This window comes from Syzygium oleosum, unplaced genomic scaffold (assembly GCF_021117445.2).
Source record: "Syzygium oleosum isolate NSW1041296 unplaced genomic scaffold, Sole_v2.1 Sole_v2.31, whole genome shotgun sequence".
NCBI lineage: Eukaryota > Viridiplantae > Streptophyta > Magnoliopsida > Myrtales > Myrtaceae > Syzygium > Syzygium oleosum.
In genome coordinates, this window is record NW_026607515.1 from 2,333,475 (window position 1) to 2,405,563 (window position 72,089).

Here is a 72,089-nt window from a genome sequence, read left to right on the forward strand (position 1 = left end):
CGATAATAATCGGGGTAATCGGGAGAATGCACAAATTCATTTCTCATTCAAACTTATATAATATCCACAATTTACAAAACCACATATATACAAGCACACCACATCGCCACACTACATGCCATCGATATAAAAAGGATCGATAACCTGGTACCCTATCACAAAAAATAGTACGCTTCAAAAGCCTATTCCACAACCCCTACACTTGCCCCTACGCCTCTACTTGGCGTCCACTCCGAGTCGATTCTTCGTTCTCCGAATTTGAATCCTCCCGAGTCTCTTGCTCATCGGCCGGGTACTCGACCACGTTAATGTCGGTGTGCAACGGTATTGCAAAACGCTGCGGCGGCGGCGGAAGGTTCATTGATCAGACCGGTTCTGAAATATTTGGTTGAAATAACCATGAGATTACATCTCAATAAGTACACCCCTAAACCCCACCTAGGCTATCACGTACCTCTAGACCACACATACCTGACACAAACAACCAATCATATTAACACTCACACGTGAACCTACCTGGGATTCTTCATACACCTCCCTGCACGCCAAATAATAATACAGCCAACATGCCACAATGATGCCTCATTCATGTCGCAAAACCAAAGCATGTAATATGAATTCACATGCATCAATGCATCACAATCGCGCGTGCCTCAATTATAAGGCAAAACCCACTTGGGCACGTCCCATACCATGCCTAGCGTTTTACCCCATAATCGAGCACTACATCACACGATACAACCACACTCGCACACTAACTCACGCCATGCGTCAACTTTCGCAATCCTCACACGTCGCCAAGTCCAGTTCATTCCCAACTTTTCCCACCACTACCGCGCCGCGTAAAATGCATCAGGCCAACGGTCTTGACCTCGTCGGGCATCGTCACCGTCGGGCCGGGCAGCATCGTCACCTCGTCGGGACGGCATTGTCCCGCGTAAACGAATACGCCTCGGGACGGAATCTTTCCAACCAATCCTACATTCCTGTACCTTCATTCCACTCATACCACACATACCACACGGCCACATATACACACGGCCACACACAATCGCACACTTCACATACACTTCACAAATACACATTCTCGCCACATGAACACCACACGATCACCCATGCTTGGCACGCGAACTCAATGCGCAATCACACCATCACGCCTCATGGCCACACACTCTCGGCACACAATCACGCCACATTTAGCCCAAGACACAATCCAGAATCAACCAACAATCACAAACCATACAATCGCATATACAAACTCCAAAAATTCTAAATTTTGGATATATCATAAAAAACATCTTGATAAACATTTCTTATGAAGAACACGAAATCCGGTTCAATCTGCATCCATGCCTTTTGTCTCTCAAAATCAGACCAAAATCAGTTCGCTCTAACAGATTACTTTGTCCTCAAAATACATTTCTTTCAACACCCAAATCACCTTGGAAAGCTTTGAAATTTTTATATGCCATAGAAAAGAAAGTCTCCAACAACTTTTGTGAAGGAAGTTCATTGAAAATAGATCCGGAAAATTTTATAAAATTTCGGCAAGACAAGAAGGTCGGGATGAACAGTGTTCCGGGCAGTTTAATACGGTCTGTAAATGGGCTTTCGTGCGACCCAAATAGCCTCCAAAAATTCCAAATTTAAAATATGTTATACTTCAAGATGTTGGGAGCAACTTTCATGAAGGAAACTTCCTCAAATTCGGCCCACAAAATTCTCCACAAAAATAGCAAACCGGACAGGTACAGTAGTCACGAATCCGAGAATCACACCAAACCGCACGGATTCAAATCCTAGTTGATTTCTACCGAATTTCAACTGCCAAAACTCATTCCACCATGTCCAAACTATCATCCACCAGCCACATGAACATCCATAAACACAACAAGGGATCAAGCTCTCCTCTAATCCATTTACAATAACTTCCATCAACCCCTAAACTACCCTAAACCGCGCCTAAACGAGTCCGTTAATACCCGATATCCTAAATAGAGTTTAGGGCGTGATTTACCCGAACTCTAGGCTAACTCGGCTAGAGTGGAAAGGGGGATCGGCTGATCGCAGCCACGGCGGTACACGGCGGCGACGATCGGCGAAACGGCGACGGCGGCGGTGGCTTGAACCGGCTTGGCTTGTCCACGGCCAAGAGAGAGAGAGGAGAGAGTTCTCGGTTGGGGGGGCTGCCGTGAGAAGAGAGAAAGGGAATGAGGAGAGAGAGAGGGAATTGGACTTAAATAGTCAAATTTTGACCAAACTTTCCAAATTCCAATTTCGCCCTCCTTACTTGGCCAAGATTAATCCAAACCAAAATATCCAAGGGCATTTTGGTCCAATCTTTAGGGCTGATATTTATCCACAATTAATCCCCAAATTTAATTTCCAAAATCCCAAAAATTCGGAATACCCAAAAATAGGCCTGGGCAAACCGTAATTTTCCTGGCCCGAATTTCCATTTTTCAACCGTACCATCCCCAAATATGAGTGGCCAACATAATATGACGTCGGATTCGCAAAAATAGTCGTGCAAGCCCTCGAAAATCGACACCGAAGTCCGGGTCCAATTTCGTGACCAAAACTCGCTAAATTTCCAATTTCGGGTCTCTCACTAACGGGCGGTTGTTTAGGGGTTACGCGTATCGACCTAGGGTTATCTAAGTCATGACGGTTCCGATCATAGAGAGAGAGAGAGAGAGGAATTATCACTAGTTCCAGAGGTCACGATTGTTCGGGTTAAGTTCGGGACTGGTTGGCCACGTGCACTTTCGGTCGTGCAGAATCACCTGCGATCCGATTGTACATCGTTGGCCTTGGCCAAACCAAATCCATCACTTTTCCTTAGATCGGCTCACGTTGGCCCAAAATATTTCTTCCTCGTTTCTCAAGATCGGTGCCCGATTCGCGATCGGTGCCCGATTCGCGATCGGGTCCCTGGTCCACGTACCGTTTTCCTAGTTAACTATACCACCCATTGGTTAGTATCCGAGTGATGAGCTACCTGGACGAGACTGCTAAAATGAAATGCGAAATAATGTCAATTTTATTGATCCCGAAATTACGTCGAAATTCAGCTGTTACAAAAATTGTGGAATTTCTATATCTTATTGATAAATTATACAAGAGTCTATTTATAGGCTTTACATTATGGCTATCTATAGTAACATAATATAGGTCAGCTGGCATCCACATCAACAATTTTTGGTTAATTACAATAAGAATTACAACAATCAAGATAACGAGATCACAATACAAGAGATACACAAAATCAGCTAATATATTTCTAAAATTGTGCGAGCACTTCAAGAAGCAAGTTGCATCAAAACCAGTTTACGTGATGTGGACCATAACGTTGGAAGCACAATCTAAATCTTATATCCTCAATGATGAAAACAACATAAATCTACTTGAAGGAAACGGATTCCTAAATAAAACGGAACTCGAGCACTCGAGAAATAGTTCCTAAATACTGAAACTCGAACAATCGATAAACATGCCCAAAAAAATCTACAAATGCTAATCGGATAGGGATATCTCATAACGAACATACCTTTATTTTTATAGATTAAATTATGTCAATTGCAGGTTCGAGAATTCCTCGTTGGATCGTATGTCAGAGAAGAAGAGGAGCGGACCGTCACTTTTCTTCTCTTTCAATAATTCACGCTCTTCTCTCTTGATAGAGATTTACATCTTTTCCCCTTTTTTGTTTTTTTGAACTGTTAGGGGCAGTTACACGATCCGCAAGTAACCGTCATAGCAGTTACTTGAGATGGGCTCTCATGATGGGTCATGGGCTAGGTTAGTCCAATATGGTCGGCCCACAGATTCATAAACCCGTAATCCATCATCTCCCACTCACCTATGGGGCTAAGCTTAACTCTCTCTTCTCTGTAAGGTTCATATCAGCAAATAATCTGTGCAACCAGCATACATCGAGAGCTCATTGCCATACATCTGTTAGGAAAATATAGCAGTTCAAATTGGCATTAAAAGTAGATTTAGTATGTTCTACCCTAGATCAATCATCACATTTATAACTCTATTGATCTCTTCAAGTATTTTATTTATATTGTATTCACAATTACGATTAGGCATACAAAATCATAATTGGTCGTCCTGTGAATATAAAATAGAATGTAACATCAATAACCCTAAATCTCTCAATCTCTATTCAATTTGTTTTTCCAATAATGTCCCATTAGATCGAATCATCCATGATCATTAGTGACATTTTAAGATAGCAAACACTGAATATAATTTTGAGAATAAGTAAGAGTCGTAAGAGCACATAATTGAGGAACACCTATCCTCAAGAGTCTCATACGGCTTAAAAAGTTGAGATCAAAACTTTTGCCATCTCTTATTGGTCTTTTCATACATACGCAATATGAAATTTCATATTACGGTATTTTCTCCTTCCCTGTGGGGCATATGTCTTTACACTTAATATTGTACAAATGATAGCTTAGACATTCTCAATGTTTAACTTGAGTTCACAAATCTACTCTCTTTAAAGAATATATCAAAACTCACATCTAGCATTAAAGACAGATAAAGTAAAATATGTGAGTTATCGTATTGACATAATGAATATTATGACCTCATCTTAACACTCTATTATGGTGACATCTATATTTTAAGCCTGAGCTCTTAATTATCTCCTAGATAATAAGCTTAAAATTATCTTATCTTTATTTATCACAAAGTAAATAAAGGTAATAACCCGTGTGAGTGTGTTAATCTCTCATCTATCCAACATACTTTCTCAATATAATGCACTAAGCATTAATATGCATAAATGTCAAATAAACTCATAGACATTTATAATGTAAGAAAATAACATTAATTGTGAACTTTCAGCGAAATAAAAGTGTCTAGTACATCAACCCTTATGCTTTTCTAGAGATTTTACATGACCAAGAAAAACATCTCTAGGAATTGACTTCATCCTAGGATTTGCTATTAGACTATGCGTAGATATGTACTGCACGTTCATATCTTTTCGTGCAATCATGTCTTTAACAAATAATGAGTTTGCAACATTCTTAATAACACTTAAGTGGTCCAAAAATCTCTTAAGACAAACACCTTCTAGTACTGCTAGTGACATTGCTACAAATTCGGTTTCCATTGTAGACAAGGCTATAGAAGTTTGCTTCTTACTATTCTAAGATATGACGCCATTTTTTAGTAAGAACACAACTCGAGAAGTAGACTTCCCTTCATCTAAATCTTCTCCCCAGTCAGCATCAGTATAGCATTCAAGGTGCATATCTCTTCCTTGATACTTAGAGAATAATCGGTAGTACCCTTCAGATACCTCAGGATTCTTTTGACAGCAATCCAATGTGCTCGACCTGGATTAGATTGGTATCTACTTAATATTCCAACTGCAAAACAAATGTCAAGTCTTGTACACATCATTGCGTACATTAAGCTTCTAACATCATTAGTATATGGAACACGTTTCATTCGTTCATGTTCTTGTGGAGTCTTAGGACACATTCTACGGTTCAATCATTCACCTTTTCTAATAGGAGTATCTATAGGTTTACAATCTTGCATATGAAATCGTCTAAGAATTTTATTTATATATGTTTCTTGTGAAAGAGATAATGATCTCTTTGAACGATCTCTTGAAATCTTAACTCCAAGAATATATGCAGCTTCACTCATATCTTTCATTTCAAAATTGGAATATAGCCAATTCTTGATAGTATTAACAAACTCCATATTGCTGCCGGCAATTAGTATATCACCCACATATAATGATAAGATTACAAATTGATCTTTGGATCTTTTGATATATACACAATGATCTTCATCGATCATCACAAAATCATACGCCATTATGGTATTATGAAAATGTATATACCATTATCTCGAAAACTGTTTATGCCCATATGTTGATCTTAAAAGTCGACATACCTTTTGTTCTTGGCCTTTTGTAATGAAACCAATGGACTGTTTTATATATAATTTATTTATCTAATTTTCTATTGAGAAAAGTAGTCTTTTTATCCATTTGACATAATTCAAGATCCACACTTACCATAATTGCTAGAATAAGGCTAATTGAGATAAATCTCACCACGGGAGAAAATGTTTCTTTATAATTAATTCCTTCTTTTTGATTATACCCCTTTGCCATAAGGCGAGCCTTATACCTTTTAATTGAGCCATCGTCTTTACGCTTTATTTTGAAAATTCACTTGTTCCCAATGACTTTGCGTTCTTTTAGGAGATCAACCAATTCCCAAACTTAATTGGATTTCATTAACTCCATTTCTTCTTCCATTGCTAGCATCCACTTTTCCTTACCTGGGCATGTTAGAGCCTCATTTGACGAGAAATGCTTCTATGACTTGTTCGACGTATTGGAGACAATACACTTAGTGAATCATCATGCTCCATTTGCTCCGTTACGCTCCCACTCGGATTAGATAATGACGGCATTGTCTCATCAAGTGGTTGCAATTGAGACTGGTTCGAATTTAATTCCCCACTTCTTGTATTGCTCCCACTTGAATGAGATATTGGTATATTAACTCCAATACTTTCATTATCTTGATCCAAAGTTTCAAATAGATAATAGTCTTTACCTATTTTGCCATTTTTAGGAAACTCATTATCTAAGAATATGACATATCGTGATTCAAATTCAGTTACACTTCCACTCTCTTACTCACCTATAAACACATATCCTTTTGAGTGCTTAGAGTATTTGATGAAGATACTCTTTTTGCCTCTTTGTCCCAATTTTACATACTTGTAAGAGGACTCGTAGGTATAAAAAGCACATCCCCAAGGTTGAAGAAAACTCAAATCAGGTTTTCGACCTATCCACAACTCATATGGAGTGGACGTAACTGATTTAGGAGGCACACGGTTAAATATAGAAGTAGCAATTAATAAAGCATCACTCCAAAAAGTGATTAGTAAATTAGCTTGTGACATCATAGACCTAACCATTTCCATTAGGGTTCTATTTCTTCTCTCTACAACACTATTTTGTTGAGGAGTTGTTGGAATTGTCAATTGTCTTTCTTTTATTTTTTTATCACATAAATTTCTGAACTGATTAGACAAATATTTGCAACCTCGATTGGATCTCAATGCTTTTATTTTCATGTCCAATTGATTTTCAACCAAGCTCATAAATTTTTTAAAGCAACTTAATGCCTCAGATTTTTTAGAAATCAAATTGACATGGCCTAATCAAGTATAATCATCTATAAATGTGATGAAATATGCAGCCCTATGCCTTGCTCTTCCGTTCATTGGACCACATATGTCTGAATGGATCAATTGAAAAGGAAACCCAGCTTTTATTCCTTTTTCAAATGGTTTCCATGTTATTTTTCTCGCTAGGTAATGCTCGCAAATAGGCAAATCAACTTTTTCAATATTGCCCATTAAGCCCTCTTTGGCTAATCTATTCATTCATTATTGGCCTATATGACCAAGTCTAGCATACCATACATTCACATCATTATCATAAGAGTAAAGAGATGTGAATAAGGAATAGAAAACATTAACGTCACTGTAGTTAACATCTAACGTAATAAAACCATCTAGAAAATATCCAAAACCATACAAACTCATTCATAAATACAAGTCAACACCACTGTTATGAAAGTTCAAATTAAAACCAAGCTTAATCAAAACCAACACAGAAATTAAATTCCGATGAATTTTAGGAGAATATAGCACATCATGTAGGAACAAGGTGTGACCACTACGCATGTTCAATTGGCAGGTGCCAATCCGTTTAACCTTCGCTCTGGAATTGTTCCCCACATATTTCCACTTTGCTCCTTGTAGAACTCATCGAAACTCTACGAAGGCATATCTGTTCTTCGCTACATGATCTGTGACTCCTGAGTCTAGAGTCCATAAAGGATGAGATTCAGTTAGCAAAACGGAACTTGATAGATAAGTAACACTCTCATGCATACTAAGGGCTTTTACCTTCTTTAGCTCACCACAGTCACGAGCAAAGTGACCCTTATTGCCATAGTTGAAACATTTCACTTTTGAAATGTTCCTTATGAAAGGACACTTTCTTTTCTCATGTTGGTTAAACTTTGGTTTCTTTCCTGAAGAATTCGCTCCTTTGCCCTTCTACTTCTTGAACCCACCATGACGTTACGCTTGGAGCCCGAAGCCCCTTGTGAATTAGAACCAGCAAAATAATGTCAGTTTCTAGTTTAGCTGCCAGAAGGTAGTCCTCCTCTAGCTCAAGATGGCGCATAGCATCCTCAAAAGTCTTTATATTTTCATTGTGAGTCAAGTGGACTTTCATATGCTCCCAGCTTTGAGGCAAAGAATGGATTAGTACTTGCACTCGTTGCTCATTTGTTAATATGTGGTCATCATCTGTCAGGTCACTAATAATGTTTGACATACGTCTCATATGTTGTTTCATGGTTTATCTATGAGGCTTCTTATAAGAGTCAAACCTTATAGTGAGCCGTATTAGTTTGGTGATAGATGTTTGACCAAACCTTACTACCAATGCTGCCCACATATCTTTAGCATTTTCAAAATGCTCGAACTCACGCATGACATCATTTTCCATGCTGCTCAACAACGCAATGCGAGATACTGAATTCTTTTTCTTCCACGTAGCAAATGCATCTTTATCCCTTTTATGTTGTGCAGTATTTCCATCTTCAGGTTCTTCCATAACTTGATTAAGAGCTTCTAGTTCTTCTTGCTCTTCCAACACATACTGGATTTTCATATTCCAGATTTCATAATTTTCGCCGTTCAGTTTCTTTCCTTTATTGAGCTCAGCTATAATATTATTATATGATGAAGCCATTGGTTCTAAACACGAAGTTCAATAGACATATATGCACAATTATTAAAGTCTAACATTTATGCATCTATTTTACACAAACTAATTACATTAATGAATAATTTCATTTAAGGTTTCAGATTCGAAAGGTCATTTTGTTTCCAAATATCATCTAAAAATCCTAATTTGAAATTATCATTGATATAATTATTTATGCAAAATTAAGTTCCTTTAAGTTATTAAAACTTTATAGAGTTTCCCACTCATATATAACATGCATAAGGCAACATCAATATAAAATCAAACGCCATTGAATATTCCAAACTAAATATTTCATAAACAACGCATAAGTCTAATAAGAAAGAAAATATCAACATAGAAAAGTTTACTAATGACAACATATTCTAAAGAAATAACATCAATATTTGAACTTCATAAAAACAAGGATAGACTCATAAAATTCTTTAGGAAGATCAACAGTGGAGTTTGGTAACCAAGGGAAGACTTTTGCAAATCTCTCATATTTGTGCCAGGTCTTATTCATCGCAAGAGCCGATATCTTTGTTGCCCCAATCTTTATATACTTTCTCAAAAAAGCTTCCACAAGTATCTTATATTGTGGACACTGGTCGAGTTTCTATAGTTCATCATCGATGGCTTGCCACACTTCAAGGAGGGTGTTTCTCAAGGCAATGACCCTGTTAGGATCTCTCGTAAGAAAACCCTCCCAAATTACATTTTGGATCATTTCATTAACCTTGATAACATGCTCCAACATGTTAACATTACCATCCCATCGATAGTTGACCAATTCTTCTTTTAATCTTAGAAGATTCATTCTTTGTTCCCACGTCCTTGGTATTCTGGGACGGCGTATGATAGTTACCATTATTTCTGCAATGAATGCAAAATAAAAGGATTACTCATAATCCATGGTGTCGCGACCTCCCCGAACCGGCCCCGCCACCTAAGGTGGTTTGGCTAATGGATTACTAGGTTAAACCTAGCTCGAGCTCTCCCAAACTCATACCAATTCGCGATTTAAGTTGAAGTTATTAACATGGAAATCAATTTCACCTAGGAGTCGCCACTAATCAGTTTTTGGTGGGTCGATTAGACACCAAGTGAAACACGGGAGAAATGCTTCACTTCTACGAACCAGGAGATTCAATGGGTACGGTGACTTGATTACACTAGCGATCTACTAGTGCCCTTTCGGTACCTAAACTTGATTACTTGCGAATTAACGTACCAGGCAGCCTATCGAAAAAGCTAAGATTCCGTCTAACCATGCTAAAAATAGAAAATAACAACCAATAAATTAAAGGTGCGCAACCAAATAATCACAAAGAAAACAAGCAACCAGCGACCTAGCATCGTCTCTAAAAAAGAAAAGGCAATCAAAAGCCCTAAAGTAAAGCCCTTATGGCTTATCCGATTTTTGAGAAATTTTTAGAGGGTTTTTTCTCATTTTTCATTTTTTTGAGTTTTTTAACCTAAAATCTAGTGAAATTAAGCCCAAACTGATTTACGAACATCTCCTAATTTTCTGATTTCTTTTTTGGAATTTTTTTGAATTTTTAATATTTTTGAATTTTCTGAATTTTTAAATGTTTTTGAATGTTTTTCAGACTTTTAATATTTTTTGGATTTTCAAACATTTTCGAATTTTTTTTGGAATTTTTAATATTTTTATTTTTTTAATATTCTTTTTGAATTTTTAAATTTTTTAATGTTTTAATATTTTTAATAATATAATAATTCCGGACCAGGTCCCCTGACCCGATCCGCCCGACACATGACCCGGGATCCCCCACTCCTTTTCTATTTTTTATTCCATTCTTTTGATTTTCCTTTTTCTTTTGTCTTTTTCTTTTTTAATTTTTCTTTTTACTCTTCTCCCCCTTTCATGCCCATGCACGTGAACTTCTTCATATTGTTCACTACCGAAACTTCTTCTTCTGCCGAGTCCACGCCATGACCACTTCTCGGCCTCCGATCGACGGCGCGTGCCACGAACGCTGATGACCGACATCGGGTTCTCACTCTCACCGCCGACCGCTATACCCATCGAACCGTCGGCTAATTTCGGCCACAGAACGACACTAGCGACTAAAACTCATTCTCCCACCACCAAGCTCATGGCCACAAGAAAAACATTAAGCCTAAACAACCAGATGCACACAATATAGAATAGAAAATAGTGAACTGATGGTGGCGGCCTCGGACCGTAGGCATCATCAGCGACGAAGAACTTTCCAACGGAGGGGAGATGCAAACACGGCCAACTCGGACGATGTGCGAATCACGACAAAACACCAGAAAAACACGAAGTCAGTATTGATTCGACGAATACGAGTACTAAATAAGCACAAAAACCGAGTTCTAGACACCGATTCCACAAAGAATCATCCGGACTTCCATTGAGACATTTCATCAAACATGTGGTATCCAAGTTGAAATATACACTCTTTAGTGAGATCCGATACGATTTCTAGCTTTAGACATGATATATACAACTCTAAATGCCCATATATCACGAAAAATTCATCTCGGTTTACCCAAAAACGTTCGGAACTTTCAGACCCAAATTCGGTGCTCAGAGCTTCTAATATCTCATTCAAGCATTTCGACGAACAGTTAGCATGCGACTAAGGACGCGAGGTCCAAATCTGATTTTGGCGTGATTCTTGGCCTAACATGGTACTTACAGACCCAAGTCGTCATTATACACTACGATCCGACTTCGGTATCACACGATTGGGTCACGACACCACTTAGTGAACTTGGTATGTGAGACTACCAAGATGCAGGGGAAAGAAAAGGGCAAGTAAGTACCTGGTTCAGTCGCCGAGTTCCAGGTCAGTCGGGTTAGTATTTCCGGCGCGTGAAAATGCTCCTGATGATCGCCAACCTTCTTGCAACGAAGGGTTCTTCGTGGGTTTCTCAGCTCGGTTGTGAGGAGCTCCGATGGCCAAAAATGAGAGAACGGTTGACTCGGGTGTTCGCGGGCTCTTAGTGCACGGTGGAGGGGACTCGACGGCGATTGGGGCGATCCTCCGACGAATGAGCGCAGCTTCGTCTTCTCCGATTCCCCTCAAGATCTCTCTCGGTCTCTCCTCTCACTTTTTGCTCTTCTTTTTCTCGGTCCCTCTCCCCTCTGTTCCTCCCCGTTTTTTTCTCTCCGGATCTGGACATATAGTCCCCAAGGGGAGAAGAGAGCTCCCCTCCGTTTTTGTCTCTTCTCCTCAGCTTTTCTTTTTCTTCTTCAGGAAAACACGCAGACCCCTTTCTTTTGTGTCCTTTCCCCCTTGTCTTATTTTTTGTAAGTTAAAGAGGCAGAGCCTCTGTCCATGAGAAGAGCTCCTTTTACTTTTTTTTTTTCTTCTCTTTTTTTTTCTTTTCTTCTTCTTTTTTTGTTTTTTAAAAATAATGATTTTTTAACACAAAATAAAAATGAAATGAAATAAAATAAGAGGAAAATATGTTTTCACTAAATTTTATTAATGCAAATGCTCTTAACATCTATATGCCAATTAATTTAAAGAAAATATTTTCGTTTAGGGGTTAAAAATTAATTCTTAATTTTTCATGCAATTAAACCCTAAATGAATAGACAAATTTAGATGTCTCTTTGAAGGGGAGCTCGAAGAGGTTTCCTTCAAAGATAAAAGACATCTAAATTTGTCAACGGAAGGCAAGCGAAAGTTGGCTTTACGCAAGAGAGAAAAAAAAATAAAAAATAAAGCAAAATAAAATGAGTAAAATAAAATAAGATGAATAAAGTGTGGTTTAAAGTTGGACCACAAACTTTTGGAAATCGTGGTTTAAGGTGAGACACAAGCTTTTGAAGCGTGGTTTAAGGTTGGACCACAAACCTTTGATGCGTGATTTAAGGTTGACCACAACCTTTGAAGCGTGGTTTAAGGTTGGACCACAAACCTTTGAATCGTGGTTTAAGGTTGGACCACAAACCTTTGATGCGTGGTTTAAGGTAATTGGAACAACCTTTGAAGCGTGGTTTAAGGTTGGACCACAAACCTTTGAAAATATGTTTCACTAAATTCTACTAATGCAAATACGCCTAACATCTATATGCCATGTAATTTAATGAGAATATTTTTGGTTTAGGGTTAAAAAATCAATCCTAATTTTTCATGCGATAAAACCCTAAATGATTTGGGCAAAATTTAGGTGTCAACACATGGTACAACACAATATCGGGAACATTGAAGACATCGGCAAGCAAAAGTCTCGGGATCTTCTCCCATCGAGGTCAATCAAAGTAATAAATTATACCACAATTTAGATAATTTCAATATAAACACAACAACATCAACCATGCCCCAAATGGAACTCCTACATTTTTTTCTTTTGGTCAACGGGTTAGTCAACCGGGTAGGGTCGGTCAACTGGGTCAACCGGAGTCACGGTTGTTGACGTCAGCCTTAGTGCGTGCGACCTCCCCCGGCGACGTGCCACCCCTCATTTTGCTCATCTCGACGAGATCTACCACCCCGTATAAAAACAATTTTTAATGGATGGAACTTCGAGAACCAGCCCTCAGCAGTATGATCGAGTGTCGATTTCCGTACCCGAGCAGCTGTCGGAATAGGTTAGCAATTTTCGGCCGGTCCTTGATTGATGAACAAGCCAATTAACAGTATATCAATCACAACCCTGATACCAATGAAGGAAACGGAATCCTAAATAAAACGGAACTCAAACAGTCGAGAAACAGTTTCTAAATACCAAAACTCGAACAATAAAGAAACATGCCCAAGAAAATCTACAAATGCTAATCGAATAGGTATATTACACAATGAATATACCTTTATTTCCATAGATTAAATACTATCAATTGCAAGCTTGAGAGTTCCTCATTGGATCGTATGTCAGGGAAAAGGGAAAAAGAGAAGCGAGATGTCGTTTTTCTTCTCTTTCAATAATTCACGCTCTTCTCTCTTGATAGAGATTGCAATCTTTTCGCCTTTTTCTTTGTTTATTTGAACTGCTAGGGGCAGTTACACAATCCACAAGTAACTACCAGAGCAATTACATGCGATGGGCCCTCATGATGGGTCATGGGTTGGGTTAGCCCAACATGGCTAGCCCACATATCCATAAATCCATAATCCATCACTACTTAAAGCTAGTGGTCAAAATTCTCTTCCGCAAGTTTTCGTCTAGTGGGGGGAAAATAGAACACAAAGGGTCAGGTCCATTACAAGGATATCACGTATCGCAATAAGAACAAGTTGCCACCGAAAGAGAAGCAACCAAAGGGATTGCTGGCAAGAACTGGAACGAGTGAAGACTTAACTGAGGAGGAAATATGTTTGTCGCTCACGAGTCATGACAGTTCATCATTTGTTAAATCATGTTTTCTGTGAAAGTATTTGTTGCTTCTTCTTGAAGAGGGTTGATGTCCGGGATAAGGACACCACATGTACCATAACTTTTGTACGGCGCTTACTTGAGTGCTATAACTTTTTTTGCGACCACTTGAGTGCCATAACTTCTAAAAAAACGTTCACTTGAATGCCATAACTTGGAATTGATCACTTAAGTGCCAAATTTTTTTAAAAACGTTCACCCAAGTGCCAGAAATCAAACGTGGCATAACACTTGTGGTGAATATTTTTAAAAAGTTGTGACATTTAAGTGATCAATTGAAAAGTTGAATGGCACTCAAATGATCGGAAAAAAAGTTATGGCACTTAAGTGAGCGCCGTACATAAGTTATGACAGTCAAGTGATAAAAAAAAAAGTTATGGCACTCAAGTGAACATCGTATAAAAGTTATGGCACTAGTGATGTTCTTTTCCCGTCGATGTCCTAAATTCAGCATCATCCCTCATGGAGCTCCACCATAGAATTGTCAAAGGAATGGTAGTGGCATGCCAAAGAGCATGAGCATATACATATCCCTGGTAAGGTGGGAAGCCGTGTATCTCCAACAGCATTGCTGTGGCTCCTCCCATGACCACCACCCACAATTTCCAGCGCAACGGATACTGTGTGACACCAGCCCCTACCACTCATGTAAGAAGCTGTGCTACGCCCATCACTACACACACTTTCATGTTCAGACCTGCAATAGAGTGATCTTTAAGACCATTTCTAGTAGCAGTCTCGCAATATCAAGAAGACTAGGATTCAAGCTTTTACTTGACCAAGTAGATCAGTAGGAATGATTGATGCACACATTTGTCTTTTCATTTTGGAAGTTGCAGCAACTATTTTGATACATGTTTTCTGACATGGTTGGCGTTGCCGATTATAAAACAGTTTCAAAGCCAATTTTGAGTTGTCTACCAGTTAGCCAATGATGACCACTAACTTTAATGACGAACACATAAAGCATTCGTGAAGACCCCTGGCTATTATTTATCCAGGTCTGGAGATAAAATATACAAGGTCTCAGTTTTCGCAACCAAAGGGATTGCTGGCAAGAACTGGAACGAGTGAAGACTTAACTGAGGAGGAAATATGTTTGTCGCTCACGAGTCATGACAGTTCATCATTTGTTAAATCATGTTTTCCGTGAAAGTATTTGTTGCTTCTTCTTGAAGAGGGTTGATGTCTGGGATAAGGACACCACATGTACCATAACTTTTGTACGGCGCTCACTTGAGTGCTATAACTTTTTTTGCGACCACTTAAGTGCCATAACTTCCAAAAAAACGTTCACTTGAATGCCATAACTTGGAATTGATCACTTAAGTGCCAAATTTTTTTAAAAACGTTCACCCAAGTGCCAGAAATCAAACGTGGCATAACACTTGTGGTGAATGTTTTTAAAAAGTTGTGACATTTAAGTGATCAATTGAAAAGTTGAATGGCACTCAAATGATCGGAAAAAAAGTTATGGCACTTAAGTGAGCGCCGTACATAAATTATGACAGTCAAGTGATAAAAAAAAAAGTTATGGCACTCAAGTGAGCATCGTATAAAAGTTATGGCACTTGTGATGTTCTTTTCCCGTCGATGTCCTAAATTCAGCATCATCCCTCATGGAGCTCCACCATAGAAATGTCAAAGGAATGGTAGTGGCATGCCAAAGAGCATGAGCATATACATATCCCTGGTAAGGTGAGAAGCCGTGTATCTCCAACAGCATTGCTGTGGCTCCTCCCATGACCACCACCCACAATTTCCAGCGCAACGGATACTGTGTGACACCAGCCCCTACCACTCATGTAAGAAGCTGTGCTACGCCCATCACTACACACACTTTCATGTTCAGACCTGCAATAGAGTGATCTTTAAGACCATTTCTAGTAGCAGTCTCGCAATATCAAGAAGACTAGGATTCAAGCTATTACTTGACCAAGTAGATCAGTAGGAATGATTGATGCACACATTTGTCTTTTCATTTTGGAAGTTGCAGCAACTATTTTGATACATGTTTTCTGATATGGTTGGCGTTGCCGATTATAAAACAGTTTCAAAGCCAATTTTGAGTTGTCTACCAGTTAGCCAATGATGACCACTAACTTTAATGACGAACACATAAAGCATTCGTGAAGACCCCTGGCTATTATTTATCCAGGTCTGGAGATAAAATATACAAGGCCTCAGTTTTCGCAAGCAAACTGGCCCCCCCGAAAAAGTTAGAGATGAGCATCTGATTATTGCATATCAGAGATTCACATAGTACTCCCGACCTCATGTCGATAAATCCTGGTCGAGCAATTTCTTAAAACTGCACTAGGCATTAATGTATATATTTCAAGGATAAAAAACCCTTGTGGGTGGAACAGGTCTGATAATAAGGATATCTAAGCGTGGCATGCAAGCATTCAAATACATACGGGATCATGGAACAACATGGATTTACAAGACATTGGAGTGCTGACACAATCTTGAAGGGCATTCATTCTTAACTACTGTAGAATCAATGGGTGCTGGAGCCTGGAATGAGAACTGACTAAATAAAAACTAGAAAGTATTTACCATAATCAAGCTTATAGAAGTTGAGATGCAAGATATATGCGGTCACAAATGCAATAAGAGGAGCTGCAACCATGACCCTGGCAGTCTCATCTCTAACGTTAAATGCCCTCAGTACTGACAATATGAGAGACAACCTGAATAATGCAACAGCAGATGAATAATCCAGCTTTTCTGTGAAGTCCACATCTCTGTAAGTAAATACATGAAAAGAACGTCAAGAAGTAGGATGAAATCAAACAGTACTGAGTAGTGGTCAATGTAACTGACGCATTTTGGCTAGTGTGAAGACATTTTTCTTATTTCCTAGAACATTATACAAGTAAGAATGGGCTAAACAGAGTTAGGGCTCTTTGTCGCGACCGAACTCCCGAGCCCTTTTTTATCGGACATGCAAAAAAAGAAGGGGGGCTCGCCTGGTACGTGCTAAGTCTAGGTTCGGGACTTAACTCGGGCTCTCCCAAGCCCATACCATATCGCGACTTAGGGTTTAAGTGTTTAACATGCAAGTGGTTTATATCAAGGAGTCGCCACTAATCGATTTGGGGTGGGTCGATTAGAAACCCAAATAGGGTGATGGGAGAATCACCCTATTCCTACTGAACCGGAGATTAAATGAGTTCGGGGACTTGGTTACACTAGTTGGATAACTAATGCCCTTTCGGTACCATTTTACCCTGTTCATTTCTGAAAACATTTGTCAGGCAATTTGGATTGATTTTAGGACATTTCTCCTAACATGTGAGGTGATCAAGCGAGTGCATAATCAGAAACGATTAGCAGTCAGGAACACAACAATTCATGCAGCCTAAGGTTCTAACCTTAACTAAGTCAGATGACATTCAAAAACACAACAGCTCATGCAATTGTATTAAAACATGCATAACAATACAACGGTAATAAAAACTAACATGCAAAATATTACCGCGCAATCCTAGGCTTATCTAATTTAAACATGGTAAATTATGCATAATAATGCTACAATAAATTAAACACTTAGAATATATCAAACAAATTTTTAAAATTTTTTTTTTTTTTTTAAATTTTTTTTTTTTCGAAAAAAAAAAAAAAAAAAAAATTAATAATAATAATAATAATACAAAAGAAAAGAAAAAGAAAAAAAATAATAATTTGTTTTAAAAAATTTTTAAATTTTTAAATTTTTTTTAAAAAAATATTTTAAAAATAAAATAAAATAATAATATAATATTAACCGGGTCGGGCGGATCCGGGTCGGAATCGACCCGGGTCGGGCGGATCCGGGTCGGAATCGACCCGGGTCAACGGATCCGACCCGGCGTTGACCGGGTCGGATCGGTCAATCCGGATCGGGTCGGAAGCAAACCAGGTCAACGGATCCGACCGGGCATTGACCCGATCGGATCGGTCAATCCGGATCGGGTTAGGAACAGACCGGGTCAAACGGATCCGACCGGTCGTTGACCCGGTCGGGAGGCTATCAATCCGGATCGGGTCGGGCAGGCCCGGTCAAGCGGATCCGACCTAGTCGTTGAACGGATCCGCACTGGTCGTTGACCGGTCGGGCTGATAATCCCAGGTCGGTCGGAACCGACCCGAGTCAACGGATCCGACCGGGCGTTGACCGGGTCGGATCTGTTGATTCGGGTCGAATCCGACCCGAACAAACAGATCCGGGGGGAGGGGGGCGCCGGCGAGGCTAAAATTGGCCGTCCGCACGGCCGACCCAGCCGATGCTTAGCCGCCTGGGCCGCCCGACCGTGACCGCCTGCAGCCGTGCCACTCACTGAACCGCCGTCGGACCACCGCGCCGGCCGGCGATGGAACAAAACCGGCGTGGTTGAGGCATTTCGTCGAACGCTTGGCGGGCGCGTGGAAAACGGGGATTCCGACCTCCTCCGGCGATCCTTGGCCGGCTCCGGCTTGGGTTCGCCTGCCTCAGGACGGTGAGCGAGTGGACCGGACCGACGTCGGTATGGGCCGGGATTCGAGCGAAACGGCTGCGCGAGTCCCGGCCAAACCGAGGCAAAAACGTGGAAAACAGTGGGAGCTTCTCGGCCGAGGGGGCTCACTGCGGCCGACGGCGCTGCGTCGGGATGGCCTCCGTGCGGTCCGGGCGGCGTCGACGACCCGCCCTTCTTCTTTAGCTCCGGCGTGGCCTCGGTTTCCTCTCTCTCTCTATTCTCTCTCGTGTTCTCTCTCTCTCGGTTTCTCTCTATATTTTTTTCCAAAATGGCCGTAGGCCAGAGGCGCGCACAGGGGTCGCCGGTCGGCTGCTAGGTGGACGACGAGGCCGGCTGGGACCTGCAAGACCCTCCGAGGCTCCTCTCTCTTCTCGTGTGTCTCTCTGATTCTCTCCGGCCTCTCTCGGACTCTCTCTCCGTTTTTCTCCAAAAATGGCCGACCCGCTCTCTCTCTCTCTGTCGCCGCCGTCGGCTCGGCGACGGGGATGGATGGCTGAGGCGCGGTGGCTGCCGGAGGCTTCCTGTCTCTCCCGGCTCACGCTCTCACGTTCCCTCTGTATTTTTCTCAAAAATGGCCGACCGCCTCTCTCTCTCTCTTTCTGTCTTTCATAGCCTACGACGACGTGTCTCTCTGCCTCTCTGCGTCGGCGTGACGACGGCCTGCACCGGCCTACGCCACGCCACGACTTTCGTGACCATTGCAGGCCGGTGCAGAGCAGAGCAGGGGGGGTCGGTGCCGAGAGGGTGCAGAGAACCAAGAGGGAGGAGGGGATAAAGGGAGAGAGGAAATGGGGAGAGACGGGGCCCGGCCATAATGTACGGTCCCGTCGGCGTGCTCATCCGACTCTCCTCGCCGAGGCAGCGACGGCGAAGCCGGCGCGCCGTGCGTCACGCTCCGTCGCGACGAGGGAGAACAGGGCGAGGAGAGCGGCCGGCGCAGGGGAAGAGAAGGAAAGGAAAGGCTGGGCAAATGGGCCCGGCCCAGCAGAGGGGAGAGAAAAAAGAAAGGAAGTGGGCTGGGCCCGCGCGAAAGGAAAAAAGGAAAAAGGAAAAGGGGCCGGGCCCGGGGAAAAAAAGGAAAAAAAAAATGGGCCGGGTCGGGCCAGCTCCGACCCGGCCCGACTCGATTTTTTTTTTTTTTTTTTTTAAATTTTTGTTTAAAATTTAAGAAAATATGCTCTAATAGGCCCTATTAATTCACATATGCCTAATGTCTATATGCAATGCATTTAAATAGAAATATTTTTTTGTTTTAGGAATTAAAGAAAATTAATTCCTAAATTTTGTGCAATTAATTTTGGGCAAATTAAAAATAGGTGTCAACAGCTGCCCCTCTTTGAAGGTGAGCTCGCAGAGATTGAGCTCGCAGATGTTACGTTCAAAGATAAAATGGCACCTAAATTTGGCCCATGCATGTTCAATGAATGTTATTTTTGGCGAGACCGGAGTCCCATTTTTTATGATGCGATAAGATGATGCGTGCTAAAGCAAATAAAAACATACCTGGGGCTACTTACCTTGCCGAAGGGTAGAATAATTCCAGATGGTTGATATTGTGTGTCGAGGACCCGAACCTATCTTCGGTCGCCTTGACGGAAAAATGGTTTGTCTAGGACCCGAACCTTTCTTCGGTCGCCTTGACGGGGATTGTTTTTGTCTAGGACCCGAACCTTTCTTCGGTCGCCTTGACTGGGGAAATCGTCTGTCTAGGACCCGAACCTTTCTTCGGTCGCCTTGGTGATTGGATTTTGTTTGGTGCATCTAGGACCCGAACCTTTCTTCGGTCGCCTTGGTATTGGATTTTGTTTGTCAAAGTACACAGGGGTCGTCGCCCGAGGGTTTGACGGTTTGCACAGTGGGTCCTCGCGCGGTCTTGAAAAGGCTCAAACGATGAGCACACAGGGGTCCTCGCAGAGGATTTGTTGGTTTGCCTGGTGGGTCCTCGCCAGCAGGGCTTGAAAAGGCTCAAACGATGAGCACCTGGGGGTCCTCGCCCGAGGATTTGATGTGAACATGGGGGTCAGTCCCATGCTCAGGAGGGTGAACAACGGGGTCAATCCGATGTTCAGAGGGTGAACAACGGGGTCAACCCGATGTTCAATTGGTGAACAACGGGGTCACTCCGATGTTCAGAGGGTGAACAACGGGGTCAATCCGATGTTCAGTTGGTGAACAACGGGGTCACTCCGATGTTCAGAGGGTGAACAAAGGGGTCAATCCGATGTTCAAAGGGTACCATAACAATCGTAGGTACATGGATTTCTGGAATCGGGCATGGGTAAAATGTACTTACCTGGGTACGTTCCTGCCTCTTAAGGGCGTGTCTCCTGTCAGACAAGTTTTTTTGTGCAAAGACATACGTATTCATCGGAGAAATAGACAACTGAGGCTATTCTTGAATATCGTATGAAATATCTTGACCAGCTAGTCAAGATGCTTTTCTTTTTCAAAGAAACACCCAATTTACCTTCTGGGTAGTTTGAAAAGAAATCTGATGAAATACCTAGGATTTCTTACCCGGAGGTTTGATATATCATCTGCTGAATAACCGACCTTTTTCGGGGCATCTCTCTTGGAATGACAATGAGGGCTTCTCCAACGCCCGAATTTTCGTGTTCTATTACTGGGGATTAGAACTCTGAGCTGCAAAAGCATGCTGTGTCAATTCCACTTGGGGAGCGGAAGAAATTTTCTATGACATCTTTGGAGACGCTCCAAAGGTCATATGTTCTTTGAGTCTTTGAGGATATTTTACCTGTCAAAGAGGGTTAGCGCAAACATGCATGCATTCATCAAGGATAGACAAGCTAGTCTATCCCGGGAATGTATTTGAAAGTTCATGCATGATGGTTTCGCCATGTTTGCATCACCAAACATCCACTGAGGGTCAATCAAGACAATATTCACTCGGGAGGTGGACTTCTCAAGATGCTGAACGAGGGATTCTCAGTCAGAAAGGACTTTCCACTCGCTCTCGTTGAAAAGGGTTATTTGTCCCGTTCATTAATGCGGGAACATCGAAAACACTCAATCTGACCGCTATCACATCCGCAAGGGTCTGAGTTTTCTCGCAAGCGGTACGACGCTGCCAATCTGAGAGGTCTTCTTCAGGGTCGTAATGTAGGCTTGGTCAATGGCTTAACAAAGGAGACTGTCCGAGTCAAGGCCATGAAAGAAAATATTCTGCAATTATCTCCGGGTTTACAAGTCAAGAACCCTGCAAAACGAGATAGAAATAGTCTTGCTCGGATTTCCTCGAGCGTTGTTTATAAACATTTGAAATTCCACGTTAAATCAAGTGCCCTAATCAGAAGAGACTTCCTGAGGGACGTAACGTGGGCTCGGTTCACAGGTTAAGAAACGAAAGGATCGTTAGGCTAAAAAATGTGTGTAAGGGTGAGAGTTGGTGATCATCTTGGCATTGTCACCAGCCTTTTTCTCCACCGTCGGGACTCTTTTGGAAAACTCCTTGGGTAATCCCTTGTTTTAGCTTCTTTGACAACTTTTTCTTGAGAAGCTTCTGCGTCCAGCATTTTCCTGGATACCATTCTATCTCTGTGACAGATCTTTGTCAAGACAGAGTTCCTAAAGTAGGAATTTGTATCGAAGAAGAACTCAAGTTTAACCCTTAGGGAATTCGTCTTTTCATCGTTTTTCTTCTTCTCCTTTTTCTTTTTCTTTGTTTTTTTATTCATGGGCATTGGCCTTGCTTTTACCAGGCACACTTGCTTTTTCATGCCCCTAGTTTTCAGCATTTTATTCTTTGCTCTTTTGGTGTTGTCAGGACTAGCCTAAACAAGCTTGAGCAGAATAATGTTATTAGGCTCTTGGAGTCTTCATCTTGATTCGGTATTTTGGACCCTGATGTTCAAGCTGTGGTGACTTTTGCCTTGCCCCGGTGTAGGGGATGATCACCAACTGGGTTGGTACGAAATGAAATCGCTGGCTCAATTGGGCTAGCAAGGGATATAAGTGTATGGGATAGAAGAAGAACCGCTCTTCGTCATCCTAGGGCACTTAAATTATTGTGAGAGTTCATCTGCAATAAAAACACTCAAAGATTAATGCAAGTGAGAGCAAGAAAATTTCTATTCATCTTTTTCACCTTGTGAGAGCTGTTGCAGCTGATGATCATAGAAAATTTTAGATATTACAAACTCCTCATCTTTCTTGTCTTGCTCAATTCCTAGGTGAAAACATCACTGTTATCAATAAGATATTGGCATTTTGGACAGGCTTTAGTTTGCTGCTCCTCTCTTGACAAAGCCCTCTTAGCCTCAACTGTCCGGCCGTCGATGACGTGCTTGTCTTGGAAGACTCTGTCGAGGACCACCGGATCCGTGAAAACGACGAGGCCGAAGACACAGGGGCGGTGATCGAAAAGGAGGGACGCTCTTCTTGCTCCTTCCGAATTTGAATTCTCCCTTTGATCTTTGATTTACCTCAAAGTTTGCCCCAATGTGGGGTGGTTCTTTGAGGGTAATTTGAAAGGAACCTCCAAGTGTATGGGCTCAAATGGTCTAGCAAAGGATTAATGGTAGTGTATGGGGCGGAGAAATGAAGCGCCTCTCGTCATTTTGGCTACCGTACCTTATGCGAGAAACCCCTTTACCTTGTAGAAGTGGAACCTTTTCGCTCATCTTACATGGGTTTGGTACGTGAGAATGTGTATAGACTAAGGATTGCCTCTCATCATTCTGAGACACCTCGTTCAATACATCGGAGCAGTTCGACACCATTCGTCGAATTGTCCAGATTTTCACAGGGAATTGGTGAATTAAACAGGTAAAATTACCATGCGAAATTCTTTCCAAAAGATATGCAATACACTTGGGGGAAGGTTAAGCATTTATTTGCTTTAACATGTTTCCTCCTTCTTTTGTTTCTTTCAACTCTTAAAGAAGAGTTTTAAGGGACAGAGATACTTACCTATGCTGCAATGGCGGCGAAACAAACCTGCCAGGCAATAAGAAAGGCCGTGTTAATGAATGGCTCTTTAGGGGACAGGAATTGGGAACGATACAACATTACCCTTCGTGATTCCCTTCATTTGAGATCAAACTGACAACTCCTTGAGTTTTCTCAGATGTTGATAATTCTCTTCTGACAAAAACATGAGCTTATGTTAGAAATGAGATAATTGAGGGTAAATTGAGAACGATACAAATTACCCTTCTTCCATTTTGCCTTCAAAGCTAGCAGAGTCTTTTCTCCTCTTTACTTTGTTCAGCCTTCTCTGTCTCAGTCTGCTCCTCCATATTCTTGGTCATGAAGTTCGAATGAGATCCTCTATAATTAGGGGTGCTCCCGAATAGAGGGTTCTTTTGTCAGCGGATGCTATGTCAATGCGATTCCAACATGTTGAGGAGTTTCTCGTGAATGCTCCGATTCCTGATTGCACAGGCATGTGCAATTGCTTGCATGGGGATCTTCGCAGCAAAGCTAATCTCTACTTTAAAGGTCTTTGACGAACATGGGCATGACTACCATCGATACTTCTGTGGTTGTCAGGATCTGCCTTGAAGTCATTTTGTCATGTGCGAAGTCTTTTCCAGCTGCTTGCACAGGATCTTTACTCAAATTTGTCCTACATAAAAGGAAAAGATATGTCATTTCTATGCTAAAGTGGATGAACTTTAGGAACGAAATACACCCTTTTTTATGGACTGGGAGATTGCGTGCCCCCTAGTCTACTCTCCTAATTAAGCACTTCTTCGTCATGTTTCATTCGAGAGGTCCCGACATTGGTGCTCTATCCGGCTCGCTAGCACGTCAGAGTCTAGCATGTTCCCCAGTTCATTATCTGCAAAAGAAAAGGGAAGGAATGTCATTTCCAAAATTTGTTAAGGAATAAGACATACCTTTTTCTTTCAAAGGGATAATCTTTTTTGATCGCCAGGCTCTCGTACGAAATGATGTTTCGCTCATCATGGGGTCAAGGAATGGTCAACATTCTCTTTGACTTTACAGGGTTGATATCACCCTCTTGGTAGTAGTGAGATTTGCCCCATGTTTCATTTGAAGATTGGATGATCTTCGCTCGGTTTCTCTATCGGATGAGTTGGTCCGCTAGCATCATTAGGGTCGATGTGCTCTTCGGTTTGTGTCATTTTCAAATGTCCCTTTGTAATAACAAATCAAAAGGAGTATGCTACGAGACACGAAGTGAGCGAGTTAGAAAAACAAACGAGGGCTATGGGTATGCATGCTTTTCCATCACTATTCTTTTTGCCCTTTTGAAAAATGATAAAACGTTTGTTTTATTTTCAAAAGCTTAGAAACGAGGAAACATGAGGAAGCCCGGGCCTCAGAACACTTTCCTTTTCGTGGCTGGATATCATCAACGGGCCGGTTTGGTATACTACCTCATGCCCTCAAAACATTATTTATTTACAAAACATGGATTTACAACCTCAAAAGAGGGAGAGTTCAAAAAGACATTTCCTCCAGCAGAAATGACGACAAAAAGCAAAATACAAGGATAGCCCATTTTCCAGGGATTCATGCAGAAGAGAGGAGAGAAATTCTACTCAAGCGGGCTTGCGCCCATTCCCTTCACCGGTCTCGAATGAGAAAGTCTTGGTATCCAGCAGGTTTTGAATTCGGTGCTTAAGAGTATAACACCCATCAGTTGAATGTCCCACCTCGCCCATGTGATAATCACATTTTTTAGACGGATTGTAGTTTGAAAAGCTCTCAGGATTAGGTCGCTTTGGTTCAGTGGAGAGCAGCCTTTTCTTCCGGAGTATTGCCAGCATCTGAGATGGAGGTCCTGGGAGGGGAGTGAATTGTCTCCGGTTGTTTCGCTTTTGTGATGGAGGGATACTGGGTTTGTATTGTTCATGTTGCATGAACTTTGGGCATAGGGTGCTCAATTCCTTAGGATAAGGGGACTCGTGGACATTGTCAACTATAACATCTTTACCCTTCTGGTTGACCACTGGATGGCTCCATTTGAATTATCATCCCTGGTCTTGGATAGCAAAGCGGAGTCAAGGTGAGTTGGTCTAAGCGGGTGATAGATGTTCCACTTGTTTTGAGAGTTGTTGAAGAAAGGCGAAGACTGCTTCATTTCGGTTTCCATGTTATTGAAACGGACGTTTTCTTCGGCCATTTTTTGTAACTACCTGCGAAAACGCGTATATGAATGAGTATAATGCCCAATAAAGAATCATTCTATGACTTATTCATATTATTATTGCATATTTTCTTTATTTGCAAAGAAAAAAATAAGCAAAAAAGGTTTTTATTAATATTAACATTACGGGCGGCGTCCCGGGGTTCGAACCCGGTCGCCTCGGACCATGACGCTACATCCCCGGATACCAGTTGGGCCGAAGGCCGCGATGGTGTCATCAAGGGGCAAAAAATTTTATTTAAAGCATAAAAAACGGCCCGAGTTATATTAACATTTGTACAACCCATAAACATTTTTACAGGAGATAACCAAAATCCCTGAACATAATTACTAGGAAATATAAAAGACAGAGGCTTTTAACAAAAGGATGCCATTCCCGGATGCTCATTTTATAAACGATGGGGAAATCACGGTCTCTCGGAGGCGCTTATTTTTACGGACAAGCTCCGCAGTAAGCGTATCCCTGGTATATAGACTGCAATCAACGGGTGACCTAACAGTAACAAATCAATTGAATAAGTAGGCCGTATATATAAAAAATGAGAAGGGATAGAATATATATACCTTTCCTTGAACCATGGCAATCGCAACAACATGCACATGAGGAGTGAGGTTCGATTTCTATCTAGACTGGCTCAGCAAAATGAAATTAAAAGGGTGCCTGACCGTCGCAGCCTCGCGTTGGTGTCAAGTCCTTTTAACCTCGGCCAAATCGAAAGGAATATCTTATAGTCACGCGAATAGCGGCTAAAGATACTTCTTTACGATTTTTAGAAATAAATTTCGGGGAAAAGAAAGGCAACCTCTACATCGCGGGCTCGCGTTCGAGGTCGTATCTTTCTTAACACCATCCTAACATGCCCTATCGCGGCCCGGGTCGCGGCGTGGTTGTGTGTGCAACGGTGTAGTGCTAAATCATTAAAGCATGCACAACAAATTATAAACAATCAATCGAACCCGCAAGAACAAATAACACCTTAATGTCGGGTTCATACACGGAGTCCTTCTTTGCCAAACAAAAATCATTTTGAACAAGGTAAAATTTTTTTGGCCTAAGTCCACTTTAAAAAAAACAAATCCCCAGCGGAGTGCCAGTCTGTCGCGACCGAACTCCCGAGCCCTTTTTTATCGGACATGCAAAAAAAGAAGGGGGGCTCGCCTGGTACGTGCTAAGTCTAGGTTCGGGACTTAACTCGGGCTCTCCCAAGCCCATACCATATCGCGACTTAGGGTTTAAGTGTTTAACATGCAAGTGGTTTATATCAAGGAGTCGCCACTAATCGATTTGGGGTGGGTCGATTAGAAACCCAAATAGGGTGATGGGAGAATCACCCTATTCCTACGAACCAGAGATTAAATGAGTTCGGGGGACTTGGTTACACTAGTTGGATAACTAATGCCCTTTCGGTACCATTTTACCCTGTTCATTTCTGAAAACATTTGTCAGGCAATTTGGATTGATTTTAGGACCTTTCTCCTAACATGTGAGGTGATCAAGCGAGTGCATAATCAGAAACGATTAGCAGTCAGGAACACAACAATTCATGCAGCCTAAGGTTCTAACCTTAACTAAGTCAGATGACATTCAAAAACACAACAGCTCATACAATTGTATTAAAACATGCATAACAATACAACGGTAATAAAAACTAACATGCAAAATATTACCGCGCAATCCTAGGCTTATCTAATTTAAACATGGTAAATTATGCATAATAATGCTACAATAAATTAAACACTTAGAATATATCAAACAAATTTTTAAAATTTTTTTTTTTTTTTTTTTTGTTTTAAAATTTTTTTTTTTTCGAAAAAAAAAAAATAAAAAAAATAATAAAAAAAATTAATAATAATAATAATAATACAAAAGAAAAGAAAAAGAAAAAAAAATAAATTTTTTTAAAAAAAAAAAATTTTAAAAATAAAATAAAATAATAATATAATATTAACCAGATTCGGGCGGATCGGGTCGGGCCGACCGGGTCAACGGATCCGACCGGCGTTGACCGGGTCGGATCGGTCAATCCGGATCGGGTCGGAACCGACCAGGTCAACGGATCCGACCCGGGCGTTGACCCGGTCGGATCGGTCAATCGGATCGGGTCGGAACCGACCAGGTCAATGGATCCGACCCGGTCGTTGACCGGGTCGGGGCTATCAATCCGGATCGGGTCGGAGCGAGCCGGGTCAACGAATCGGCCGGTCGTTGACCGGGTCGGAGCTGATATCCGGGTCGGTCGAGGAACCGACCAAGTCAACGGATCCGGCTCGGGCGTTGACCGGGTCGGATCTGTTGATTCGGGTCGAATCCGAGGCCCGAACAAACAGATCCATGGGGAGAGGCGCCGTAGATAAAATTGGCCGTCCCGGGCCGACCCAGCGAGTGCCGCCCCCTAGTCGCCCGACCAGGACCGCCTCTGGCCGTGCCACTCACCTGAACCGCCGTCGGACCACCGTTCGCCGGCCGGCGATGGAACAAAAACCGGCGTGGTTGAGGCATTTCGTCGAACGCTTGGCGGGCGCGTGGAAAAACGGGGATTCCGGCCTCCTCCGCGATCCGGTCGGCTCCAGCGGCTTGGGTTCGCTTCAAAGCGGTGAGCGAGGGGCCGGGACCAAGCGTCGGTATGGGCGGGATTCAGCCAAGCGGCGGCGTGAGTCCGGCCAAACCGAGGCAAAAAACGAGGGGAAAACGGGGAGGCTTCTCGGCCGAGGGGGGCTCACCGGTCGACGGCGCGTCTGGATGGCCTCCGGCAGGTCTGGCGGCGTCGACGACCGCTGCTGGTTCTTCTTTAGCTCCGGCGTGGCCTCGGTTTCCTCTCTCTCTCTATTCTCTCTGTGTTCTCTCTCTCTCGGTTTCTCTCTATATTTTTTTCCAAAATGGCCGGCCGGGCTGCATGCCGGGGTCGCCGGTCGGCTTGCGGTGACGACGAGGCCGGTGGGACTGCAAGACCCTCCGAGGCTCCTCTCTCTTCTCGTGTGTCTCTCGATTCTCTCGGCCTCTCGGACTCTCTCCGTTTTCTCCAAAAATGGCCGACCCGCTCTCTCTCTCTCTGTCGCCGCCGTCGGCTCGGCGACGGATGGATAGGTGAGGCGCGGTGTGGCTGCCCGGAGGCTTCCTGTCTCTCCCGGCTCACGCTCTCACGTTCCCTCTGTATTTTTCTCAAAAATGGCCGACCGCCTCTCTCTCTCTCTTTCTGTCTTTCATAGCCTACGACGACGTGTCTCTCTGCCTCTCTGCGTCGGCGTGACGACGGCCTGCACCGACCTACGCCACGCCACGACTTTCGTGACCATTGCAGGCCGGTGCAGAGCAGAGCAGGGGGGGTCGGTGCCGAGAGGGTGCAGAGAACCGAGAGGGAGGAGGGGATAAGGGAGAGAGGAAATGGGGAGGACGGGACTGGCCATTAATGCCAGTCCCGTCGGCGTGCTCATCCGGCTCTCCTCTGGCCAGACAGCGACGGCGAGAAGCGGCGCCACCGTGCGTCACGCTTCCGTCGCGAGCAGGGGAGAACAGGGGCGGGAGAGCGGCCGAGCGCGGGGAAGAGAAGGAAAGGAAGGCTAGCCGGGTGGGCCCGGCCGCGGGAGGGGAGAGAAAAAAGAAAAGGAAGTGGGCTGGGCCCGCGCGAAAGGAAAAAAAGAAAAAGGAAAAGGGGCCGGGCCCGGGGAAAAAAAGGAAAAAAAAAATGGGCCGGGTCGGCCCAGCTCCGACCCGGCCCGACTCGATTTTTTTTTTTTTTTTTTTTTTTAAATTTTTGTTTAAAATTTAAGAAAATATGCTCTAATAGGCCCTATTAATTCACATATGCCTAATGTCTATATGCAATGCATTTAAATAGAAATATTTTTTTGTTTTAGGAATTAAAGAAAATTAATTCCTAAATTTTGTGCAATTAATTTTGGGCAAATTAAAAATAGGTGTCAACACTCTTATTTTGTACAGGAAGTTTATCAGCCAATTTTCTACTCATTAAGGCAGAATCTAAAATCATGATCCGAGAGGTGGCACTCGATGATACAAAACTTGACCAAAATGAAAAGCATATGTTTGTCAATGCTTACCGACTGTGAGATACAGCACTCCAGAACCAGGAATTCATGGACAAGATTCTGTAGACATGCCACAAGCTTGTATATTCATAGTAAGTTCTCTTATCTGGTCTCAGGGGAAACTTGTAGTACAAAAGAACGGAAAAGAATAGCCACCCATGAAAATGCATTGCAAGATTGAGTGGAGAAAAAGCAATGGAGACAGGTTCCTGATGATGGAAGCTAAGCAGTTTAGATGCATGTTGAGCATATATGCTATCAAAGATGATCTGATACACACATCATAGATTTGATAATGCTGGAAATCAAATTAACTGTGGAAACTTGAAATCCATACACAATTGAACAGCCATTTGCCATAATATTTGACCGGTTTGTCACCGAGTTTCTGTCTTTCCTCTTCTCTCACAAGTATACATTCATATCGACAATCACTCCGGCAGTCCCATTGTTTCCATCTAAGGTAAAGTGGTTCTTGCAAATACCAAGGATCATCAATAGGTTTCCTATCAGATGAAAATTTACAATGTTGGAACCACTAGTCTCCCATGCAACCTGAACTTTCACACTTTACAACCCAAGACCTGGCAAAACATCAACATTCACCATGATGAAATGGAAAGTATCCCAATCAAAGAGCAAGCTTCCGGAATGAACTTGTTTCAAACCAGCAAGTAGACAGGCCGACTTAGAATAACAACTCTACAGCCCTTCAAAAAAAAAAAACAAAGAAAAATCTTTTAGGGGAAGGACTTTTCTCTACTTCTTATCTACTTTGAATCCAAAAAAGAAACCGAGAGAAAAGCAGAAGCAAAACAAAGGTGCAATCAGCTCTTCCTAGATTAACTGCATTAAGCAAAATAGGACCTTTATTCTCCTAATGATTGGAAATATAAAAGAAAAGCAAACTAAAGGGGAACTAATTACAAAGAGAATGAAGATGTGTCTCGCTTCGTTTGACATTTTAACTACGTCCTTAGACTCCTTACCTTTGCACATCAATCAATGTCCTCATGGTGACTTGTTTGAAATACAGCCTGTTTATCTTTTAACAACAAACGTAGAGGGAGAAGTAACTCACATGGACAACTTGAATCTGACTTGCTTGAACAACAAACATCCTTAAACTCCTGTCAACTGGAAGAGTGCCATGCTTTAATCCAGATAAGCTGAGAAGTGCATCTCCAGAAAGGCCTGCAGTAAAGATCTCCGTCTTCATTGAATTTAATTGAGGCCCAACATGCAGTAAAACTGATTAAAATAGCCTCGATACTTCACTAATCCCTTCAGGCTTCCCATCCAAAAAGATAAACAAGTCATTAGCAAAAGATAGATGAGTAACCTACTGCAGCTAGAATTAGTAATGCAACCCTCAACCCAACTCACATACACAGGAGGGATGTCAACAGCATGCGATATATTCACAATGAAATCAGTGAACAACTAGCTGAGGTAGTTTTCATGATATCAGGTTTAATGAAACAACTGGCTGAGGTAGTTTTCCCATGATTATGTTGGACAATTTCATGAGAAAGAAGTATGTTATCAGCTTTCTTCTAATTTCAATGGGTTCACTCTGACTTGGACTGATAAAAGAGGGAAGCGACCCCTTTAATTTTGGAGAAAGTATCTTCAGAAACCACATTACAGCACCAAATGGGTCTATAATCAGTCATCTTTGAAGGATTTGGAATTTTGGGCACCATAATAATAGCTATTTCATTCAAGGAACCAAGGAGCAGAAAAGAAGGCAAGAAATCTAGAACAACCTTGGCAGAGTCCTGTCCGACTACACTCATAGCCTTTTTGAGGAAAAAAAAAAGTATAACCATCATGACCATGACTTTTGTCTGCCATAATAGATCATAAAGCTCTGAAGGCAGGTAAGAATTCTGAAGGAGAGAAAGAAAGAGAAGAGAGAGTGTGTTTTGAGGGAGGCAAAATAGGAAAACAAGGAAAGACAGAAAATAAGGAGAGAAGAAAATGAAAAAAAAAATGGGGGAGAAGCTAAGGTAGCGAATGATAACCATTCTGTTCCGGAATGAGTTCCTGAAACAGAAATAGATTTTTCTATTTCTGGTTCCAGGATGAGTTTCTGAGAAAAGAAATCCGTTTGATAACAACAAAAAGTTTCTATTTCTGGAACAGAAACCCGTTTGATAACAGTACAAAATTTCTATTTCCTAAAATAAAAACTCGTTTGATAAACAACACAAAATTCTATTTCCAGGAAAAAAAATCCATTTTTTTTAAAAATGGAATAAAAATAATTAGAAAATCCAAAAAATTCCTAAAAATCTCAAAAAAATTCAAAAAATCCAAAAAAATTGAAAAATTCTAGAAAAATTCATCACAATTTCCAAAAAATAAAAAAAAATTCAGATTTTTCTAGAAAATAGGAAATTTGTTGAATTTTTTCAAAAAAAATCAAAAAATCAAAAAATTCAAAACTTCATAAAATGACTTAAAATACCTGTGGCCACCCACTTTTAGTGAAACTTAAATATTTTTAAGTGCCCAAAAAAAATAAAAAAATCAAAAATTCCAAAAATTTTAAAAATTCACAGAATAGTTTAGAATACATGTGGCCACCCACTTTGAGTGAAATTTAAATTTTTTAAGGTGCCTAAAAAAATTCAAAAACTCAAAAATTTCAAAACTTCACAGAATAGCTTAAAATACCTATGGCCACCCACTTTGAGTGAAATTTAAATTTTTTTAGGTGCCGAAAAAAAAATAAAAACATAAAAAAATAAAAAATTTTAAAACTTCACAGAATGACTTAGAATGCCTCTAACCACCCACTTTGAGTGCAATTTAATTTTTTTAGGTGCCCAAATGGTATTTTTGATTTTTAAATATTTTTCGGCACTTAAAAAAAATTAAATTTCACTCAAAGTGGATGGCCACATGTATTCTAAGCCATTCTGTGAAGTTTTGAAATTTTTGATTTTTTTCTTTTTTTCGGCACCTAAAAAAAATAAAATTTCATTCAAAATTGGTGGTCACAGGTATTCTAAGCCATTCTGTGAAGTTTTGAAATTTTTGCTTTTTTGCTTATTTTTATTTTTTTCGGCACCTAAAAAAATTAAATTTCGCTCAAAGTGGATGGCCATAGGTGTATTCTAAGCAATTCTGTGAATTTTTGAAATTTTTTATTTTTTTATTTTTTTCAGCACCTAAAAAAATTTAAATTTTGCTCAAAGTGGATGGCCACAGGTATTCTAAGCCATTATGTGAAGTTTTAAAATTTAAAATTTTTTGCTTTTTATTTTTTATTTTTTTAGGCACCTAAAAAATAAAATTTCTCTCAAAGTGGGTGGCCACAGGTATTTTAAGCCATTCTGTGAAGTTTTGAAATTTTTTCTTTTTTGCTTATTTTTATTTTTTTGGCATCTAAAAAAAATTAAATTTCGCTCAAAGTGGGTTGCCACAGGTATTCGAAGTCATTCTTTAAAGTTTTGAAATTTTTGATTTTTTTATTTTTTTCGACACATAAAAAAATTAAAATTTCTCTCAAAGTGGATGGCCACATGTATTCTAAGCCATTCTGTGAAATTTTTTATTTTTTATTTTTTGCTTTTTTTTTTATTTTTTTCGGTATCTAAAAAAAATTAAATTTCGCTGAAATTGAGTGGCCACATGTATTCTAAGACATTCTGTGAAGTTTTTAAATTTTAGATTTTTTGATTATTATTTTTTTTTGGCATCTAAAAAAAATTAAATTTCGCTCAAAGTGGGTGGCCATAGGTATTCTAAGCCATTTTGTGAAATTTTGAAATTTTTGATTTTTTGACTTTTTTTTATTTTTGTGGCACCTAAAAAAATTTAAATTTCGTTCAAAGTGGGTAGGCACAGATTTTAAACCATTATGTGAAGTTTTGAAATTTTTGATTTTTTGCTTTTTTTTCCCACCTCAAAGATCGTGACTTCCAGATGAACATGTGTTTTAAAGAAAGAGTTCTCTCAGAAATGATTCTCATTTTTGGTCTAGAAATAGAAAACCAACTTTTTTTTTGTTCTGATTTCTGATTCAGAATCGGTTCTAGAACAAAAACTTGTCCCAGAAATAGAAAAATGAAATTGCGTTAATAAACGGATTTTTGGTCCAAAACTGATTCTGGGAACAAAAAACTAGTTCTGGACAGAACCAGAATGGTTATCATGCGGTACCTAATTGTACCATTGAACATGCTCAATGATGAGGTGTCGATTTCTCTGAAGTTAAAAGTGCATTAATGTTGCAAGTTTTAGTACTTACAAATACGAGATAAAAATTTTGGCACTTAAATAAGTGCAAATTGATGGTTAAATATTTAGATGCAGGATATTTTTGTTTATGATGCTATGCCTGATGGATTATATAAATAAAATATTATATCAATGCCATCATATCTTTATAAAGGAAAAGATAAAATCATGGCATCATGTTCTTGTGTCCTTCAAACGTGAAACACAACTAAATTCTTGCAGAGAGGTTAATCTTGTAATTATATGCTAATTCACCTAATTTGCTTTCAGGTTAAGCCCACTTTCACTTCCATAATCAGCATTTCTCGTCTGTCTTTCCATGTTTACATAAGGTATAGCGCAATGGATGGTATTTTCTCACTATATCTACCTCATATTGACAAAAATTGAATTTTAAAAATCCGATTGAATGGGCATCGTTTCGTCAAGTTAATATTTCCTAGCAAAAGAGTTTAGGAGACTGTTTAAATATACAATTAATTCTCAATCGGGTGTGGTAGTCCTCTATGTTTTTAAGATGTTAGTGCAATTGCCCTACTAATTAATCTAGCGAACTGTACGCATAGGTTAAGTTCTGCTGAATACGTTTTCTCTCACTAGGAAAATGTTTTGCATAACACAGAATCATGCAACATGATATTAATCTGTCCCAATCTTTGGCTTATACATATTAGCTACTAGAGCTAACACATAATCGAGGAAGTGACATGCAAATCTGTCAAGTACCAAAAGATGAAAGTTATAGAATCTTGTTATGTCATAAAAGTTTCAAACCCGGGTAAAGATGCACCATATATTCAACAAACGTCCCTTCCTAGTGATCAATCAAACCTACAAAAACATTCGCCGGATGTTATGCTTCAGCCGACATTCTAGGACCTAAAAAACGACTCATCTCTTTGGGCACAAGGACTAATCACAAAAATCTGATCTTTGGCTTTCTTTTTGGCTCCAAAAGAAAAGATGGGTGAATGCCCAGCCCCAGTTTCCAGTTTTGGATTGGAACGATATCTAATTAATGTTTTTTCACTTTTTATCTTCGTAGTCGTTTGGCACCAACATAATAATCACCGCCCCTCGAACGAGACATGTTTGATTCTATACATTACTTATACGTGCAAAATTCTCACACTTGGACCACTTACTCCGAGTCATAGCTGGTGAATAATCTAACCCTACAACGGAGTTTCATGTCATATTTAAATTCTTTGTGAAATTGCCGTTTTGCACCCTGAAATGGACTAAAAATGTCGATCCCTCTCTTGTATGCGAATCTGCATCTATTTGCCCTCTTGTACCAAGCTAGATTACTTCAACTTAGCTCAACCCGAGATCCGCTTCCTGCCATATCTAATCTAATCTAATCAAACCCGATATGATTTATACTGAATATAAGGAATATGAGAGATGGAACCGAGAAATGAAACAAGTAAAGCATTACGTCTTTCAATCAACAGACGCATGAAATCTTCCATCCGGTTCCAACTCGATTGATGGGATGCCTTTGATGTGCGTAAAAGTCGGTTTAAATTATCAAATACTTTTCATTGATATAGATTGTTTGTTTCCTTGGTGAGCAAAGCAAGTGTATTCATTGATTTTAAGTTGATTAATTTATCACTGGCTTATGGCATTTCTGGAATGAGGACGAACTAAATCGGGGAAAATCTAAAAAGAACGACGAAAAAACGGCTTACTGCTATATCTCAGTTCAAGTACGTACGTCTGCATATTTGTAGGCACAGCAACTAATCCATGAACAGCAGCAATACATCCACATTTGCCAAACCAACATAATTAACTTACAATAATGTCCCTTCATATATATCAATTTTAGCCACGTTCGCGCTCCTCCGAGTTCCCTCGTTTCCCCTATCTTTAGTTTATAGATATATTTGTGTTCTTATTAGCCAACATCACAAAACCCTACCACCATTTTCCTAGGAACCCTTTCATTTATTTACACAATATGTCCTCGACATCATATTATATATTGCTAGGATTTAACAACATCATGTTTGTCCATGTGTTTGTGGTCGTATTAGATAAATGGCCGATCAGCCTTCTTATCTTGGCTAAACCAACCAAAAACTCCACCCTATGATGCTTCTTCCACCACCTCACCCTCTCGAGTCTGCTCTTCGCACACCGGAACATTCCCCACGCGCCTCTCCCACTGCTGTTACCATGGATCAGCACTCCCCACCGCCTGACGCTTCCGGGTCGCCCATCGATCATCGTCCGGTCTCCAGGAGACACCCGGAGCATCGCGGAATTCGGTCTCGTGGCAGGAAATGGGTGTCCGAGATACGAGAGCCGCGTAAAGTCAAGCGCATTTGGCTTGGCACTTACCCGACCGCAGAGATGGCCGCCGCTGCATATGACGTTGCAGCCCTTGCCCTGAAAGGCCCTGGTGCCCTCCTGAACTTCCCGAGCTCGGCCCTCACATACCCCATTCCGCCTTCCACGTCGCCAACCGACATACGCGCTGCCGCGTCAAGAGCGGCGGCTTCAAGGCTCCCGAGGCGGGATCTTGAGGTGGACTCGAATGCGTGCATGGCAGCTTCAGGGCAAGAATTCATCGACGAGGACGCCATTTTGAACATGCCGAACCTGTTGGCCGACATGGCGGAGGGGCTGCTCGTGAGCCCACCGCTGCCGCAGGAATCACCAGAATATCTCGATGCAGAAGGCCTGTGGAATTATCCATGACAAGAATGAAGTCGTTCACGCAGTCACTTCGGAAATAGGAAAGCTATGTTGTTGTGGGAGTGAGTTTAGAACATAGACGTGTGAATAAATGGCAATGCCAATAGTATATCACTGTGCGTCGACTTTCCTGGTTTGTCGCTGGAACTTTTTTCAGCAGCTGATTGGTTTGTGAGTTGTGATGAGTTAATGTCATGCGTACACGGTTATGTCTATATGGGTGTATAGTATGTATTAGTGGTTTGTAAGTATGAACATCTGGTCATCTGAGCTCTCATACATGGAATCAACATCACGTCACCTGTTATTTTTATCCACGTTTTCGATGCAAGAGTTTCTAAAGCAGGCCACAAACGACTTTCTGATTCTTTTTCCTCAGCAATCACTTCGCGTCGATTCCTCATATTTGACAAATGTGTCACTTGTAAAACGTGCTTTGTTTTTGGGAAAGCTTTGCGTTAGTGCATTACACTGCGCAGACTTGTAAAGTAGCTTTTCCTACGTCAATCCCCTTTTGCCAGTGAGGGGCTGACAATAAAACTAAGAAGAGGAAATGACACAAATAGTCTTTGAATTTAGCCCAATGTGCATTTTGGTCCCTGAACTTTTAATTTGTTCAATGTAGTCCCTAAACTTTAATCTAATGTGCAATATGGTCCCTGAACTTTTAATTTGTTCAATGTCATCCCTGAACTTTTGGTACATGTTCAATTCAGTCCCTAAACTATATGAAAATGTTCAATGCAGTCCTTTCCATTAATTCAAGTTCAGGGACTACATTGAACATTTTCACATAGTTCAGGGACTGAATTGAACATGTACCAAAAGTTCAGGGATGACATCGAACAAATTAAAAGTTTAGGGACCATATTGAACATGAACTTAAAGTTCAGGGACTACATTGAACAAATTAAAAGTTCATGGACCAAATTGCACATTGGGTCAAAGTTCAGGGACTGTTTGTATCATTATTCCAACTAAGAACAAGCAACTTTAGCTTACTTCCTGTTCATTTATAACCACTTCTTCTTGTGGTTTTGAATGATTGGATCTTCTGTTAAACTAATTACATGACCGGTCGTCATGGTAGTCTCTCATAAGTCCCGTACTAATAGGCAAGATTCCAAAATAATAAGAGGTAATTACACTCCAGAGTGGTTGTCTCTGGTGATATAATGGAAGATTTTAACAATCTAAAAAAGAATGATAGAGACCCGCCAAATTACATAAAGTAGGAATCATAATCTTTTGGAGAGGGGAAAATGACACAAATAGTCTCTAAACTTTGGTCTAATGTGCAATGTGGTCCTTGAACTTTTGATTTGTTCAATGTAGTCCCTGAACTTTGACCCAATGTGCAATGTGATCCCTGAACTTTTAAATTGTTCAATGTCATCCTTGAACTTTTGCTACATGTTCAATTTAGTCCCTAAACAATAAGAAAATGCTCAATGTAGTCCTTTAATTAATTCAAGGCTAGGGACTACAATGAACATTTTTATATAGTTCAAGGACTACATTGAACATGTACAAAAAGTCTAGGATCCACATTGAGGTGGCTAGCAAGGATCACCTAGAAGGGGTGTATAGGTGATATTAAAACAATCTTGATTAATTTAAAGCGGAAGTAAAAGATCAAGGACAAAGTCTGAACAACGTTCAGATTTTGAATGGCAATTAAGTACATGTGCAATGAAGCAAATGAAAGGAGATTTAGGGATGAAAAAAATTGCACACAAGACGTATAGTGGTTCGGCTTAGATCAAGCCTACGTCCACTCTCCCACGCTGACAGCCTACTGGCTGGATTCCACTAATCAAATCAATGAGAACTTACAGCAAGTTGTGCCGCTTAAACCCAAGTACTTCTCCCCAAAGCTGGTGCTGCTTATACCAAGCCGATAGATCACATTATCTCACACCTAAGCACACACTTATGCCTCTCAAATGATTACACGTTTAAACTCACGAAAGACAAGTATAAAGATTGAAGATCGCTCAGACTTTGGAATTCTAGATTCTGGATCTCGTCTCTTACTTCTGCTCATCGGAACGTTGGTCTCTTTTTATACTCCTCCACTTTCAAATTAGCCGTTGGACAGTTTTTGGAGGATCGTCTTCCAATCTACCTGTTGGACATAACTATATCATGAAGATTGCGTAGCCGTTGAGGGACAAAATCTAAATCTCGCTGAATTTGGTCGCCCATACAACCAAAGTCTTGGTTTCCATAAGTAAAGCTTCTTTGCTTGGAAAATAGCTTGTCTCGAGATTAATTGCTAATCAATCAAGATGTTTTGCATATTAAACCGTTGTAAAACAATCTTTAAGATTGTGAAATTCAAGCCAGATTACTAGCCGTTATATATATTTTGAATATGAGTCACGTTCTGGACTTTACGTTCTGAACTTGAGTCATGTTCTGGACTTTACATTTTGGACTTACGTTCTGAACTTGTGTCCGTAGTTCATCATCTCTAGTGCAAAGTCTGAACCTCTTTGAGTATAAAGTCTAAACCTCTTCATCTGCAGTGTAAAGTCTGAACCTTTTCCTCTGAAGTATAATGTATGAACCTTTTCCTCTGCAGTATAATGTATGAACCTTTTCGTTTGCAGTAAGTATAAAGTCTGGATCTCTTATCTTGAAGTAATTTCACGATCTGAACAAGATTGTCATATGCTTCTCTTCCAAAAATAACTTCCTAAATCAAAATACTTCAAAACATTTATCAGACTTACAAAACACTCATGGATAGTTTTGTCAATTTCAAAATCTATTAGGAGGTTTTCCCAATACACATTAAACAAGTTAAAAGTTCAAGGACCACATTGAACATTAGGCTAAAGTTCAGGGACTACATTGAACAAGTTAAAAGTCCAGGGATCAAATTGCACATTGGACTAAAGTTTAAGGACTTTTTGTATCATGATCCCTCTGGAGAACGATTTCGTGCACCTTGATCCATCAGTTATCACTCAAGATTCAAAAGAAGAAAATCAAGATTGGGTAGGGTTTCCCAAATTTGACAGACTTCATGTTGTAAAAACTAAAAGTAGGAGCGGCAGAGCAAGTATCGAGTTCCATTGTTTTTTCTTTAGCAAAAAGAACATGTAATTCTGCAATTTCCGATATTGAGTTTTAGGCACTATTTATTTCGTGGAAAATAAACGATTAGGAAAACATTTTATCTGAAAATGATCGTTTGTATTTCTTGAAATAATTAGTCAATGAAATTTTTTTTCATTATCAATAATAATTTATGTTTAAATATTTTCGTGAACGAAAAAAAATTATTTCATTTATTTTTGAAAAATATACGAGTTATTTTTTTTAAGAAAATATCTTTTAAGTCTTATATCCTTCGCGAAACAAACTCAGATCAGCTTATCGAGGAAATTTGATACTTTTAGAACAAAACAAATGCTTTCACCATGAGAGGCATCCTCGACCAATTGAAGGACAAGTACGGATACATGGGGAGTAAAGTAAAACATATGTCATCATTTGAAAGTGGGATTACGTAACTATTCACACGTTGGGAAATTAAGTCAGGATTTCGTCAGGGACACGTGGCAAAGCCACATATGATAGGCCAATCTTTAAATGCATCCACTTAGCGATAGCAAATATCAATGATTGCAATGATTAGATCAAATGTCACCAAGAAAGAGACAAAGTGTCGGTAATTGTTTGTTCTTTTGCCCTCTTTATTTGGTGAAGTTGTGATGATTTCTTCGTGTTAATTGGATGGTGGGGTTCGAGGATGCTTGACCATTTTCTTTGTTTTTCTGCAAAGGCCATTTCTGCTCATAAACCGAAAAAAAATAAATAAATAATGGAGCTAATAGTTAGTCAATACTTCGTTTGGCCTAGTTATAACCATATTCTAGCTGCATTTTGCTGCAATTATAGTGCCACGTGTCGTAATGCGTGTGTTTGACGACACACGCTATACATCTGCAACCGTTCATAAAATTTGGTGAGACGATTTTCTTAGGAATGATAATTCCAAAAGTTGCAGCGGTTAGATTTTCTCCAAACATACTTATCGGTCTAACAACTCTATTCCGTAGGTTTGATTATTGATTTGGTAAAAAAAACGTCGAGAAAACTTATTTTCACTTTTGAAGTAATAATTAGGTCTTAGACAATTAATATGCCAAGCATGTAATTTCTTAATCAGTGCAGTATATTCAAACATCACTTACCAGACACAGACAGTCCAATGAGATCATAGCTTGTGTACAACACTTCGGTGAAGCCATTCAAGGTGATACTGAAACCACGAATTTATTCCACTCTTGGGAGAGAGAGGCTTCAGCTTCCTCCACCAAAATAGAACAAGTATAATATTAAAAATGACGAACAAAACTCACCCTGTAAATGTACCTAGGGTTTACGCAGGCGAGGCAAAAGCAACATGAGCTCCACTTTACTGTGAAACACTTATTCTATGCAACCGTGGGCCAAAGGGGATGTGATTTGGGCAGGAATTAGTGCAACTAGCCATGATGACCTCAATGTTGGTCTCGAAATTAAGGATGGAGGTATGGGAAATTATTGGGAGAGGACTTTAATCATTTGATGAGATAAGCTAAATTAGATGCATTATGCCGCGCAACCGTTGATGACCGACATAATCATGAGAGATAAGATGAATTAAATCTTACGTTCGGGGACTGCACTTTGGGCCAAGGGAGGAGTCATGATGGATTCGATCTTAGTAGGGATATGATGCATTGAAGGGACAATTGTGATGCGGAGGATATTGAAGGAAAATCTCTAGTTTTTTTTCTTTTTTGTGAGGGAGACGCTATTTCCATCCCTTACATGACTAAATCCACTCAATTTTGCCAAATTTATAAAATTGTCATCAGTCATTCAGTTGCATTGTAAAAAGTGGTGGCCACAAATTTATTTTCTTTCCTTCGATTTTTAGTTTTTCTATTTCTATGTAGGATTTAATTTCCATATGTAAAAATTTCACATTTGTATTGTGTGTATCTCATGTATATTAAAGGATCTATGTTATATATATGAATATATATATTGTTGGATCCTACTTCTATTGAAATTAGTTCGGTTGGAAAGAGAAATTTCCAAGAAACCGAATTCATTTCTACGTTGTCAAGCAGATTCGTGGATTAGATGTTAAGTAGAATCTATAAAATTATGAAAATTACAAAAAGTTTTAAACCTATTACCATTGTGCCAATTCAGTGCTAAACTTTTTTTTTGCCAATTGAATCATAATCTTTTTGCATTTATACCAAACCAGTCTATCAAGCCAATTTTGGGCAAAAACCGCTGACATGTACGCTGGCCATTCTACATGGCATGACTGGCGCTGACGTGGACAATTTTTATAATTTTTTTCGAATTTTTTTCCGTTTCTTTTGTTTTCCTTTCCTTCCTTCTTTTCTTTTGTTTTTCCCCACCGTGGCTTGCGAGGGTCGTTGGAGCTTGCTGACCACTGGGCAAGGGTCATGAAGCCCACGTCGACCATCGGCGAAGGTCACAACCCTCGCCCAGATCTAGGTGAGGCCTTCACGGCTGTGGGCTAAGGCGGCCTCGCCTGCGGCTAGCGAGGCCACGGCCGCCTTTGCCCATGGCCGCTAGGGATGAGTAGTTCCCGGTCCGATCTGGTCCGGTCCAACCCAGGAACCGGGAACCAGACCGAGAGGACCGGTTCCCAGTTTCTAGGACCGGGGACCGGACCGGCTAATCTTGAGACCGTGGACCGGTTCCAATGGGACCAATTGGTAAAGGCAAGAGGGAATCGGGAAGCATTTTCGGGACCAATATATGAAAGCATTTTTGGGTTGGTCCCATTGGAACCGAATAAAAATGAACTATCAAATGCTTCTTTTGTTATTTAAATATATATATTTAAAAAGTAAATAAATATATATATGAAAAAATTAGAAAAATATATATATTTATCGGTCCGTCCGGTCCGGTTCTCACCCTAGAACCGGGAACCGGACCGCCCGGAAACCGGTTCCACTTTTAGGAACCGGGAACCGGACCGATATTCCCGAGAACCGGACCAAACCGGTCGGTCCGATCCGGTCCGGTCTCGGTTTGGGCGGTCCATCTTGTTCACCCCTAGTGGCCACACCTTCCAAAGGTGGGTATTTACCAACATTGTTCTCTCTGTCCGCGAACACATTCTGATACACTCATAAGAGAGTCCCTCCTTGTCTGCTTGGCAAAACGAAGTTTTTCTCCTCTAGGTATTTACTAGCATTGTTCCTTCTTCCTCCTTGGTATTGTTCGCCGACGACAACCACTTTTCTGCTGCGCTTCAACATCCGGCGCGATCCAGAGCCTTCCTTAACGCCGATTCACTTTTACGAAGCCTCAATAGTCGCTCAATGAATCTCTAGCTATTCCAGACGATATTTTTGTAGATTCTTGGCGAGTCTAGCAGCAATGCACCTTCCAGCAACACCGCCGTGCCTCGCACCTAGATTTGGGCGAGGCTGCTCACCATGGCCTCACCCAGTGTCCGGCGAGCTCCGTTGACCTCCGCCAGCCACAGTGGGGAAAAAAAAAAGAAAAGAATGAAGGAAAGGAAAATGAAAGAAAAAGGAAAAATTAAAAATTTATAAAAAAAATTCGAAAAATTAATAAAATATTGTTAAAATTTGTCCACGTCAGTGCCGTTCGTGTCACGGAGAACGGCTAGCATCCATGTCAACGATTTTCGGCCAAAATTGGCATAAATGCAAAATGTTTAAGACTCAATTAGTAACAAAAAAAGGTTTATGACTGAATTGGCACAATTACAATTGATTTAGGATTTTTTGGATAATTCTCCCCTAAAATTATATTAAATAAAAATGAGTTAATACGGGTTGAATATGTCAATTTGGATTGAACTATTTTCGATTTGACACACCTGTTTGATGAGACTATTTTTGGGGCACTTTGGTATTCTGAATAGCGGCTTGATTTCTTAATGGCAACGAAAAACATCTTCTGTCCTTAAAAGACTGTGTTGCATTTAATAAATAAAAGCTTTTGGAACTGTTCTTGGTAACGTAAATAATAACAATTTTCCTCCGCTTATAAGTTATAAGTGAGTTACAAGAAGGGGCAGAGATCAAGCCACATAGTCCAGCACACTATATTCGAAAATCTAGACAGGCAACTTTGTGAAGCGTCGTAAAAGCCGATCGTGCGTCTGTAAAAGGTATCTTAGACAACTTTGTCAAGTGTCACATAGGCAGGTCATTTGCGATACCACTTCCTCATGTCGATCACTACCCATTACATGAAATTTGGTTCCACGAATGATATAAGCTGATAAATGCATCAAATGGTTAAGACTTGTCACACCCCGAATCCTTAAAAAATTGGGGTAGTGACACGGTCATTCTTTTCTTCACTGAAGGACGTAGCCTTAAAGTCAAAACGTATCAGAGTTTCTATAATCTAACAAAATTTATGAATACAATTTTAATGATTACCCAAAATTCAACTACCACAAGATTTCCTGTTATTAGTGCTTGCGTCCTGTCCTATTTAATGAACACTGAGGAACCTGAAAATGATTTGAAAAAAATGGTATGAGCAACCACATCCTACTAAGTAATACATCTCTTCTAAGCAGATCAAACATTCACTATGCACATTTATAAAATAATATCATGTCTCATCAATTTCAAATCTAACATATCAAAGGTGAATGATACCTTTCCAACAAAATAGAATGCATTTCATAAAGCATTTCGTAATCAATCCATATCACTTTTGGCAATTCCCTTCACAAGGAATTTAATCAAAACATTCACAAATAAGCATTTCAAACAAATTCAAATAAGGCTTTCCAATGCCTTTCAACCAACTGTAAAAGGGTAGTAAAAGTCAATCCCATTTATGTAAGAAATATGTTTTTTTATGACTCATACTATATTAAATCTCCATCACTTTCAAGAATATGAGTTTGTAAATTAATAAAAGAGATAATACCACTTATTTGGGAAAGTTGAAAACCAACCTAATGGTTACTCAGGCCAACACACTTGTATTCCGAACAATTAATCGAAGAACGATATCAAAATTCGAGAAACACACTATTCCAACGAATGAATCGACTAACTACGTTAATTCGTTAACCAAGCGACTCCTACCTGTTAATGAAGAAACTCGTTTATAGCAAACGTTCAACATTCTTCGCACATATTGTCCGTTACGCGTAACTCGAACGCGAAACTTCATAAATTTGTTATGATCCATTCATCCTTCCGAATTGACTTTTGTCGAAACTTATGACTCCACGACGCCCTAAACTATCATTACTTAGTAACTCCAAAATCAGGCTTCATAGCTCAAAACTTGCATAACTCTGAATTTACCACCTAACATCGAAAATTACTCCGATTAGGTTAATAATGGGTTTGAATACTTATAAGGTGTTGCAATGCGGAGTTGATTCGGCTTGTCGAGACATTTGAAATGAGAACCTCGAAAATTTTCTTTCTTCTCTCCGTAGGTCCTTTTTCCTGTTCTCGGACGAACTCACCTTCCTCCTTTTCCTTTCTTCTCGGTTGGTCCGTCCCTTATATATATATATGCGGCCAAAATTAAAGGGGTATATTGGGTTGGGCTATGGGGCCCATTATTACAAGACTAGTCACTAGACATCGCATTTTTCTTCTTTGTTTTTGCTAGTTGAATTTTGACTCGGTATAAGCAGTGATTCCTCACAATGATAACGATTCAAAGAGAATTTTCATGATCCAGACCTACTTCTTTACTGCTCCGAATAATCTTAAACAAACATCAGAACAGGTGCGAGCACATCAAGAAGCAAGTTGCATCAAAACCGGTATATGAGATGTGGATCATAACCTTGAAAGCACAATCTGGATCTTTATATCCTCGATGACAGAAACAAAACAAATCTACGGTTGAATTTTAAGCTACCTAGATCAAAATTCTCATCTGCTAGTTTTCTTCTGGTCGGTGGAAATAGAACACAAAGATCAGTTCCATTACAAGCATATCGCATTAAGACTGAGTTCTCGTCAAACTAGAAGCAAACAAAGGCAATGCTGGCGAGAACTGTAATGTGTGAAGACTTAACCGAGGAGGAGCTATGTCTGCCGCTCAAGAGTCACGACTCTGATAAATCGTGTTTTCTGTGAAAGTGTCTATTTCTTCTTCTTGAGGAGGGTCGATGTCCTGAAGTCGGCATCATCTCTAGTAAAGCTCCACCATAAATAGGTCAGAGGAATGTTAGTGGCATGCCAAAGAGCATGGGCATCTATATATCCCTGGTAAGGTGGGAAGTCGTAAATCTCCAACAGCATTGCTACAGCTCCACCACTACCACCCACAATTTCCAGCGCAATGGATGCCGTGTGACACCAGCCCATACCGCCCATAGAAGAAGCTGTACGCCCATCGCCATGCAGACTTTCATGTTCAGACCAACAATAGAATCAGCTAAACAGAGTTAGGGCTCTTATTCTATACAGGAAGTTTATTAGCCAATTTTCTGCTCATTAAGACAGGATCTAAAATCATGATACGATAGGTGGCACTCAATGATACAAAACTTGACCAAAATGAAAAGTGTCTGTTCGGTTACCGGCTGTGAAATACAGCACTCCAGAACCAGGAATTCATGGACAAGATTCCGTAGACATGCCACAAGCTTGTATATTCATAGTAAGTTCTCTTATCTGGTCTCGGGTAACTTGTAGTACAAAAAAATGAAAAAGGATACCCACCCATGAAAGTGCATTGCATGATCGAGCACAGAAAAAGCAACGGAGACAGGTTCCTGATGATGGAAGCAAAGCAGTTCAGATGCATGTTGAGCATATATACTATCAAATATGATCAGATACACACATCATAGATTTGATAATGCTAGAAATCAAATTAAATGTGGAAATGTGAAATCCATAGACACACTTGAATGGCCATTTCCCATGTTATTTAACGGGTTTGTCACCAAGTTTCTGTCTTTCCTCTTCTCTCACAAGTACACACTCATATCGACGATCACTCCGGCAGCCACATTGTTTTTGTTGAATTTATGTCTCGAGTTTAAACTCGCGTTCTTATTTGGCTGATTTCGGACGAGGGGCTCTCGGCAGCACAAATAGAGAAATAAAGAAGGCCACTAAAAGACGAAAAAATTAGGGGCACACTTTATTTTATTATATCTATTTCAACCGTACATGGACTCCTTCTATTAGAGACGTAGAAAAGGAGGACTCTGCCATATGTATATATATGTTGCCGAACAGATAAGGGTATCGAGCGAGCCGCACTAGCCGGAAACGCCCACGAAGCTCTTAGGGAAGGGCGCCGCGCGAGAACAAAAGCAAAGTACGTACGACGTTCTTGATTTTGATCGTACGAGAGCGTTTTGCTTTGGGCTTGAACACGCAGTAATTTGTGCAGTGAATTTATATTGTCCAATTGAGTTATTTATTCGTAAACACTTTGGGTTTGAGCTTAAATTTAGGTGTGGGAAACACTCGAGCGTATAAGCGAATTGTAACTCTGATTTTCCGATTATAGTGGATTATTTGTTGCTAGCTCTCCCCGTGGATGTAGGTACCGATATTCGGACCGAACCACGTAAATCTCTGGTGTCCTTTATCGTTCCTCGTTTATTTCTCTGGTATTTTCGCATTGACTTAATTTGCAAGATCCTGTCGTTTCCGCGTTATATTTCTAACAATTGGTATCAAAGCTTGAGGGTTGGATTTTCTGGATTGTGATTTGGGGGTTTTGCTTGTCTGATTATTATCTGGAAATTCTGCTATTACAATTATGTCTGGAGCGAAAGTTGAGGTTGAGAAGTTTAATGAGAGGAACAACTTTGGGTTATGGAGCGTCAAGATGCGTGCACTATTGATAACCCAAGGTTTGGCTAAGGCATTAGATGGCGAAGATGGGTTACCCATTGTAATGAAAGCGGCTGATAAAGCAGAGCTAATGGAGAAAGCAAATAGTATAATCCTGCTGAATTTATCGGATGAAGTATTAATAGAGGTGGCTGAGGAGAAGGATGCCGCAGCATTGTGGGCAAAATTACAGGCACTCTATGTAACGAAGGGTCTGAACAATCGCTTATACATGTTGAAGAGGATGTTTCAATTTCGATATACTGAAGGTACATCGATCAGATCACACCTAGATGAATTTAATAAACTCATGATGGATTTGAAGAACGTCGGTAAGATACTTGATGATGAAGAACAAGGCATAATGTTGTTGGCTTCTGTTAAATATGTCTTGAATTTTATGTACTCGGTCCAGTTTATCACTCGACCCGACATATTTTTTGTGCGACCCGAAAGTGGAGAAAAAAATTGAGATTTGATTCGCGACGCGGAGGGTTGAGCCGATAGGCCCAACTCGGAGTAAGTGAACAAATCTCTATGGCGGTCCACTCGAGCTGGATACTGCGGCTATTTATGGGGAGCTGGATACTGGTCCACTCTCCGAAAATTTTTGGGGAGCACTATTTATACTGTGGCTAGGGTTTTTCATTGGTGATGAGAGAATTTTGTTTTCGGAGAGTTTTGTGAGCCGTGAGCTTTTGTCGTTGTTTCGACTTCTGAAAACTGTACTCTCTTTGATTATAGTGGAATCTTATCTTGCCTCGCCCGTGGACGTAGATCACCTTGTGATCGAACCACGTAAATCTCTGTGTTCTGTATTTGTTTTTCGCGTCTGTTTCCAACAGCTTCTTTGCCTGAATCATGGGAGCACTTTACTGATTCACTACTTCAGGGGCGTACTACAATTACCTCGGAAGAGGTAAAGTCTACATTATTTTCTAAAGAGTGGTAGAGAAAGTTGCGAGATAACAGTCTAGCGCAGGATGTAGTGCGGGGACTAGTGATTCGAGGAAGAGAACAACATCGAGGGTCCAGTAGTAGCAGAGGTAAAACTAGGTCAAAGTCACGCAATAGAAAGTCTAAAGGACGCGTGAAGTGCTTTGAGTGTCACGAGGAGGGGCACATCACGAGAGATTGTCTGAAGCGGAGAAATAGAGGTGACAAGCAGAATGCCACAAGCAGTGTAACAAACGTTGCTGAGGAGGGCACTAGTGATGCAGAGGCCGTCTTGTGTGTGACTACTGGTTCGTTAGGAGACGAATGGGTGCTAGATTCGGGGTGTTCTTATCATATGACGCCTCATAAGAACTGGTTTACTACTTACCAGACTGCAGATAGTGGTAGAGTTCTAATGGGGAATAATGCAACCTGCAATGTTGTGGGGATAGGAACAGTTCGGATTCGGATGCACGATGGGGTGGTACGCACACTGACAGACGTGAGGCATGTACCAGAGCTCAAGAAGAACCTTATTTCTCTAGGGACACTCGATGATATTGGGTGTAAGTACACCGCTGAAGGTGGAGTGCTGAAGGTCTCTCGAGTTGCCATGACAGTGATGAAGGGGAAGAAAGTGAGTTCTCTCTATCATCTACTGGGAGATACCGTGACCGGAGCTGCTGCAATTTCATCAGGTGAGTCAGATTCTGACTTGACTCAGTTATGGCATATGCGTTTGGGGCACATGAGTGAGGCAGGTATGACGATGCTGAGTGATAGGGTGTTGTTGAAGGGTCAGAAGACAGGGAAGCTAGACTTATGTGAGCACTGCATCTTTGGGAAGCATCGCCGAATTAAGTTTACAACAGCTGTTCATTCAACCAAGAGACCAGTTGAATATATTCATTCAGACGTCTGAGGCCCGTCTCCAGTTCCTTCGAAAGGAGGTGCCCGATATATGCTGACATTTATCGACGACTACCCTAGAAAGGTATGGGTTTATTTTCTGAAGCACAAATCTGATGTGTTTGATCGGTTCAAGAAGTTTAAGGCATTGATTGAGAAGCAGTCAAATAAACAGATCAAGTGCCTGAGAACCGATAACGGCATGGAGTTTTATGATAAAGATTTTACCGATATCTGCGAGAAAGAAGGGATTGTGAGACACCGCACAATGCCCGGGACACCGCAGCAGAATGGCGTTGCAGAACGGAAGAACAGAACTTTACCGGAGCGAGCTCGGAGCATGCTTTCGCATGCAGGAATAGGCATGGAATTTTGGGCCGAAGCAGTGAACATGGCATGTTATTTAGTTAATCGATCTCCATCATCTACTATAGAGTGGAAGACTCCTGAGGAAGTATGGTTTGGGAAACCTGTTGATTACTCCGGATTACGAGTATTCAGATGTCCTGTGTATGCTCATGCGAGTGATGGTAAGCTTGAGCCGAGGGCGAAGAAGTGCATATTTCTGGGTTATGCACATGGGGTGAAAGACTACTGGCTATGGTGCACTGATCCCAGATCACCCGGTTTTCTAATCAGCAGAGATGTGATCTTCAACGAGACTGCAATGCTTCAAAGGAGGGGTCTTGAGACACAACCAGCAGAGCAGACAGATCGTGGTGTCAGTAGTGAGGTGGAGATTCAGGTGGAGACTCCGGAGACCTCGAAGGTAACAGAAGTTGAGACTGCAGATGAGGCCGTAATTCCTGAAGTTGGTGATAATGAACAATCACCAGAGCAGCAGCACACTATAGCCGTGGGTAGATAGAGAAGGCAAATTAAACCAACAGTACGTTATGGTTATACAAATATTGCTTATGCATTGACTGTAGATGACGAGGTGGAGAGAGATGAGCCTTCATCATATTCTGAAGCGATGGCTAGTTCTGAGTCGTCGCGGTGGATAAGGGCTATGAGTGAAGAGATGGAATCACTCCATCAAAATCAAACATGGGAGCTGGTCAAAGTACCTAAAAGCCAGAAGATTGTTGGTAGCAAGTGGGTCTTTAAACGGAAGGAGGGCATTCCCGATGTCGAGGGAGCGAGATATAAGGCGAGACTTGTGGCGAAGGGGTATACACAGCGGGAGGGCATTGACTACAACGAGGTGTTCTCTTATGTGGTAAGACATTTCTATTCATGTTTTACTTGCATTAGTTGCTGCACAGGATCTCGAGCTGGAGCAATTAGATGTGAAAACAGCGTTTCTTCACGGTGAGTTGGAAGAGCGGATTTACATGAGGCAACCGGAAGGATTTGCTATTCCGAGTAAGGAAGATCATGTTTGCTTATTGAAGAAATCTTTATATGGGCTGAAACAATCTCCTAAGCAGTGGTATAAGCGTTTCGATTCTTTCATGGCTAGTCAGAACTATTCTAAAAGTCAGATGGATAGCTGTGTTTACTATAGGAGATTGGAGGATGGATCTTTGATATATCTGTTACTATATGTTGATGATATGTTGATAGCAGCTAAGAATATGTCTGATATTGCTGTGCTGAAAAGGCAATTGAGTGCTAAATTTGAGATGAAAGATTTAGGTGTTGCAAAGAAAATATTGGGTATGGAGATTTTGCGTGACAGAACTGCAGGAATTTTACGTCTTTCTCAGAAGAAATATGTTGAAAAGATTGTTGCACGATTTAATATGCAGTCAGCGAAATATATAAGTACACCTTTAGCGACACACTTTAAACTTTCAGATAAATTATCAACGCAGACTAAGGAGGAGGAGGAGCATATGTCTCGTGTTCCTTATTCTAGTGCGGTGGGTAGTATTATGTATGCTATGGTATGCACTAGGCTTGATATTTCACAAGCAGTGAGCGTTGTTAGCCGTTATATGAAGCATCCTGGTAAGCTCATTGGGAAGCTGTGAAGTGGATCCTCAGATACTTGAAGGGGACAGCAGACGTTGGAATTGTGTACCAAAGGGACAGTAATGGCAGTGAGACCACTGATTATGTGGATTCGGATCACGCAGGTGACTTGGATGAACGCAGGTCTTTAGCAGGGTACGTATTTACGCTAGCAGGTGGTGCAGTTAGTTGGAAGGCATCCTTACAGGATCATGTTGCCTTGTCTTCGATTGAGGCAGAGTACATGGCACTGACCTTTGAAGCGAAAGAGGCAATATGGCTAAAAGGTTTGCTCTCAGACTTTGGGTTAGATCAGAATAGTGTTGATATACACTGTGATAACCAATGTGCGATATATCTGACATATAATCCGGTTTATTATGAGCGAATGAAGCATATCGACATCAGGTACCACTTCATCCGAGATGTCTTAGTGAAGGGTATGGTTGTTGTTAAAAAGATTGCGACATCGGAGAACCCAGCGGACATGATGACTAAGCCTGTTCCTTTAGTGAAGCTCAAGCTTTGCTTGAGAATAATTGGCGTCTGTGGAGAATGAGCGCCCGTTGGGGCGTTGGGAGAGCAGCATAGAAGATGAGCACTATAACCGTTGGAAATATAATGCGGAAACGACAGGATTTTGCAATTAAGTCAATGCGAAAATACTAGAGAAATAAACGAGGAACGATAAAGGACACCAGAGATTTACGTGGTTCGGTCCGAATATCGGTACCTACATCCACGAGGAGAGCCAGCAACAAATAATCCACTATAATCGGAGAATCAGAGTTACAATTCGCTCATACGCTCGAGTGTTTCCCACACCTACGTTTAAGCCCAAACCCAAAGTGTTTACGAATAAACAATTTAATTAAACAAAATAAACTCACTGCACAAATCTCCGCGTGTTGAAGCCCAAAGAGAAACGCTCTCATATGATCAAAATCAAGAACGTCGTACGTACTTTCTATTTGTTCTCGCGCGGCGTCCTTCCCTGAGAGCTTCGTGGGCGTTCGCGGCTAGTGCGACTCTGTGCTTGTGCGGCTTCAAAACCCTCGCAGAAGATACCATGCCTTTTATATGTGTGCCCCTGCTTTCTCTTTTATTTTATTATTTAATTTTAAGAGTCAACAAAGAATAACTTTGACCAGGGCCCACCAGTTTTCCTTCTCTGTTGAAGATGTCCTTCACTTTACGCAGAAGGATTTCTTTTATAGGCAATTTTGAATATTTTCTGCAAAAGAAAATATATATATCTTCACGATAAATATGAAATTTATCCAAGCGAGTCACGTTCCGTAAACGATTCAAACTCAAGACATAAATTCAACAATTCTCCATCTTGGCTCGACGTTTGTAGCCAAGTTATAGTACTCATCTCCATGCTAGCTCTCCCAACGCCCCGACGGGCGCTCACTCTCCACAGACGCCAATTGTGCTCAAGCAGAGCTTGAGCTTCGCCAAAGGAACAGGCTTAGTCATCATGTCCGCTGGATTCTCTGCTGTCGCAATCTTGTTAACAACAACCACGTCCTTCGCTAAGACATCTCGGATGAAGTGGTACCTGATGTCGATATGCTTCGTTCGCTCATGATAAACCGGATTGTATGCCAGATATATCGCACCTTGATTATCACAGTGTATATCAACACTTTTCTGATCTAACCCAAAGTCCGAGAGTAAACCTTTTAGCCATATCGCCTCTTTCGCTATAAAGGTCAGTGCCATGTACTCTGCCTCAGTCGAAGACAAGACAACGTGATCCTGTAAGGATGCCTTCCAACTAACTGCACCACCTACTAGCGTAAATACGTACCCTACTGAAGACCTGCGTTCATCCAAGTCACCTGCGTGATCCGAATCCACATAACTAGTGGTCTCACTGCCATTATTGTCCCTTCGGTACACAATTCCAACGTCTGCTGTCCCCTTTAAATATATGAGGATCCACTTCACAGCTTCCCAATGAGCTTTACCAGGACGCTTCATATAACGACTAACAATGCTCACTGCTTGTGAAATATCAGGCCTAGTGCATACCATAGCATACATAATACTACCCACTGCACTAGAATAAGGAACACGGGACATATGCTCCTCCTCCTCCTCAGTCTGCGGTGATAACTTATCTGAAAGTTTAAAGTGCATCGCCAAAGGTGTACTTACAGATTTCGCTGACTGTATATTAAATCGTGCAACAATCTTCTCAATATATTTCTTCTGAGAAAGACGTAAAATTCCTACAGTCCTGTCACGCAAAATCTCTATACCCAATATTTTCTTTGCAGCACCTAAATCTTTCATCTCAAATTCAGCACTCAATTGCCTCTTCAAGCACAACAATATCAGACATATTCTTAGTGCTATCAACATATCATCAACATATAGTAACGGATATATCAAAGACCCATCCTCCAATCTCCTATAGTAAACACACTATCCATCGGCTTTTGGAATAGTTCGACTAGCCATAAAAGAATCGAAACGCTTATACCCTCGCCTAGAGACTATTCAAGCCCATATAAAGATTTCTTCAATAAACAAACATGATCTTCCTTACCCGGAATAGCAAATCCCTCTGGCTGCCTCATTTAAATCTGTTCCTCCAACTCACCGTGAAGAAACGCTGTTTTCACATCTAACTGCTCCAGCTCGAGATCCTGTGCAGCAACTAAGGCAAGTAAAACACGAATAGAAGTATGTCTTACCACAGGAGAGAACACCTCGTTGTAGTCAATGCCCTCCCGCTGTGTATACCCCTTCGCCACAAGTCTCGCCTTATATCTCGCTGCCTCGACACCGGGAATGCCCTCCTTCCGTTTAAAGACCCACTTGCTACCGACAATCTTCTGGCTCTTAGGTACTTTGACCAACTCTCATGTCTGATTCCGATGAAGTGATTCCATCTCTTCACTCATAGCCCCTAGCCACTGCGACGACTCAGAACTAGCCATCGCCTCAGAGTAAGACGAAGGCTCATCTGTCTCCACCTTGTCACCTACAGTCAATGCATAAGCAATATCTGTATAACCATAACGTACCGGTGGTTTAATTTGCCTTCTCTATCTACCTGCGGCTATAGTGTGCTGCGGCTCTACTGATTGTTCATTATCACCGATTTCAGGAACTGCGGCCTCATCTGCAATCTCAGCTTCTGTTACCTTCGAGGTCTCTGGAGTCTCCACCTGAATCTCCACCTCACTGCTGACACCACGATATGTCTGCTTTGCTGATTGTGTCTCAAGACCCCTCCTTTGAAGCACTGCAGTCTCGTCGAAGATTACGTCTCTGCTGATTAGAAAATCGGGTGATCTGGGATCAGTGCACCACAGCCGATAGCCTTTCACCCCATGTGCATAACCCAGAAATATGCACTTCTTCGCCCTCGGCTCAAGCTTACCATCACTCGCATGAGCATACGCAGGACATCCGAATACTCGTAATCCGAAGTAATCAACAGGTTTCCCCGACCATACTTCCTCATGAGTCTTCCACTCTATAGCAGATGATGGAGATCGATTAACCAAGTAACATGCCATGTTCACTGCTTCGGCCCAAAATTCCTTGCCTATTCCTGCATGCGAAAGCATGCTCCGAGCTCGCTCCAGTAAAGTTCTGTTCTTCCGTTCTGCAACGCCATTCTGCTGTGGTGTCCCGGGCACTGTGCAGTGTCTCACAATCCCTTCTTTCTCGCAGAACTCGGTAAAATCTTTACCACAGAACTCCATGCCGTTATCGGTTCTCAGGCACTTGATCTGTTTATCTGACTGCTTCTCAATCAATGCCTTAATTTTCTTGAACCGATCAAACACATCAGATTTGTGCTTCAGAAAGTAAACCCATACCTTTCTGGAGTAGTCGTCGATAAATGTTAGCATATATCAGGCACCTCCTTTCGAAGGAACCTGAGACGGGCTCCAGACATCTGAATGAATGTACTCAACTGGTCGCTTGGTCGAATGAACAGCTGTTGTAAACTTAATCTGACGCTGCTTCCCAAAGATGCAGTGCTCACATAAGTCCAGCTTCCTTGTCTTCTGACCCTTCAACAACCCCCTATCACTCAGCATCGTCATACCTGCCTCACTCATGTGCCCCAAACGCATATGCCATAACTGAGTCAAGTCAGAATCTGACTCACCTGATGAAACTGCAGCAGCTCCTGTCACGGTCTCTCCCAGTAGATGATAGAGAGAACTCACTTTCTTCCCCTTCATCACTGTCATGGCACCTCGAGAGACCTTCAGCACTCCACCTTCAGCGGTGTACTTACACCCGATATCATCGAGTGTCCCCAAAGAAATAAGGTTCTTCTTGAGCTCTGGTACATGCCTCACGTCTGTCAGTGTGCGCACCACCCCATCGTGCATCTGAATCCGAACTGTCCCTATCCCCACAACATTGCAGGTTGCATTATTCCCCATCAGAACTCTACCACCATCTGCAGTCTGGTAAGTAGTAAACCAGTTCCTATGAGGCGTCATATGATAAGAACACCCCGAATCTAGCACCCATTCGTCTCCTAACGAACCAGTAGTCACACACAAGACGGCCTCTGCATCACTAGTGCTCTCCTCAGCAACGTTTGCCACACTGTTTGTAGCATTCTGCTTGTCACCTCTATTTCTCCGCTTCGGACAATCTCTCCTGATGTGCCCCTCCTCGTGACATTCAAAGCACTTCACGCGTCCTTTAGACTTTCTATTGCGTGACTTTGACCTGCTTTTACCTCTACTGCTACTGGACCCTCGATGTTGTTCTCTACCTCGAATCACTAGTCCTCGCGCTACATCCTGCGCTAGACTGTCATCTCGCAACTTCCTCTGCCACTCTTTAGAAAACAATGCTGACTTTACCTCTTCCGAGGTAATCGTAGTACGCCCTTGGAGTAGTGAATCAGTAAAGTGCTCCCATGATTCAGGTAAAGAAGCCAATAACATCATGCCCCGTTCCTCATCATCAAGTATCTTACCGACGTTTTTCAAATCCATCATGAGTTTATTAAATTCGTCTAGGTGGGATCTGATCGACGTACCTTCAGTATATCGGAATTGAAAGATCTTCTTCAACATGTACAATCGATTGTTCAAACCCTTCGTTACATAGAGTGCTTGTAATTTTGCCCACAATACTGCGGCATCCTTCTCCTCAATCACCTCTATTAACACTTCATCCGATAAATTCAGTAGGATTGTACTCTTCGCTCTCTCCATTAGCTCTGCTTTATCAGCCGCTTTCATTATAATGGGTAACCCATCTTCGCCATCTAATGCTTTGGCCACACCTTGGGTTGCCAATAGCGCACGCATCTTGACGCTCCATAACCCAAAGTTGTTCTTCCCGTTAAACTTCTCAATCTCAACTTTTGCTCCAGACATAATTGCAATAGCAGAATTTCCAGATAATAATCAGACAAGCAAAAACCCCAAATCACAATCCAGAAAATCCAACCCTCAAGCTCTGATACCAATTGTTGGAAATATAATGCGGAAACGACAGGATCTTGTAAATTAAGTTAATGCGAAAATACCATAGAAATAAACGAGAAACGATAAAAGACACCAGAGATTTACGTGGTTCGGTCCGAATATCGGTACCTACATTCACGGGGAGAGCCAGCAACAAATAATCCACTATAATCGGAGAATCAGAGTTACAATTCGCTCATACGCTCAAGTGTTTCCCACACCTACATTTAAGCCCAAATCCAAAGTGTTTACGAATAAACAACTTAATTAGACAAAATAAACTCACTACACAAATCTCAGCGTGTTGAAGCCCAAAGTGAAACGCTCTCATATCATCAAAATCAAGAACGTCGTACGTACTTTCTATTTGTTCTCGCGCGGCGTCCTTCCCTGAGAGCTTCATGGGCGTTCACTCCGGCAGCCACATTGTTTTTGTTGAATTTATGTCTCGAGTTTAAACTCGCGTTCTTATTTGGCTGATTTCGGACGAGGGGCTCTCGGCAGCACAAATAGAAAAATAAAGAAGGTCACTAAAAGACAAAAAAATTAGGGGCACACTTTATTTTATTATTTCTATTTCAACCATGGACTCCTTCTATGAGAGACATAGAAAAGGAGGACTATGCCATATGTATATATGTTGCCGAACAGAATAGGGTATTGAGCGAGCCGCACTAGCCGGGAACGCCCACGAAGCTCTCAGGGAAGGGCGCCGCGCGAGAACAAAAGTAAAGTACGTACGACGTTCTTGATTTTGATCGTACGAGAGCATTTTGCTTTGGGCTTAAACACGCGGTGATTTGTGCAGTGAATTTATATTGTCCAATTGAGTTGTTTATTCGTAAACACTTTGGATTTGAGCTTAAATTTAGGTGTGGAAAACACTCGAGCGTATAAGCGAATTGCAACTCTGATTTTCCGATTATAATTGATTATTTATTGCTGGCTCTCCCCGTGGATGTAGATACCGATATTCGGACCGAATCACATAAATTTCCGGTGTCCTTTATCGTTTCTCGTTTATTTTTCTAGTATTTTCGTATTGACTTAATTTGTAAGATTCTGTCGTTTTCGCGTTGTATTTCCAACAATTTTCATCTAACGTAAAGTGGTTCTTGCAAATACCAAGGACCATCAATAGGTTTCCCATCAGATGAAAATTTATAATGTTGGAACCACTTATCTCCAATGCAACCTGAACTTTCACACTTTTCAACGCAAGACCTGGCAAAACATCAACACTAGCCATGATGAAATGGAAAGTATTCCAATCAAAGAGCAAGCTTCCGGAATGAATTTATTGCAAACCAGCAAGTAGATAGGCCGACTTAGAAGAACTACTCTACTGCCATTAAGAAAAACAAAGAAAAATCTTTTAGGGAAAGGACTTTTTTTCTATTTCTTATCTACTTTAAATCCAAAAAAGAAACCAAGAGAAAAGCGGAAGCAACACACAGGTTCAATCAGCTCTTCCTAGAATAACTGCATTCAGCAAAATAGGACCTTTATTCTCCTAATAAATAAAATAAAATAAAAGCAAACTAAAGGGGAACTAAGTACAAAGAGAATGAAGATGTGTCTCGCTTCATTTGACATTCTAACTACGTCCTTAGACTCCTTACCTTTGCACATCGATCAATGTACTCATGTGATAATTTAGAAATACAGCCTGTTTATCTCTTAACAGCAAACGTAGATGGAGAAGTAACTCACATGGACAGTTTGAATCAGACTTGTTTGAACAACAAACGTCCTTAGACTCCTTTCAACTGGAAGAGTGCGATCATTGAATCCAGATAAGCTGAGAAGTTTATCTCCAGAAATGCCTGCAGTAAAGATCTCTCTCTTCATGGGATTGAATATGAGGCCTGACATGACGTAAAACTGATTAAAAGAGTCTCAATACTTCACTAATCCCTTCAGGCTTCCCATCCAAAAAGTAAACCAAGTCATTAGCAAAACATCGATGGGTAAGCTTCACCCTACTGCGGTTAGGAAACATTTTATCCTGTCCTGCAGCATAAGTAAGCCAAGAATAGAAAACCTATAAACGAAGATGAAGTAAGCTAAAATTGCTTGTTCTTAGTTTTACTGGTAGCCCCTCGATGGCAAAAGGGGTTGACGTAGGAAAAGCTACTTACAAGTGTGCATAGTGTAACGCACTAACGCACAGGTTTCCAAAAAACAAAGCACGTTTTACAAGCGACACATTTGTCAAATACAAGGAATCGACGCGATGTGATTGCTGAGGAAAAATAATCAGAAAGTCATTTGGAGTCAACTTTAGTAACTCTTGAATCGAAAACGTGGATGAAAAGAACAGGTGATGTTGATTCCATGTATGTGACCTCAGTTGTTCATACTTACAAGCTACGGCGTTTTATTACATAATACACGCCCATAAAAATATAGCCGTGTACGCATGACCTCATCACAACTCACAAACCATTTAACTGCTGATAAGACAAACCAGGAAAGTTCACGTCTCGGTGATATACTATTGGCATTGCCATATATTCTCTTCACGAGAAATTATTAGGTGGTTTCTAATCTCACTCCCACAAGAACATAGCTTTCCTATTTCTCAAGTGACGGCGTGAATGACTTCATTCTTGTCATGGATAATTCCACAGGCCTTCTGCATTGAGATATTCCGGTGATTCCTGTGGCAGCGGTGGGCTCACGAGCATCCCCTCCGCCATGTCGGCCAACAGGTTTGGCATGTTCAAAATGGCATCCTCATCGGTGAATTCTTGCCCCGAAGCCGCCATGCACGCGTTCGAGTCCACGTCAAGATCCCGCCTCAGGAGCCTCGTAGCCGCTGCTCTCGATGCGGCGGCACGTATGTCGGTTGGCGACGTGGAAGGCGGAATGGGGTATGTGAGGGCCGAGCTAGGGAAGTTCAGGAGGGCACCGGGGCCTTTTAGGGCAAGGACTGCCACGTCATAAGCGGCCGCAGCCATCTCCGCGGTCGGGTAAGTGCCGAGCCAAATGCGCGTGACTTTACGTGGCTCTCGTATCTCGGACACCCATTTCCTGCCACGAGACCGAATTCCGTGATACACCGGGTGTCTCCTGGAGACCGGAGGATGATCAACGGGCGACCCGGAAGCGCTGGGTGGTGGGGAGTGCTGATCCATGGTAACAGCGGTGGGAGAGGCGCGGGGGGAATGTTCCGTTTGTAGGGTTCATCAACGAAAACAACGCAGCGGAATATAGAACCCTAGATAGGATCCATGTGTATATTGAAATCGAAAAGGAATTTCGGTACGTACCTTTTGCAGATCGAAGATAAATCAGCAACTGATTGTGTCTGGATGAGCGCCCCAAGTGTTGCGCCTCTACCGGTATCCACACACACGAACGGAATTCTCCAACGATCCACGTGCTGGCGAAAGATCTTGAAGTTCCTTTTTCTTGAACGCTTTTTGATTTTCGATACTCTATCGAAAAAAAACCCTAGACAGAGAACGATTCTCTATCTATTTATACATCCTCATTATCTAGCGGGATTAAAAGAAGTGGGCCGGGTTATTTGGGCCCGCCAAACCATCTACCTTCAATCGTACGTTTAATCGTTATCTCATAACGCGCACGACCGCATAGATAATTTAAATAGGAGAATAAATTAAAATCTACTTCTTAAGTAGATCAAGGCGCACAGACAATATTAAGTCCGTTCGCTATTGTGTGCGACCCTGTAGGTTCACTAAACATTAATAGTGTGCCCAAAACTCTTTTGGCCCACAAGTCATAAGCGGTCTCTAGCAAGACATTATGACTACCTAAGTATAGTGAAGATCGGTTTTCCGACACAACCTAATCCACAACTAATATTAGAGTATCAACCTTGATTGATTCTTAGGGCAGACCACTAACAATCTCTCACTTGCACTAGAACCAATCATATAAACTAAGTCTCTTTTGTCACTTGATTTCCGAGTTAAGCATAAGACAGGACAAGTGTCATCCTTATATAGCTTAAACTCATTTTCCCGATACCGCAGTTAGACTGTCAAAACAAGTAGTTGACTCTTCAACTCACTTAAGCATGGCCATGCATTTCACAGTCTCAACTCTACGGGAGGCCAGGAAATCATACCCTCGTTATATGAGAGGGACAAATCCCATCTTGTCTACTCACATCACTCAGCACGCTTCATGACATACCCAGCCATTACCTTTATAATCACCTGTTACGGCTGACGTTTGGCAATGTTAAAGCACGCCAATCCACGTCTAGGAAACCATGGCAGACTCAGGTCAAAGGACTATACTCTATAGCTGTGATGAGAAATACTGATGACATTATATAACAATCCTACAGTATTCTCATAGCGGGTCAGTCCAATACAATGTTCTCCAACATGTATTCCATGTGATCAACTTTATATCTCTATATTCATGACCCGTGAAACTTGATCATCAGTTGACTCACATGCTAGTCTCAAATGCCATTTGCGTCCCAATGCACAATGGCAATTGACTAGGGACATTTAGAATATTAATATCCACTCTATTAATAGAGTTTCACGATCAAATCACGTATTTGATTATCTATTAAGGATATTCAATATTCAGGGGAAAAAGATTTCGCATTCAATTATATACTCAAATTAAATCGAAATCAAATATAATATATATATTTTATTAATGAACAATGAAAATGTATATCACATATACTCCCACTCACATCAAGACCAATCACTAATGTGTCTAAGGCCCAAAGCGTTACAATGATACTCATGCTTAGGTTGTGGAAGAGCCTTCGTCAACGGATCAGCTGTATTCAACTCCGTTGCAACTTTGCACAACTTGACATCACCTCTTTCAATGAATTCTCAAATGAGATGATACTTCCTGAGTATGTGTTTGGTCTTCTGGTGAGACCTAGGTTCTTTACCCAAAGCTATGGCCCCATTACTGTCACAATAGAGGTCCACTGGAATCGAACTAGTGGGACCGATTCCCAGTTCTTTTATGAACTTTCGAATCCAAACAGCTTCCTTTGATGCTTCTGAAGCAGCAATATACTCAGCTTCTGTCGTAGAATCTGCAAGAGTTTCCTGCTTGGAACTTTTCCAGCACACCGCTCCACCATTCACGCAAAAGACAAAACCTGACTGCGATCGAAGGTCGTCTTTGTCTGTTTGGAAACTAGCATCAGTGTAATTATTTACAGTGATCTGTTCCTCACCTCCATAGACTAAGAATAAATCCTTAGTTCTTCTCAAGTACTTAAGGATATTCTTGACAGCAATCCAGTGAGGTTCCCCTGGATCTGACTGGTATCTACTTGTCATGCTCAATGCATAAGCAACGTCAAGACGAGTGCATAACACAGCATACATGATGGATCCCACAGCTAATGCATAAGGAATCCTACTCATGCGGTCTCACTCATCTTGTGTTGAAGGACACTGAGTCTTGCTAAGACTTATGCCATGTGTCATCGGGAGAAAACCTTTCTTGGAGTCTTGCATATTAAACCTATTGATGACTTTGTCAACATATGTACTTTGACTCGGTCCAATAAGTCTCTTAGATCTATCTCTATAGATCCTGATCCCCAAGATATAGTTTGCTTCTCCCATGTCCTTCATGGAGAAAAATTTTCCTAGCGATGTCTTAACTGACTGAAGCATAGGAATGTTGTTTCCAATGAGTAGTATGTCCACATACAACACTAGAAACACAATTGCACTCCCACTAGACTTCTTGTATACACAAGCTTCTTCTTTGTTTCTGATGAAGCCAAACTCTTTGACAGTTTCATCGAAACGAATATTCCAGCTCCGTGATGCCTGCTTCAATCCATAAATAGAACGTTGAAGCTTGCATATCTTCCCAGTGTTATCTGGTGATGTAAAGCCTTCAGGTTGTGTCATGTACACATCCTCCTCTAGTTTTCCATTAAGGAAAGCTGTCTTTACATCCATTTGCCATATCTGATAGTCATAATATGCAGCAAATGCTAGGATAATCCGAATGGACTTAAGCATGGCCACTGGCGAAAAGGTCTCGTCATAGTCAATACCATGAGTTTGTTTGAAACCTTTAGCTACTAGCCGTGCTTTATAGATGTGAACATTTCCATCCATATCAGTTTTCTTCTTGAAAACCCACTTGCACCCTATAGGTTTGACACCTTCGGGTGGATCAATCAAAGTCCAAACTTTGTTTTGATACATTGAGTCCATTTCGGATTTCATGGCCTGAAGCCATTTATCGGAGTCTGGGCCCATCATAGCTTTTGTATAGGTCGTAGGTTCGTCATTTTCTATTAACAATAGATGACGATGTTCTGTCACGTGAAAACCATATCTCATAGGCTCACGATGTGTTCTTTCAGACCTACGAACTATAGGTGCCAATGGAGTAGACTCTACAACTCTTTGTAGATCTAATTGAGGTTCCTCATGAACTGGAACACCCTCTTGTGACACAATAACTTCTTCGAGGTTTACCTTACTCCCACTGGTTCCTTTAGTAAGAAACTCTTTCTCTAAAAAGACACCATTTCGAGCAACAAACACTTTGTTCTCTGATGGATTGTAAAAGTAATATCCTTTCGTTTTTTTAGGATATCCGACAAATAAGCATTTATCAGATTTGGGTCCAAGCTTATCAGAAAGTAAACGTTTTACATAGGCTTCACAACCCCAAATCTTTAGAAAAGACATACTAGGAACTTTTTCTGTCCACATCTCATATGGTGTCTTCTCTACAGCTTTTGATGGACTTCTATTTAGTGTAAACGCAGCTGTCTCGAGTGCATATCCCCAGAAAGATAATGAAAGATCTGAATGACTCATCATTGATCGAACCATGTCTAACAAAGTTCGATTTCTCCTCTCAGAGACACCATTCCACTGTGGTGTTCCAGGAGGAGAGAGCTGTGAAACAATTCCACACTCTTTGAGATGGTCATTGAACTATTGGCTTAAATATTCTCCTCCTCGATCAGATCGAAGAGCCTTGATATTCTTGTCAAGTTGATTCTGTACTTCATTCTGAAATTCCTTGAACTTTTCAAAGGAGTCAGATTTATGTTTCATCAAGTAAACATATCCATATCTACTGAAATCATCAGTAAATGTAATGAAGTACTGATAACCTCCTCTGGCTGTAGAACTTAGTGGTCCACACACATCAGTATGTATAAGGGCCAACAATTCTTTTGTCCTCTCACTTTGATTAGTAAAAGGAGCTTTTGTCATTTTTCTAACTAAACAAGATTCACATGTATCAAATGATTCAAAATCAAATGAATTTAATAGTCCATCGCTATGAAGCTTGTGAATTCGTTTCTCGTTTATGTGGCCTAATCGACAATGCCATACGTAGGTTGGATTCAAATCATTAGATTTAAACCTTTTTGTATTTATATTATAGATTGGCACATCAAGACTTAAAACATATATCCCATCCACAATATGGGCGCTACCATAACATAATCCATTAAGATAAAACGAACAACTATTGTTCTTTATATCAAAACAGAAACCTTCCTTGTCCAAACAAGAAACAGAAATAATATTCCTGCGTATAGCAGGTACATAGTAGCAATTATTCAGTTCTAAAAACATGCCAGAAGGTAAAGCTACATCATATGTTCCTATGGCTAATGCAGCAACACTTGCTCCATTCCCAACACGTAGCTCCACTTCACCTTTTGTAAGTGTTCTACTTCGTTTTAGTCCCTGCACATTCATACAAATGTGAGTACCACAACCGGTATCCAATACCCATGAAGTAGAACTAGTAGTAACATTTACTTCTATAACATAAATACCTGAATCGGAAGTCTCACTTCCCTTTTTCTTCAGATCCTCCAAATATTTCTTGCAATTCCTCTTCCAATGTCCATTCTCCCCACAATGGAAGCATACAGCATCAGCACTCGGACCTGATTTGGTCTTGGATTTGGGTTTAGGCTTAGTGCCTTTACCCTTACCCTTGACCTTACCTGGCTTCTTAAAGCCTTTCCCCTTTTGAACCATGAGAACATTAGGGGTAGGGTCCTTCTTGATATTCTGCTCAACAATTTTGAGCATCCCATGCAGTTCAGTCAAAGACTTATTCAGATTATGCATATTATAGTTCATAACAAACGTGTCATAATCTTGAGGCAATGACTGAAGAATAATGTCAGTAGCCAACTCTTGGCTAATGGGAGAGCCCAGTCGCTCCAGGTTTTCAATATAACCTATCATCTTTATGACATGTGGGCTAACTGAGCTCCCACTTGCTAGCTTGCACTCAATTAAGGTCTTTACCGTTTGGTACCTTTCAGTGCGTGCCTGCTCCTGAAACAAATTTTTCAGGTTCATGATCATATCATAGGCATCCACGTTCTCAAACTGCTTCTGAAGGTCTAAGTTCATGATAGCTAACATTAGACATGATGCATCCAATGCATCATCTTTATGCTTCTGATAAGCATTCCTTTCAGCATGGGGAGCATTGGAAGGAGGTGCCTTCTGAGTGAGTGGTTTCTCCAGGACATAATCCTTTTTCTCTTGCTTGAGAACAATTCTCAAGCTTTTATACCAGTCCAAAAAATTTGAACCATTCAATTTGTCCTTCTCAAGGACAGATCGCAGTGAAAAGTGTGATGCAGAGCTATTTGCCATTATCTACAACAAATATGCAAAGTGAATTGTTCATTAATATTATAAATAATAAACTCCAACTATACTTTTATAACATGTGTCCCAATAAGTATAGTGGACCAAGATCCATATTTTACCAAGACTCGAGTAAACTTTGGCTTACCGCTCAAGACTAAGTTATTTAGGTAGACAACCCTTTGTCAATTGTATCGAATACAACTCTGGGTTGTTGGGGTTGATATCTCATATCATATCCCCAAACATTATGCCTCAAGGCCCAAAACCGTTTTAATAGCCTCGTTAAGTAAACCAATCTTGACATATGGATAACCATTATCCATCCTATTTTACTCAAATAGTTAAAGACACCCTGCTTTGGCAGGCCCATCTTTTGACGATTCAAGTCTTAATAGGTGTATGATTGGAAAGGCATCATATTATTACTTAATTTTATGAGGGACTCTTAATAATTATGTAGTGGTTCATGTATGCATGTTCTGAACATCAACAAAGCATCACTTATAATAACAAAGATATATCAATCATACGGGAACGATCAATTCCATGCAGGGGTCAAGGGGGCTGCGCCCCCTTGCGGGGTTGAGGGGCAGCGCCCCTCGCGGGGTCTCGGGGGCAGCGCCCCCGAAACCTAGATAGAATTCTCAATTTTGTTTTCCAGGAGAGCCCCGAAAACATAGACAGAAGTCTCACTTCTGTGTTCTCGGGAGACTATCCGTCGCTGCCACCTCCCGCGCCCTCACCGTACGCATCTGACCGAACGCCTTGAGTCCTCGACGTGCCGGATGACCAGGCGCGCTGCCGTCTCCGCCTCGGGCAACAGACCCAGACGCACCGCCGTCTCCGCCCGCCGTCTCCGCCTCGAGCAACAGGCCCAGACGCGCTGCCGTCTCCGCCCGCCGTCTCCGCCTCGGGCAACAGCCCAGGCGCGACGCCGTATCCGCCTCGGGCAACAGCCCAGGCGCGAGCGGAACAAGATCGATCCATCCCTGCTTCGTTCCTTCTCAATTGATCATATCAATTCGTATTTTAAATTCATCTAACCCTAATTGAGACTCACTTCAGGCATACATCATATGTATCAACAATTAGGGTTTCCGATTCAACTTCAATATATCACAAGCAGCTCTGATACCACAGTAGGGTTCATCAACGAAAACAATGCAGCGGAATATAGAACCCTAGACAGGATCCATGTGTATATTGAAATCGAAAAGGAATTTCGGTACGTACCTTTTGCAGATCGAAGATAAATCAGCAACTGATTGTGTCTGGATGAGCGCCCCAAGTGTTGCGCCTCTACCGGTATCCACACACACGAACGGAATTCTCCAACGATCCACGTGCTAGCGAAAGATCTTGAAGTTCCTTTTTCTTGAACGCCTTTTGATTTTCGATACTCTATCGAAAAAAAACCTTAGACAGAAAACGATTCTCTATTTATTTATACAGCCTCATTATCTAGCGGAATTAAAAGAAGTGGGCCAGGCTATTTGGGCCTGCCAAACCGTCCACCTTCAATCGTACGTTTAATCGTTATCTCATAACGCGCACGACCGCATAGATAATTTAAATAGGAGAATAAATTAAAATCTACTTCTTAAGTAGATCAAGGCGCACAGACAATATTAAGTCCGTTCGCTATTGTGTGCGACCCTGTAGGTTCACTAAACATTAGCAGTGTGCCCAAAACTCTTTTGGCCTACAAGTCATAAGCGGTCTCTAGCAAGACATTATGACTACCTAAGTATAGTGAAGATCGATTTTCCAACACAACCTAATCCACAACTAATATTAGAGTATCAACCTTGATTGATTCTTAGGGCAGACCACTAACACCGTTGTGGGAAGAGCATACTCGAGAGGGTGAGGTGGTGGAAGAAGTATCATAGGGTGGAGTTTTTGGTCGGTTTTAGCCAAGATTAGCAGGCTGATCGGCCATTTATCTAATACAAGATCAAACTCAGAGACAAACATGATGGTGTTAAATCCTAGCAATATATAATATGATGTCGAGGACATATTGTGTAAATAGATGAAAGGGTTCCTCCTTAGGAAGATGTTGGTAGGGTTTTGTGATGTTGGCTAATAAGAACAAAAATATATGTATAAACTAAAGGTAGGGGAAAGCGGGGGGAGTCGGAGGAGCGCGAAACGTGGCTAAAATTGATATGTATGAAGGGACATTATTGTAAGCCAATTATGTTAGTTTGGTTGTTGTGGATGTATTGCTGCTGTTCATGGATTAGCTCCTGAGGCTAAAAACAGGCAGACGTACGTACGTGAACTCAGATATAGCAGTAAGTTTTTTTTTTTTTTTCTGTTTTCTCGTCGTTCTTTTTAGATTCTCCCCGATTTCGTTCGTCCTCGATCCTGAAATGCCGGAAGCCAGTGATAGATCTAATCAACTTGCAATCAAAGATACAGGCCCGTTTGGTTCGGCTTTTCAAATGCTACTTGGGGGAATGCAAATACCTTTAGGTGAAAGCCACTTGAAAAAATGCAAGTGACGTTTGGTAAAAAAAAAATTTTGTGAAGCTATTTTGGCCTAAGTAGTGTTTGGCAAATTTTTTTTTGCAAAGGGCTTTGGCAATTTTTATTTTTAATATTCCTGTTTTGCCCTTGTTACTGTTCATCTTCTTCACCAAAATGTGACTGGCGAAGGGCGGATTTGGCCGGCGAAAGGCCGGCGAGGGCGAATCTGGCCGGCGAAGGGCCGGTGAGGTCGCCCGACCCAGGAAAAGGCCACCTGGGTCGGGCGACCGCCCATGCGCCTTCGCCTGAGGTCGCGTGACCCAGGCGACGGCCGCCTGGGGTCGCGCGACCCAGGACGACGTCGCCTGGGGTCACGCGACCCAGGCGACGGCGCCTAGGCGGTCGCCCGACCCTAGGTAGCCTTCGCCTGGGTCGGGTGACCTCGCCGGCTAAATCCGCCCTTGCCGGCCCCTCGCCAGCCCTTCGCCGGCCAGATCCGCCCTCGCCGGCCCTTCATCGGCCACCCTCGCGGGCCACCCTCACGGTGAAGAAGATGAACAGTAACATGGGCAAAATCGAAATATTGAAATTTGAGTGAGGGCAATTTGAGAAGAGAAAAAAAAGGCTTCAGCATTTGTGGAATGCCGAAAGCCCAAAACTAGTCCGGACCAGCTTTGGCCTTTCGGCATTCCAAATGCTAACTTTCGGCTTTTCGGACTCGAAAAGCTGAACCAAACGGGGCCACAGTTGCTTTCGACAAAGAAAAAAAAGGTATGTAGTTGCATTGCTCACCAAGGAAACAAATAATCTATACAAGTAAAAAGTATTTGATAATCTAAAGAGTTAATATCATAAAAAATTTCAAATTATATTTATTGTAACATAAATAATCGGAACTTTTTTTTTCCAAAATCCTAAAATTACCCATTGTGGTACAAATATCCAAACTTTTTTTTATGTTATAGAAACCCTAAACTTATATCAGTACGACAAATATACTTTAGATGAAATTGAAATAAAAGACATATAGGTCACATATGTATAAGTTCGAGTTTTTTCGTGACACAAAAAAGTTTGGGGTATTTATGTTACGACGAGCAAGTTTAGGTTTTTGGTGACACAAAAAAAGTTTTAGGTTATTTGTGTCGCACTAGATATACTTTGAGATTTTTTTTTATGATATTTGCCCTAATTTAAACCAACTTTTATGCATTTCAAAGGCATACCATCAATCGAGTAGGAACCGGATGGAAGATTCCATGCCTCTATTAATTCAAAGACATAATGCTTTATTTATTTCGTTGCTCGATTCCATTTCTCATATTCCTTTATTCAGTTGAAATCACATCGGATTTGATTAGATTAGATTTGATTAGATATGGCAGGGAAGTGGATGCCGAGGTGAGCTGAGCCGAAGTAATCTAGCTTCGTACAAGAGAACATAACGACGCAGATTTGATTATACAAGAAACGGATTGAAGTATTTCGTTCATTTTAGGGGCTAAAAGAACAATTTCATAAAGAATTTAAATATGACATGAAACTCCATTGTAGGGTTAGATCATTCCCAAGTTATGACCTCGGAGTAACTGGTCCAAGTGTCAAATTATTTTGCATATGTAAGCAATGTAGAGAGTCATATATTTCTAGTTTTCTTTTTTCGAAAAAACATGTCTCATTCGAGGGGAAAAGTGTCAGAAAAGTCTTTAACCTATTGCATTAGTGCCAATTTCAGTCCTAAATATTTTAATTATGTTAATTTAGTCATAAACCTTTTGACCTAATGTCAATTCAGTCCCTCCAACTAATTTTTGCCGAATGCTGATGTGAATGCCGGCCGGCTTACGTGGTACTATCAGCGCTGGCGTAGACAATTTTTTATAATATTTTATTTTTCTAATTTTTTTCTTTTTCTTTTTTTTTTCCTTTCTTCTTCCTTTTGCCAATGACCGACCACCGGCCATGGCTAGGCGGGTTGGCCTCACATGCGTGAGGGCTGCTATGGCCCACCACAAGTGAGCCCTTGCCGGGGCTCGCCCTTGCCTATGGCAGGTGACGGCAACCCTCGCCAAGGAGAGGCATGCTCGCCCGACCATGGCCAATCACCAGCAAAAGGAAGAAGAAAGGAAAAAAGAAAAAAAAAGCCAAAAAAATATTAAAATATTATTAAAAATTATACATTTCTGGGCAGGCGGGTCCGACCGACGTCCACGTCAGCAATATTTGGCCAAATTAGCCGGAATCTGAAATGGCACTGAGTCAAAAGATTTAGGACTAAAATGGTATAATTAAAATATTTATGACTAAATTGACATCAATTCAATTAGTTTAGGACTTATCCGACACTTTTCCCCTCTTTCGAGGACGGTGATTATTGCAATTTGTTGGTGTCAAGTGCCTAAGAAGATAAAAAGTGAAATAACATGAAATTAGAATTAACAAATAAAAACATGAAATTATAACTTGTTACAATCCAGAATCAGAAACGGCGGCTGGGCATTTACCCATCTTTTCTTTCGGAGCCAAAAAGAAAGCCAAAGATCAGATTTTTGTGATTAGTCCTTGTACCCAAAGAGATGTGTCGGTTTTCTAGTCCTTGGATGTTGGCTGAATTGAACATCTTGTGACTGATTTTCAGGTTTGATTGTTCACTAGGAAGGGACGTTTGTTGAATATATGGTGCATCTTTACACGGGTTTGAAACTTTTATGGGACAAGATTCTAAAACTTACATCTTTAGGTACTTGACAGATTTGCATTGCACTTCCTCAATTATGTGTTAGCCCTAGTAGCTAATATGCTCTGTGTATGCCAAAGATTGTGACAGATTAATCTCATGTTGCATTATCCTGTGTTATGCGAAGCATTTTTCCTAGTGAGGGAAAACGTATTCAGGAGAACTTAATCTATATGAACAAATCGCTAAATTAATTAGTGGGGCAATTGTCCCAACATCTTAAAAACATAGAGGATTACCACACACGATTGGGAATTGATTGTAAATTTAAACAGTCTCTTAAACTCTTTTGCTACACAATATTTACTTGATGTAACCATGCTGATTCAATCGGATTTTTGAAATTTAATTTTTTGTCGAAATGAGGTAGATATGGTGAGAAAATACCATCCAACGTGCTATGCCTTGTGTAAACATGGAAAGACAGACGAGAAATGCTGATTGTGAAGGTGAAAGTGGGCTTAACCTAAAAGCAAAATAGAGGAATTAGCATGCAATTACAAGATTTACCTCTATGCAAGAATTTAGTAGTGTTTTCACGTTTGAAGGACACAAGAACATGATGCCATAATTTTCTTTTTTGCTTTATAAGGATATGATGCCATAACATCATGAACAAAAATATCACCCGACTAAATATTTTACCATTAATTCACACTTATTATGGTAGTTAAGTCCCAAAACTTCCATCTAGTTTTTATAAATCCTAAAACTTGCAACACCAGTGCGCTTTAACTTCACATCTTAAAATTATGCCCTTGAGAAATTGACACCCCATCATTCAGCATGTTCGATTTCCCAATTAGCTTCCCTTCTTTTTTCATTTTCTTCTCACCTCATTTTCTTTCTTTCCTTGTTTTCCTCATTTTCTTCTCTACTGCAGTTAGGATGGTATTTTATCCTGCTCCGCAGCATAAGTAAGCAAACAAGAGAAAAGCCATGTAGCTTTAGAAAAGAGGTGAGGAGATAAAGGATCTCCTTGTCTATACTCAGTCATCTTTCAAGGATTTGGAACTTTGGGCACCAGAGTCATAGCTGTTGAATTCATTGAACCAAGGAGCTGAGAAGAAGACAAGAAATTTGGAACATCCTTGGCAGTCTGTTTTTGTGGTTTTGCATGTTTGGATCTTCTGGTTAAACTAATTACACGACCGATCGTCACGATAGTCTCTCATAAATCTCATTATAATAGGGGAGATACCAAAATAATAAGAGAAAAGTACACGGATTACTCTAAAGTAGTTGTTT

The 72,089-nt window shown here is 41.1% G+C and overlaps 2 protein-coding genes across 2 annotated transcripts; both read right to left on the bottom strand.

The window, feature by feature from the left end:
* Positions 1-15,984: 15,984 nt before the first annotated feature.
* On the bottom strand, positions 15,985-46,678 carry LOC115683113 (uncharacterized). The gene is made up of 3 exons (XM_056304140.1): positions 46,452-46,678; positions 16,766-16,953; positions 15,985-16,057 (listed from the first exon to the last, which is right to left on the bottom strand). The coding sequence occupies exons 1-3, from the start codon at positions 46,676-46,678 to the stop codon at positions 16,005-16,007; spliced, it is 468 nt and encodes a 155-aa protein (XP_056160115.1). The 3' UTR covers positions 15,985-16,004.
* A 12,933-nt stretch (positions 46,679-59,611) lies between these two features.
* LOC115683218 (ethylene-responsive transcription factor ERF027-like) lies at positions 59,612-60,136 on the bottom strand. The gene has a single exon (XM_030607677.2). The coding sequence runs from the start codon at positions 60,134-60,136 to the stop codon at positions 59,612-59,614; it is 525 nt and encodes a 174-aa protein (XP_030463537.2).
* Between the last annotated feature and the right edge of the window lie 11,953 nt (positions 60,137-72,089).

Bases quoted from the DNA above. Each gene is read 5' to 3' on its own strand.
- LOC115683113 (XM_056304140.1), bottom strand. From the start codon at position 46,678: ATGCATCTGAACTGCTTTGCTTCCATCATCAGGAACCTGTCTCCGTTG. The intron at 16,954-46,451 runs GTAACCGAACAG...ATTTACTTACAG, and splicing joins AGTGCTGTATTTCACAGCCG to AGATGTGGACTTCACAGAAA. The intron at 16,058-16,765 runs GTAAATACTTTC...ACTCTATTGCAG, and splicing joins CTTCTATAAGCTTGATTATG to GTCTGAACATGAAAGTGTGT.
- LOC115683218 (XM_030607677.2), bottom strand. From the start codon at position 60,136: ATGGATCAGCACTCCCCACCACCCAGCGCTTCCGGGTCGCCCGTTGAT.